Here is a 72,089-nt window from a genome sequence, read left to right as displayed (position 1 = left end):
GAGAGAGAGAGAGAGAGAGAGAGAGAGAGAGAGAGAGAGAGAGAGAGAGAGAGAGATTTTATAAGGTTACTTTGTATTAAAACCATTGCAGATGGACAGTAGAAAAATGAAAAATGTCAGCATTTTCTACCTTTTCAGAATTTAGCAAAACTTCTTTAGTATCACTAAATCTACTAACACTAAGAAGGTCTGGGTGATTAGTGACTATTAAAGTACAATTTGTTTACTTCTCTACTTTTGTCTTTATATTACATATATGCATCTAATATTACAGAACCCACTAACAATGCTTTGCTGATATTTATCTGTTGTATGTTTTCACTTTTATCCCAAACACAAGGTCTTTGTTTCCTATCACCTGCTAAAACTATTCATCTATAAGTACTATAAGAACAAATGAAAGTAAATGCTTATATATCTCATTGTACAAAATATTTGAGTCTTTGAATCTGTCTTTTCTCCTCCAGGCCCACAGATAATCTGTATGCACGCCTATGTTATTTTTACTCCAACTATTTTAATCACCTTTTAAACAGCCTCTTTCCCTTCATAAGCCTCTTCTATTCATTTTCCACATTACAAGGCAAAGTTACTTATCTCTCCTGAAGATAGGAACTTGTTTCTCTCCTACACAGAAGAGTCTTTTTACATATATTTTTATTATAATTAATAGAATGGTTACATTAGATTCACCAGATAGAAGTTGCATTACTTCACAAACATTGATACCCTTTCTCCTGTCTTGGTTCCCCTCCCCCCACAGAAAAGTCTGATCATTATTCCTAGAACAAAGTAAGGCACACCGAACAATTTCTCAAATGAACTTTGTTCTTTCAGATCCAACACACATCTTGCCAAATAAACCATGAGCCATTCCTTGCACTCAGTGTCTACTGTCAGAGCTACCTGCTTTCACTATTACTCCATTTTAGGAAAATCGGATCCTGAGGACTTGAGATTCAGTCATCTCTGCCTTCCTCAGTACTGGCAGCAAACGGGGGCCACAGTATTATTTATTCTAGTTCCATGATACCTTCACCAGAATTATATTTTGTCTTGTTCTGTAAAGGTCTTGAGAAAAGTTACAATGAAGAAGCTTTTTTGCTCTTTCTTTTCACTGGTACTCAAAGTCATAAACAATGAAAGAAAATTATTCTAGCACAAAACCAAATGGTGTAAAAGAGCATTGTATTTTTTACACATTTTCTCATCTTCTACTTTGACTTAGAATATATACTCTGTTCTTTTTACTTGTTAAGCTTCTGTACCATGGCAAGGAAAATGGACACAGGCTTTCACTAAATCAGACTGGCAGGTCATCAATGTACAGAAAGAGGGATCTCACTAGAAAACCACAGTTCAAGTCACACATGCGCAACACTTGCCCCACCTTTTGCTGGTAAATGTATACCTGGAGACCATTCAATCTTCTCTTGCTTCTGGTTGAGATGAAAGAAGTTATGATCATATGGAATGTGTTATTCTTTCCCAAAGATATTTGATAAGACTAAACAATGAGGAAAATGTCTTAATTGCTTAAAAAGGGAGGTGGGGAGTTTAGGAAAATTTGTAGAGTTCAGCTTCTAATATGTGACTACTCACACACCTAGTTTAGGTTGAGTATGAGTTCTTAAGAACCAATAGTCTGTCAATCCTGTGAATTTGTAGATATTGTCCTTTGGGATGGAAAGGAGTTCATCATATATTAAGGATGTTTCCATCTCTCAGGAAACCAGTGATTTAATGTCTTTTATTTCAGCTTCTACTGCTTAAGGGAAAAGAAATGTAAAAGTTGTGTGAGCTCAATTATGGGGAATAGGATTGTAATTTTTCTATTTGAAAGCAGTAGGCTATGTTACTGGATAGATTCAGGGAGACAATAATGACTTTGGGTTTAAGACTACTGTCCTCAGGCTAGGCATATCTGGTTTTAACTCTAACATAAAACTAGAGAGTCAAAGTCAAAGGATCTATTATCAGGTTGGCTGCCTTTAGCTATTGAATGATTTACTTGGCTTCCTCTGGTGAATTCTGACAAACCTCAACATTGTCTTGGCAGGTAGAATTTGTTTCCTCCATTATTGAAAGTCACTTTCTTCTTTTGTTCATTTTTTTTGCTCTTATTAAAATTAATTCACTAGTTTTTTGACTGACAAATGATAGTTACAATATTTATGCTTTAATTGTAGACTGATTATACAAATAAATGAATATAATACATCCATTACATAATCTCCTTATTATGCTTTTGTACTGTAAATATTGTTGCATCAGATAGTAAAACCTTCTAACTTGAGATTTCATGTGGTCTTTCTCTGATATTGTCTCTGTCTCTGTCTCTCTGTCTCTGTCTCTGTCTCAGCTATGTGAAAAACATAGTCTTCATCATGACACTGCCTGGTTTGCTATCTCCCAAAATATTTTGACATTACTTGAACGGGCTGCTTATGTGAAGAAATCTTAAATCTTGTTCTCGGGGAGGTACATAAATCTCACCACTAAGTATGCTAAATGTTGGCAATAATTTGACATGCTCATTAGCTAAACTCTTACATATTGTAAATAGTTAAGAAGTCAGACAATTTTAGTACAGCCCCCAAATTTCAAACAGAAAGGCATAGCTTGGGAATCAAGAAAATTTATCTTATCTACTCTTCAAATAATTGACACCAGTGAAGGCGTGGTCAGTAATGAAAGATATTAACCTGAACAACGCACAGGGACTATCTTCTCAGGTGGCTGACTTTTACAGTGTATTAGTGTATTAATATTAGTGTAATATTGTGTATTAGCTGAGCAGATGTGTAGGAATTAGACTGGAAAATGTGATTTCTATGGGATTTTTAATGTGGCAGAACCATGTAACTTTTGACAGTGTTGATCACAGATAAAAAGGTGTATCTGGTTAGGGCTGTATTAATCTGGGAAGCAGAGATCTTGATGGCCAATCCCTACTGTTTGACCTCAGCTTCTATAAGCACCAGTGCTGGAGGAAATGAGACTTCAAGAATTACTAGCAAAGGGAATTTTTCAGATGCAGGAAGAACTTGTTTTGGAACAAGTAGATAAATAATCTCAGTTACTGATTTTAATAGATTATGGACCAGATGTACAGTTCAAAAGACTCAAAGAGAAATGTTGCCCCAAATCCATAATTCTTCAGAAGCATTGGAGGTGGAGTTTCAAAATGTTATTATCACTGAGAGGAAAACAATGCTTTATTAGCTGCTCTAAATTCCTTATGTTGTTTATGTGGTTCCAAATTGTTTCCAGGAACAAGAGAGAATGGTTTCTCTACAGGTTCCTGAAAGCAATTGTCAAGCAGACAGTCTTAAAGGCTTTCACCATGCTCAGATCTTACCATCTGTTTAGACTTTAGGGACCAGAAACAAAAGCTTGCACCTGCAAAAGGGTCATAGTAGCTTTTAGTAATGAGAAGAATAAATGAGAATAAAACAATGCTTTTTATGATAACCAACATGTATCATCTACTTGGATGAAGCACAGAAATATCAATAGAATTGTTGTAAGGATAAAAGTTAAGCAGCAAAGGTCAAAGGTCTTTGTCTCTGGGAATTGGAGTTGCACAGAAGAAACTTAAAAAGGTATAGTATTAGGGGAAATGTTCCTTCATTATTAGGAGAACAGGATGGAGGAGATGATGGTAGTTAAACTGAAAGAAAAGGCTTCTTTAGAAAAATGTTGACATTATAAAGAAGAGATAAGGGGCCAGGAGTTTGGCCTAGTGGTAGTGCTTGCCTAGCATGCATGAAGACCGGGGTTCGATTCCTTGGTACCACATACTTAGAAAAAGCCGGAAGTGGTGCTGAGGCTCAAGTGGTAGAGGTCTAGCCCTGAGAAAATTCCAAGGACAATGCTGAGGCCCCGAGCTTAAGCCCAGGACTGGCAAAAAAAAAAAGAGATACAAGAGAGATGAATTTGTAAAATGCAAACTTGAATGTCTATACATACAGAATTTTGAAAAAAGAAAAGCTAAGTATGTGGCATAATGGTAGAGTGCTTGTCTAGCATTCACGAATCCCTGGATTCAATTCCTCAATGTCACATACACAGAAAAAGTCAGAAGTGGAGCTGTGGCTCAAATGGTAAAGCACTAATCTTGAAAAAGATTAAGAACAGTACCCAGGACTGGAAAAAAATAAAAAAGATAAATCCAGGGGCTGGTAATAGTGGCAGAGTGCTTGCCTAGCATGTATGAAGCCCTGGGTTCAATTCCAGAGTATTACATACACAGAAAAAGCCAGAAGTGGTGCTGTGGCTCAAGTGGGAGTACTAGAAAATGAGGGTAGGGAGGAAGGAAGGAAGGAAGGAAGGAAGGAAGGAAGGAAGGAAGGAAGGAAGGAAGGAAGGAAGGAAGGAAAAGGAAGGAAGGAAGAAGGAAACAAAGAAAGAAAAATTGTTTTAAGTTTCTAAGCTATCTCAAGTTAACTCACAACTCAGGTGTGGAGATAAAGAGAATGGTGATATGTAGCAATCACCCTGCCCCTTCATACCCAAATTTGATTTGGTCCCCAAGTTATTTGTACAAACTACATGATAGTAATTTCTCTACCCAAAGCCCCTAGCACCATTTTGGGCTCTCTGGGTCTAGCCATTCATCCTTATCTTTATGTCCTTATTTACTGATTCACTGAGCAGTGTTTGTCTGGAAATCAGTAGCTGTCAGGTGTGCTTACATGGAACTCAATAATTAACAAATTGCAGCTTTCCACAACATAGCTTCACTCACTTGAGCAAAAGACACATACAATTTCCAAAATTGTTTTTGCTTTTCACTTGAAATTTTTAGGACAGGGAAGAGGATGAACAATTCATCACCCAACAAAAGATCTTAACAAAGAAGACTTTAATGTCAATGATAATGAGATGAAGTTTTGCTCTCAAGATGAGTTGGTATTTGCTACAAAGATACAGCAATTGTAGAGATGGAGGCAATTAACTCATGTCAGGCAAAAGGGAAAAGTGGGTGAGAAAGTCTTAATGTGGTCAGCTGCAGGCAATGTCTGTCAGAAGATGTCCAGTTGGAACCAGGAGATTCCCAAAATATGGCCAAGTCAGGTCTCAGACAAGAGGAAATGCAGAAATCAGAGCTCTGGGGAGTTAAGTGAAAATACTGATGCTTGTTTTATGTCCAAACTAAAGAAAGTCACTATATGCAATGGTTCAAAGCATTGTGAGAAGTGAGACTGAAAATTTCAACAGAAACCAGAGCCTGGGGACAGGTCATGTTAAGGCAGGAATTCCTTTGAGACTGATGGGGAATCATAGCTGTCAAGATTACATTTGAATTTTTTCATAGATCCTTGTGGCCAGAAATTGAAGAACAAGTGCAGATGTGAGCAATGCCATCACTCATCGTTCCTGAGGGAGCCTCCTTCTTTTCCAATGCTACACTGCTGCTCTGTTTTTCCTGTAGAGTTACTTCTTCCTGCTATCGCCTTTGTCTATCTCACTTTATCAAAATCCCTAGTCTTTCCTTGCTCAGCTAAAAGGCCATTGCCTTTATCAATGTCACTATCAGTTAGGCTCCTTCAGTGTTCTGAGAACACTTTTTCTCCAGGAATTAGTCTTCAATTCCCCTAATTCTGTACATTTAGGAAATTATTGTACTCTTTTGTGATACTTTGACCAGTTTACCTGTATTCTATTTTAGTTTACATTTCCCCCTCAGTCTCAGTGTTGGTGAGGACATTTATTACATCTTATCCATCTTTTGTACCCATCTAAAATGCTGGGCTGTGACTCATGGGAGATGGCATTTTTCAAATTGTAGCTATACATCACACACAGAGATCCTTAAGGCTTGATTTGAAATGAGGTTGTGACATTTTGAGAACTCTAGGTGGGGAGTCCAGCAGAGAACCAGAATCAGTTTCTGTAAACTTGTCTCATTACTCCCTTACTGGGATGCCAAAATCACCTGATGCATACACTGAAGACTTAGTTTCTTGATATTTCTTCAACTAGTATTTGCCTCTGCATTTCATAACTAATGGCATTCTTTTAAATGTTTTTCTGCCTGAGTTAATAAATATTATTTGCGCAAATGATGGATATGATTAATATAAGCCATTAGGATAGAAGAATATAAATACTTGCTTGGTGAAATGGAGACTGCTAATTGCTAGAGACAATAAAGAAGTATCACTGTACTTGGATTGGCTGCACAAAACCATGTATATGCCTAGAGATTCCACTTTTCATTTTTACAAGAGTGTGAACCAATGTTCTCTTGCTATTTCATAGCTTTATTTGTATGATAATACACCTTCAACTTTAGAATACAATAATTATATTGTTCAATTTTTAGTCTACATGTTCTTTAAAACCTAACTCTGCTTAGTTAAAAAAAAAGGATAAAAGTGACAGGTTGGAAATTATATGTGTTACATTATACTACCTAGTAGTAGACTTGAAATGTTAATTACTGTATTAAAACCACCTCATCAATTTATACTACCTCTCAAAACCATCTTTTTAGATACCTATGTCTTTTCATCCATTTACTCTGAGCCTGAACATAGGTTTCAAATTGCAAATAAAATATACAATCTCTCTATATTTGCAGACATATTTCTAATCTGTGGGTGTTTCCCAGGCAACAGAATTTTAGGCAAACTAAACATAGTATACTAAAAAAATATGGTAATTGAGATGTTGATCAAGTGAGCAGTGAAAGTGGAAATGAGAAAAAAAAAGGTAGGCATTCCTAGATGCTTGTAACCTAAAGATATTGCAAGGACCAAGCAGCAAGAAAACAGAGAGCTGCAGGATATCTGTGAGATTGTGGATGGCATATGATAGGCTGAATAATATTCTCCAGCACCAAACGTCTCCATACCCTAATTCCTGGAAAATTCACACCTTAGGTTATAGCAAAAGGCAGAACTGAAGTTCTCAACTGATGTCAAAATAAGAAGACTAGACAACATTATCTAGGTGATTCCAAGTCACCAAAAAGATTCCTTCAATGAGGAAGAGAGGAGTGGAAGTTGATCAGAGAAAGCAGAACAGTCAGGGGAAATGCAATGTTGTTGGCTCTCAGAAGAAATGTAACATTGGTGGCTTTGAAGAGAGGAAAGAGACATCAGAGAAAAGCTAAAGAAGTCTGGTAGCATCTAGCAAGTAGAAGAAAATGGTTTATCCAGAAGGAACCATAGCTCTGCTTGCACCTTAATTTTTAGCCCAGTGAGACTCAACTTTGGCTTATTACATCCAGAATTGAAAGGTAACTAGTTTGTGTTGAGTTGTGACACTGCCTGTCATAATTTGTTATAGCAGCAATAACACACTAATACACCTGGAATAATTTATCTTTTCCTCATTGTAATGGAATTGAATCCAAAATTTTGAATAAGGGAATGTAGATAGCCAAGATGCCACTTATTAAAACGTATTAGTTACTCTTGCTTAAAATATTCATTTTTAGTTGATTTTAAGTGCTTAGTATAACTAAATGCCTAAGAGTAGAGTGGAATTCTTCACTGCTCTCAAATCATGAAGATACAGCTAAGATACAAAAATAATAAGAGACTAATCATCCTTCTCATTTGATGTGTTCCATGTAATAGTTCTCATGGCACAACTCTGGTAAAACTGTGTTTAAAATCCAAGCTTCGGGCTGGGAGTTTGGCCTAGTGGTTAATGTGTTTGTTTAGCATGCATGAAGACCTGGGTTCGATTCCTTGAGTACCACATACATAGAAAAAAGCCGAAGTGGTGCTGAGGCTCAAGTGGTAGAGCTCTAGCTTTGAGAAGTCCAAGGACAGTGCTCAGGCCCTGAGCTCAAGCCCAGGACTGGCAAAAAAAAAAAAATCCAAGCTTCAACTTTGAGGCCACATCAAAGGACTAAATCATAGAATCTTTTCATTGTCTGGCCAGCCACATGACATATCTTTACTTAAAACAAAATATAACCAAAAATAAAAGGATGTGATTTACTTTTATCACATAACAATTATGCTTCTATTTCCTTTTCTTCTGGAAATGCTCAAAAGACAATTGGTAGAAGAAAAGAAATTCAGAAAGGCACTCTTTCATTTCTTATGATAACATATTTGTAATAACTGAGTTTTAATCATCCTGGCAACCTCACAAAATTGAATTTTATTGGAAGACCTCTGTTCTTAATAAACTATGAATCTCCAATATTTTATTATGATTTCAACATTGTGGAAGGGTTGAGAATGGAACTCAAGTGATAAAATGCCTTACTAGCAAGCAAAGGATTCTGATGATAAATTCCAGAGCTACAAAAAAGCAAAACAAAACAAAAACATAAATTTGGATTTAGGATAAAAATAGAATGTGTGTGTGTGTGTGTGTGTGTGTGTGTGTGTGTGTGTATCTCCAATGCAGTTAGCTATTTGGCTTATAAGTGGTGTTCCTCATATTGTCACAATACATTCATTCAAGATAGTGGCCATGGAGCTTAGTTCAACGGGCTATTAAGTACTGGACATAATCTAAGCACTATTGCAATATTGGGAACTCCCATACATAAAAGTATTTTTAGGAGATCAGCGGAAGATGGTGGCGATTCAGGATAATTCAAGTGTAACCCTGATGTTCTTTGAGTTATGACTGATTGCTTCTCATAGACTGTATAGAAAATAACACCACTTTGGATTTTATGTATCAACTGTTTTTTCTATAAATTAGTTGTATGCTATCCATACTAGGAAAAAGTTAAATTGTTAAAGCGGAAAAAAGTATTTTTATTTGGTCTTCCACCAATGAAAGCACATTAGGGTAATGTACTAAGATGAAAACTGTTCATACCTAAGTAGCTATTTATGAGCCCATCCAGAACTATGAACTATGAAATGGATGAAAAAGAAATGGATGTCCCTATATATCCCTACCTTTACAAAAATTCGTTATACAGTGTTAGAAAGAAAATAAAATTTTATTTCACCTTCACATAAAACGCCTTGGAAAATCAGTGACCCACTTTCCTTCTACCTGGCTGATAATTCTCTTTTTTTTTTCCCTGTCGAAGTAAGAAAGAAAGGGGTCAGGTTAAAACTGATCAGCTATTTTCTGTTGGTCTTTCATTAACATAGTTTACAATCTCAATCTCGACCTGTGAAAGAAATCTCAGGCAAGCTCTTATTTGTGAGAGGGATTTTTGTCCATAGCATGGACAAAAGGTAGGATTCTCTGGTGCTCTGAATACTGTGAGGCCTTTTACAAATCTGAACTAAAACTAAAACTAATACTACCCTATGTCTAACAATATCACTCCTGGGCATTTATCTGAAAAAAAATGGCATGGTAGGATACAAGAAAAGCTCTTGTATGTGAAAATAGTCATTGCAGTACTTATAGTAATAGCTATTGGAAACAACCAAATATACAACAATGGATGAGTAGATCAAGAAAATGTAAACATAGCCAGGTGTGATGGCTCACACATGTAATCCTAGTTACTCAGGATAGAGGTTCAAAGCCAGCCTGAGCATTAAAGACCATGAGACTCTTATCTCCAGTTAACAATTAGAAAACTAGAAGTGGTGCTGTGGCTCAGGGGTAGGGGGACAGCCTTGTGCTGAAGAGCTCAGGGACAGTGATCAGGCCCAGAGTTCAAGCCCCAAGCCATCAAGAGAAACAAAATTATATCATTAACAGGAAAATAGATGGAGTTGGAAATAAGAATCAAACTGAGTAAAGTAAGTCAGGTGCAGAAAATAAGGGCATATGTTTTCTCTCACATATGAATCGTTAGCCTCTGATACCAACACTTACTGGGTCATATGCATATAGACATGACCAGTGAAACTCCCTTTGAACAATTACTAGACAGTTTAACAAAAAGAATTTTGAGAAGCTGCAATGTGTTAGATTGGTGCTGGTTAGGAGGGAAGGATGAAAGGGAAAGGGAAGACTGTCAGGATGAAGTGATAATACATACATATGTGAAAAGGGAAGTGAGAGATTGATCTGACAGGTGGTAGAAGGGAGTATTTATATAGGAGGGAGAGGGAGAATGAACGAAGAGGTAACTCTAAGATACCCTTCATGCATAAGTGGACCTGTTCAATTGTGATCCCTTTGTATAATCATTTGTAAATTGAACATAAATTAAAAGCTAGAGAAAAACATGCGTTCAATACATTGAATACTAGTAGAATTTAGTGGAAAAACATGACATTTATACTACATGTAATAATTTTCTCTTTTCCCTTCCGTGTCCCACCACTCCATTTTTTGTGTCTCAGAAACCTGCTTGGTGCCACATTCCAAATTAGCATTGTACTTAACTTTCCTATGTTTTTCTTTCCTCATCTATAAAACAGGACCAAAAATAATCTCAAAGTCACCATGAGAATCAAATAAGGTATTCTATATTAATGTATATAACAAAGCATTTTGTATGTAGCTAGTGATCTAAAAATTATACAGATGATGGTGATTATTGTTAAAAATATATCTCACTAGAGCTGGATGCTGGTGCTTCACGAAGCTACTTAGGAGGCTTAGAACTGAAGATTGAGGTTCAAAGACAGCCTGGGCAAGAAAAGTCACTACAAGATTTTTACCTCCAATTAACACCAAAAACAAACAAACAAACAACAACAACAACCAAAAATAGAAGTAGAGATGGAGCTAGAGTTGAAAGTGGTAGAGAGCTAGCTCCAGGCCCTGAATTTAAACCCCATTATCAAAAAACAAAACAAAACAAAACAAAACAAAACACAAAATAACTCACTGAACAGATTACAACAAGTTAGGAAGTGGTTATTAATGCCTCCTAATATGATGAGAAGTTGAATTTGAAATCACTAAAACAGAAGGCAGGATTATATTTTAGCACCATGGTTAACTAACAGAAAAGTACCAGAGGAGATTGATAAGTTGGGGTGATTTGCATAATTAGACCAGACATGTTGGCAAATTAGCCTGTGCTGAAGTTAAGCTACCACATTCCACAAAGATGGAATGATGCGGGTGTTATCTCTTTTGAGGATATCATTTCAAATGACAGCTCCCAGATTCTTAAGAAAGGCTTTATCCATTTGTAAGATTGGCAAAGACTGGAAGATTTCTGCTTTAAAGGGGAAAAGAAAGAATTCAGAACAGAAAATTATCTAAAGTAAATGTACTTCGAAAGGCTGGTTACCAGCTTGCCCAAAATTTAACCTAAATGAGACAAATACTAAAGTCATTTTGTTCATAAAGAAGGTAAAGTAACTTCAAATACACAGAGAACCACAGAGAAAAAACAGTTAATAGCAAAAAATTGTCTGTGTATTTCATATTTCTTTGAAGTGCATTTAAACCACAATGGAACATAATGACTAAAGTCCTGCTGTAAATATTGGTGGAGTATTAATTACATAGCTGGAAGTTTCTTCAATACATCAGGATTCTATTGTTTTAAATTTCCAAATCCAGACATTTAATGTCAGAGTCAGCTCAATAAAAATACATATTAAAAGAACCAGAAGATACTGTATGACTCATTAGTGCTAATATCGAGATGAAAATATTTCTAACTTTAAAGATAAATCTTCATTTCATCTTTAACTTCATATATAAATGCATTATTATGACATCTTCTGTCATAATCCTGCTTTATATAGCTATGAGCATATTGAAAGAGTATCCTATAGCTATTCATTGTTGAAAGGGTTGATAAGGGTTAAGTCTATAAATATTTTCCTCTGTAAGCTTTGTAAAATTCTTTTTCCTTGAAGTGTGTTGAAGCTTAAGTTCATTCTAATTATGGGTAGAAAAGGCCACCATTTTCATCAACTAGATTGCACAAAATATATAGATGAATTATATGTGCTGGCAAAATCAGATAGAAGAATGCAAATGACTTGCAATTATATGGATGTAAGTCAAAAGAATATGCAAATAACCTGGTTTTCATGCTAGAATTCTCTATTAAAATTCTACTTTTGCATTTAAGAATCTGCTAAGTAATTTTGTCATGTTTAAAAGGAAGATGAGTCTTTTCCTCACAGGTAGTTATATTCACGATAATTGTCTTTAAAATTTACTAAATAACATATTAATGGAAAGCATTTGATCCTGAAGTGAGATCATCTAGAACTGTAAACAATTGCATTCTCTAGTTATATGGGTTTTAAAAGATCCCTGAATCTTGAGGCTCTCCCTTCATTATGTGAACAACAAAAATAATGTTACCTGCTCTTAACGTAACTCAATTAACCTATTTCAGGAGAGCATATTTTAAAGCAGTTTCCAGTTCTCAAAGTAGTTATAACTCTGACGTGAAACCATTCACTGTTGGGTGTCATCTCAAACACCCTTGAACTATAAGCACCTCTTGTCTGATGTTGCTGTAAGCTATGCCTATGTGAAATCTTAGCTCCATGCATATACACAAGGACAACTTCAATCTTGATTTTGGAGAAACTGAAATTCTTCAACAGATGAGTGATAGACTTACAGACTCTTGACCAATTCTGCTTCTATCCTATCTCTGCTTTTGCCTTCTTTGTTCCTCACAGTGTTAGTGTGGAACCACTTTTGCAGATTACAGAGTTCCACAATTAAATCTTGGTTTTTTGTTTGTTTGGCAGTGCTGAAGATCAAGGACTCAAACCCATAGCATTATGTATGTTAGCTAAGCCCTCTACTACTTCTTCATTACCACATCAGCTATACTGGAGATTTTCTGCTGGATTTCACTGTGGCCCCAAATCTTCTACGCATCTTACTATTTCCTCCTTTCCTTCCTTTTCTTTCAAGAGTCAATAACAAAAACCAATTATTAAGAAACCTATCATTTTCTCTTAAAGTCTAAATATTATTTTGATTATATTTGACTATATTCTGATGTCTTGGTGTTCATAATAATAATGATTTTTTTCAAAAATGAACTCTGTCTCCAATTGATATAAGTAAAAGATTATTTAACCTAGCTTCCCAAAGAAGATCTTTAATTGTTAAAAAAATGTGTTACCAACTTAGTGCCTTTCTCTAATTTCTCTAATTAGAGTAATGAAACATAGTTTTATTTTATATAGTTGGCATTAATCAAAAATATAGACCTGGCTTTCTTGAAATCTATTTTGAGCATATTCAAAATGCTCCCTTTATCATATTGTCAAAGAGCTCTAGACTTTGTAGAAAACTTTGTCCTCCTGTAAATGAAAATATTATTCAAGACAATTATTTTTAGTAAGAAATGGTTCTGAAAAAATAAGTAATATTCAAAGATAGGAATTTTCTCTCCTATTTCCTCTTTTGTTCATTGCAGCACTGAATAAGAATTCAATTAAAAAACATATCAAATGATGTTCAAGGGAACAAACTAAGTAGAAGTGAAATGTTGCTATAATGGTAAGGCTTACTTTTGGGAATTTTTACCACTTCCCCTCCTCTAATTTTTCCTGACTATCATTTGTACACATTTGGATAACTATATACTTCTTATGGCTCCATCTGTGCAATCTCTTTCTATTGTGTCCCATTTTTCCCTGCTTCATTTTTGTCTTTTTTATTGTGAATCAAATAGAAGTGTTGATTGATTTGCCCCGAATAATTAAAGGACTTCCTTGAACCCAGTTAAGTCTGCTTCTATTAAACCCATGTTCTGATGTTTGGTTTTAACATCACAAACATTAATGGGGACATTTGCAGAGTTGAAAAGATGTGCAAGGTGCAGAAAGTATTGCCCTGTGGAAGTGTATGAGGTGGCCTGTGCAACACATGATTCTGGCTTTTCCCTGGAATAGCAGTTTGTTCTAGATGTAGCATGAAAAAATGTCAATATTATTATGCCTTCATTAAAAGTTTCAGTTAACATACACAAAATATTTATTTTTGACAGATTCATAATGAAAATACGCAGGGCAACTATAACTCAAATGTTTCAGATCAGTGGAAAGGCGGGGCAGGGGGAGGCTATATTTTTTTAAAGAAAGAAAATAGCCATTAGCTCATCAGTCTGATTTTATACAGAATAAAGAGATATACAGTGTAATTATCAAGAAACGATGATAGTTATGTGAAGATGTCATATATTTGGAGAAGAAATTATTCATTCTAGTTTTCATCAGCATGATCTTCAGAAATTATTTTTGATGGTAGTTTTCTCAATTCTGACAATCCTATTTTTAATTAGAGATCTTAATTCTCTTCAGAAATATCTTGTCCAGGGAACAAGTCTATGTCAAGATGTTTTCTCTATTGCCCTTGGATGAGAAATAAATGAAAGTTAGGAAAATTTCATGGATTTAAGGAGAGTGGAAGTGATTATTATGTTGGATAACAGAAAATACTCTAGCTATTTTTTAACCTCTGAGGAAACCTCTGGTTTTCTGGTTCCTCCCTCAATGGCATCCTGTTCCTTAGTGTCCACAGCTATGAACCAAAATTGTTCCAGAAGGAGAAGGTATATGAATATTTTTCAACACTAATATATTCTTATGGTACTGTAGTCACTTGCAGCAACATAAATTTGAACTCAAGCAAAAAGTGAAAATTGTGACCCAGGAAGTAAAAAAAAAATCTAAATACCTAAACTATTTGCAGCTTCTGCTTGATTTTGAAGCAAATAACATTGTCTGACATTTCTAATCCCTATCAGCTAAACTGTATCTGTATACAAGTTTTACTTTTCTACCACTGCTGTTTTATCTTTTGCCAAAGCCTTGTTAAGACTTATAGAAGTTTTGGTAGGAGTAATTCTCTGGACTTACATTTAAAAGAAATCCAAACATATCAAAATAAATTTTACAGAGCTAAACAATCAAAATCTGAGTAATAATGCTTTATAAAATATAATCAAATTATTGTATAAGAGAAATTATATTCTTGTTATAATAGAAAAATGTTTTATTTTTCTCAGTGGAATTCACTGAAGAATTTGCATCTACATTCTATGTTCATGACCTTGGATACAATTGTTTAGATTATTCTGTCTCAATGACCTCAACAATGTAATGGAAATCAATAATAATATTGAGTTTTAGTGTCTGTGTGAGAAAAGACTCATAAATTTTACTCTTTTCTAGTCTCTACCAATTTGAGAAGTAATGTAAGTATCAGCAGAGGACTCAGGTATCATAAAGTCTCTGGAGGAAGAGACAGTTTAGAGAAATGAGATACTGAATAGAACTTCTCTTGCCTGATCATCGATGGTAGATCTTAGATTAGTATAGGGGCAAGAGACACAGAGTTAGTCAAGAACAGTATCATATAAATTGCTTTGTTCTCCTTGTTTATAAGGGTATAAAACATCAAAATCTAAATTTTCTGTTTGGTAATTATGAAAGACTCACCTTTCTCACTATGTGCGCATGGGGTTGTGGTCACTTTTCTGGAGAGATTTTCTTTCTTTCCTTCCTTCTTTCTTTCTTTCTTTCTTTCTTTCTTTCTTTCTTTCTTTCTTTCTTTCTTTCTCTCTTTCTTTCTTTCTGTCCTTCCTTCCTTCCTTCCTTCCTTCCTTCCTTCCTTCCTTCCTTCCTTCCTTCTTTCTTTCTTTCTTTATTTTTTTCTTTCTTTCTTCCTTTACTTTTCTTAGGCGTGGGACTTAAACTCTGGGCCTGGGTGCTGTCACAGAGCAATTCAGCTCATGGCTACCTTCCTACTCTTTGAGCCACAGTGCCACTTCCCGTTTTCTAGAAGTTAATTGGAGATAAAAGTCTCAAGTCCTTTTGTGCCTGGGCTGGCTTTGAACCTTGATCCTCAGATCTCAGCCTCCTGAGGAGCTAGGATTAGAGGCATGAGCCACTGAGCCCTGCTGGGGAGATTTCTATCTTCATATAGTCACTTGCCCCATTTAAGCCATTTTTAAGGGCTATCCTCTTATGGCTTTCTGTTAGTTGGCAGTGGTGATTCTGTAGTTAGGCATTATGAAATAGATCAGAATCAAACACCAATCCAGTCTTCTCCAATCTCAAATCATCTCAAGACCCTTAGAGAATATTATCTTTATGCACACTCTCAACAAGCATTTATGGCTCCATGTCCCCAAAGATGTCATATTTTATGTGAACTCTCTGCAAATTATATCTGGCAGGGACTTTTGGGTTTTGAAGAGAAGAGTACAAGGTGTATCAAGGTTCAGGAAATAATGTACCCACTATCTGATGAATGTAACTCTGATACCTCTATACATTATCCTGCCAAAAAAAATACCATAAAAAAGAATGATTTGCTAATGAGCCCCTTGAGATTGTTAGGATTATTTGTGTCCTTCTTGAAGCTCTGGCTGTCACTTCACCACCCTATCTAGTCAGCTAATACTTGTAAGTGAAATACCATTTTCTGAAAAATTGTACATTGGCTAGAAATTAAAAGCTCAAAACTCAGTTTCAGGTTGTTTCTAACATGTCCAGACTGATACTTCCTTGGCAATTTAAAAACCATTAATGTTTCTTAAGTATATGTGCTTGATTATTTAAGAATTTGAGCTTGGGAGATTTCTGATTTAAACTTATAATTGGTTTTCAATTGATCCTGTGAATTATTCAAAAATCCTAAAACTTTATTTTTGCCAGTCCTGGGCTTGAATTCTGGGCCTGGGCACTGTTCTTTGGCTTTCCCAAGGCTAGTACTCTAGCACTTAAGCCACAACACCACTTACAGCTTTTTCTGTGTACCTATACTGAGAAATCAAACCCAGGGCTCCTTGTGTGCGAGGCAAGCACTTTACTAGTAGGTATGCTCCCAGCCCCCTTAAACTTTTAAATTAAAACATCATGATTACCTACATAAATGCTAACCCTCTTGTGTGATATTTTATGGCTACAAAAAATGTTGTAAACAAGAAATTCCGGTCAATATCTTGTAAGTATCTAAATGTTTAAAAATTCCATATTTCTGACTTACATGATGTTCACAATATATAGATAAGTACAAAATGACTAATACTTGTTTGATTTTATTAAAAATATCTTCTTAAAAATATTCCACATGTATGGGTATATATATATGGCTATATATGGCATATATATGTATATATATACATATGTGTGTGTGATGTTCCCAACTGAAAGCTGAAAAAAGACTTATAAATAAGCAGAAAAATATTTTGATCATATACCCCAAGTTACTACCAGTGATGAGTTGAATCAATGTAGACTATGGTATCATATACTTAAGTGGGAACAGAACTGATGGCCTATATTCCTGCAAATGAAATGACAAATATAAAGGCTAGTCACAATCTGTAGGATTATTCAATTGCAATAAATTTGGTATATTGTAGAATAAGACAACTGATATTCAACATTAATCTCTTTTTTAATCTTCCATATACCCAAGTGAAAAACTCTGGCATATGACTCATTTATTTGTGAAATCACTTCCTCCGACTACACAGATGGTGTTTGCAGAGCCTATAATACAGAGTGGCTTGTTAGATGAGCAGAGATCCTCAGATTCATATGTAGCTTCTCACCCATGGGGGAGAATGTAAAAAATGCTCTCCCAGGAAGTCAAAGCCAAATCACAAGCCCTTTACTGTCCTTTTCTCTGGTCTAACATTTAATGTATTTTGTTGCCTTTTTCTTTTCTTCCCTTACATAGCTTTGTGTAACTGTTGTCATAGAAACAAGACAGTCTTTGCTTAGCCAAAAGAGTTTGGACAAAACTGTATTATAAATCAACACCATCACAAGTATAGTTTGTTTTTAACATTTGTTTTTTTTGTGTGTGTGGAACCAAGTATGATTGGTGCTAGGTTTTTATGAGATAAGAGACGTGGAAGTCCAAATATTCCTTTTTGCCTAATGTATGGATCAGCTAACTTTTATAAATAATCAGAGAGATACTATCAATTCTGATAGTCATGTAGCCCATATAGCTTCTATCTCTGCTGCTGGACTGGTTTTGCCCTCGTAGCACAGTACAGCCACAAGCAACATGTGAACAAGTAGATATGGTGTAGTTTCAGTAAATCTTTATTTAAAAAAGCAAGCAAATTGGATGGCAAGAAATGGCAACTCCTGATCAAATAGGCTCTTTTTCCATTCCTAAAATACTCTTGGATGTACCTATACCATGGATGGCAGAATTTCTGCTTCCTACTCCAGACATGCTCAATTGAATCTTCATGATTATGAGTTTGTCACATTACGCCAGGCCCTCCTCATTCAAGTGTGAATCCAAATGCTGAATTGTACCAAACCTCTATTTAAAAAAGATTCCCCAAAATAGAATGGAGTAAAAATTAGCACAAAGCTTCTTACAATCCGAATAAAAATTCAGCCACTAGGTGACCTTAGGCAATAGATGAACTGACTGAATAATATTAAAATACAATAATAATAAAAGGAAAAAGAAATCTGCCAATTGTTTCCTTGAAACTATGGATTTCCTGCTTCTCTTACAGATCCCAAAATCTGGCAACACTAATACCAAATTCTAATGTAGCAAAAAACTGCCAAGTTGAGTGATGAGTACCCATTCAGAGAAATGTCATGTGCTCAGATATCCACCACCCCAGAGTGCCTCTTACATGTCTCACTCTCCCTTCCAGGCATAGTTGGACCATCTGTGGTCATTTCCATTTGCAACTAGTGATTCAATAAGCACACTCTCAGTATTTATTATTGTTGGCTCTGCTAGTTTCTTTTTTCTTTTTTTCATATATTTTTATTGTAATTAATGGAAGGGTTACACTGTATTCGCTAGACAGAAGGTGCATTACTTCTCATACATTGATACCCTTTCTCATGTCTTGGTCCCCATTTCCCTCCCCCCACTCCCATCGCTCATCTTGTTTTCCCCCCTTCCCTATCCAATTTCAAATAACCAAATATACATATATCCAATATATCAGATAACAAGGTAAAATACTGTAACAATATGGGATAACCAAGGGACAGCAAAAGAGATGAGAGATAACATAGTACATTAAGGATAACAATCACTCATTATATGGCTTTTGTTTCTATATTCTAGAGGTCCTTTCATTTATCGTCATACTATATGGCCTTATGTATCTAGGTTTTTCTCTATTGCAAATCTCTGCTAGGAGAGTTCAAGGTTTCTTCTGATTATGACAAATGAGGGAAACCATTGAGCCTAGCTTACTTTTCTAAGTCAACAAGATGTGGTATTTATACAGAATGGAATTCTATGCTGCTGTTAGTTTCTTTTTTAATACAAAACATAAGGCCTTAGTTCACAAATGACACCCATGTAAAGTTTTCATTTGAATGCCACTGGGATTAAAAAGAAGAGCCATTTCTTTATTTCCTGTTGCAGCACCCTGTACCTTTGTGCTTGACTCTAGAAGGAGTGGCTGAAAGGATAACCAATGACAGAACAACCAGTGACAAGTCAAATGAATGTCTGCTTTTTTTTTTTTAAATCAACAATCTTCCTGTATACCAACAATGAGAGGAGCAAAACAGCAATCAGGAAAGCAACTGCTTTTGCAATAGCCTCAAAGAAAATAAAGTACTTAGGAATTAACTTAACTAAGAATGTAAAGGACATTTATGATGAAAACTTTAAAACCCTGAAAAAGGAAATTAAAGCATTACTGAGGAAATGGAAAAACCTCCCATGCTCCTGGATTGAAAGAATTAACATTGTGAAAATGCCAAAGGCTATCTACAAATTCAATGCAATACCCATCAATATCCTAATGTCATTCTTTAAAGAAATAGAAGAATCAATAAGTGGATGAATCTAGATCGAATCATGTTGAGTGAGACAAGTCAAGACCAAAGGAACAAAAGGTGCATGGTATCCTTAATATGTGGCTATTAGATCCAAACAGTACAAGAGCGAGGACTCAATCTTTGAGTATCCAATGCTATGGACATTGTATTGGAAATATAAACACAACCATAAAAAACATACTATGACTCTATAAAAAAACAAAATTTCATACGGAATAATAAAAGACCCTATATAGCAAAAACAATTCTTAGCAGAAAGAACAGCACAGGAGGAATTTCAATATCAAACTTTAGATTCTATTACAGAGCTATACTAACCAAAACAGCTTGGTACTGGCACAAGAACAGGCCTGAGGACCAATGGAATAGAACTGAAGACCCAGAAATCAACCCACAGACCTATGGTCATCTAATCTTTGATAAGGGAGCCAAAAAATAGAATGGAATGAAGTCTATTTTTAAAGGTGCAGTGAGATGGGAACGAGGAGGCTACACTTCTGGTTTAATACATTAAACCAAGACTTTTTTTGACTTCATATTCAAAGTAACAATGTCTTCTTTGGCTAGCTGCCTCCTTGTATAGGTAGAGGGATCTTTCCATTGAAACCTGGAAGAAGGAATAAAGGGATGTGCCTAAAATTCAGCTTTTCTGCTTTGCCAAAGCAAACATTGCTGCTCTTTCTGTACTTTCTGGAAGAAAGTCAAGGCATAGCCTTTTATAGAGAACATTTTTATCACATTCAGTGTTCCTACATTTGTACAACCTTTGATTCTGAGCCCCTCGAGGACACAGTGGAAGATATGCATGAATCAGTTGGGCTTACTCAAAGATAGGGTAATGAATGTTTAAAAGAAAGAAAGAAGTCCCTTTGAAACTGTTGGTCATTGTATTATTAACTTTTTTGTCAGAAGAAAGGCATTTCATACTGACTCATGGTGGCCCTAATTTCCAAAATGCAACTGCAAATACTCATTGAGGATTTAATGAGATCATCCCCCTGGAACATTAATCAGATTGTTTTGTACATGTGAATCCTTGATACATACCAACTGTTGTTATGAAAATGTATTACTATAACAACTATTGTTCCTGACAGCAGTAATCACCATCATTTATTTGGGTAAAATGAAATGCATTTCTAGGCATTTCTAATGATGATATGTTTTCAAACTATACTCCGAATTGTCATGTTAGGTAGAGGATATACTTATTTTGATATCTATAATAAGTATGTTTATCTACTCATTCGTGATGTTCACTCCTAAAGGTATTTGAATTTATTTTTCAATCCTGGTCTGGATGCTAAAAGACAACTTGTTGAAGTGAATTCTATTTGCTAGAATCCACTAAACCATATACATAAGTGATCTAGAATGGGTGATACAGAGTTTAATGTGAGAATTCCCTAAAACCTTGCTCTAATCCAAGACTTCTTTATGATACACAAGTGACTGAAAAACATTGTAAAAACTATTATGTTTTAGCTTATTTTGCAAGTTTCATGCAATAACTAACTGCTAAAGCTCACATTGCCTCTCTAGATCCAAACTTCAATTTCTAAGAAGAGCTTATCTCTGCTGGCTCTGAAGCAATTTCTAATGGTTCAAAGATACATGAACAACAACAAAAATATTGTTTAGTTTAAAAAAGAAAAAGTAAAGATACCACTGAAAGGTTACAAATAGCTCAAGTGATAGAGTGTCGAATAAACATATAGCCTTGAGTTCATATCCAAGGTATGCAAAAGAAAAAATAGAACCAAAAAAAGGAAGGAAGGAAAGAAAGAAGCAAGGAAGGAGGGAAGGGAAGGGAAGAGCTACTGGTAAAAAAAAAGAAGTAAAATAAGGAGTAAATGAGGGAGACACAGACTATGAAAAACAAAACTGATTTTCTAAAGGGGGAAGTATTTATTTCTTACTTTTCCTCCTCCTCCTCCTCCTCCTCCTTCCTCTCCTCCTTCTCCTCCTCTTCCTCCTTCTTCATTTTCTTCATCTTCTTCTTTGTCTTCTTCTTTTGCCAGTCCTAGGGTTAGACTCAGGGCCTGGCCGCTATCCCTGAACCTCTCTGTGTTCAAGGTTATTTTTCTACCATTTGAGCCATAGTGCCACTTCTTGCTTTTTCTGAATAGTAAATTTAATATAAGAGTCTCATGAACTTTTCTGCCTTGGCTGGCCTCAAACTGTGTTCCTCACATCTCAGCCTCTTGAGTAGCTAAGATGACAAGTGTGAGCCACCAGAACACCCATACTTCTTTAATTCTATCTAGATCTGGTCATACTTCAGTGTTTGTGCAGTGAGTCTTGCCCACTAAGAAAGAGTAGAAACTCTTCTAACATGAAGCAAGGAAGGGTTTGGTTCCAGAAAAATTATTTTTAATGTTGCATCCACGTCTTCTCCTGCCCATCAGAAGCATTATTCATGCTTCTATGTGTCTGACTTTTTTTTTATCATTGTCATCTTACCTTTGAAATACACAAAACACAACTACAAGTTGTCCTTTTGGTGTTGTGACATCCTAGTATCTACGTCTTTTGTCTAGAATTACATTGCATATCACCCTGGATTCTCTGCATGTCTACTACTTTTTTGGATTATCCTTATTTCTTCTTTATCATATGAGTTTCATCAGATCTTTATAGACTACTCGTAGTTCTTTGAAATTCTCACACAAACTCTCAGATCCTGTTCTTACTGTAATGTCACAATCTGGACATTCAACTGAAACAGCTCTGCTTCTGTCTAGTGTGGTATATGAGCTTATCATAACCCATGCATGTTTGAAAGTGATGAATCATGTCTATTGTTATCAATAAACATACAAAAATATTCATTAAAACGTACACATGAACTCTTTGCTAATGTAGGTAACTTTGACTTCAAAGGTAAACATTTCTGATTCCTTCTCTGCCCATGAAAATAAATCCCATAATCTAAGGGAGAACAAACAAAGAAAATGTAAATAAAAATACACACTTTATTTTTATAATTCCTGATTATTCTGTGCTGTAAAGAAACATCTGTTCCTGCTAGATGAAACTATCAGGTTGAAACATTCTAACATAAATAACCTCAGAAGCATCAGAAATGTTGGCACCATGGTTATGGCCTTTGGGAAAAAAAAACCAAACAGACAAAAAAAATTCACTATGTGAATCTCAACAGATGTTTTCAGCAACAGTACAGCAGGTCAAGAGGTTGACAGGATTCAAACAGCTAGCTATGTGAATGTCTCTAATGGAAACAACTTAATTGCTTTGAGGAGCAGTGTGTTATAATCACATCTTTTGAGAACAACTAAATGACACCATTCTACCTGAAATTATAGGTTTCCCATAGACTAAAGAAGAACCTTTTACTTTCCTTTTATTTTTTAATGTCTTTTCAACACTATAATTATTAATATGTCTGGCAGGAAGTATGTACATAGACATTTTATCCACTTTTCATGACTACAACCAATTTGTAAAGTGCTCTGGATGAGGAAGCTCTATGGAATCCTCTTGAAAACACATTTACCGAGCAACTTTGTAATATAATTATGTAAAGTGTAATCTTTGTAAACAAAACAAAACAATCCTCAGTACTAGGTTTTACAAGAGTCCCCAAACAGATTTTTTTCTTTAATGAATGAGTTAGAGTTAAATTGAACAAATACAACCACAGCAATTTGTTTCCTCCCCTTTTGTGAAGAACTATAGGCAAATGCCTTTCAGAGACAACTATCACTGTGTCAATTACTCATACTTCACCTAGCAATAACTACTACTTTAACTTTGGGGACATTATTTTTTAAAATGTACATGGCCTATTGCCTGTGAATATCCTTTCCCTTTATCCCCTAACAAAAACACCTGTGTTTCATTTCCTCCTTCCTTATCTCATTCTGAGCTGCTTTAACAGGGGTTCCTGAGATGAACTGGGGTGTTTATGAGTTCATTTCTTTTGTATAAAGTCTACCCACAAATTTAGTAGCACCAAACTATCATTTACTAAATATGGTTCAAATTTCAGTGGGTTGGCAATGTATGCTGACCTCAGCTGTTAATGTTTTTGGTTTCAAAATATTTCAAATTATTTGTGTGGCTATCTGGTTAGCAGAGCATACTTTCTACCAAGGAGATTCCCAGCTTCCTGCATCTCTCATCATCTCACACAAGAGCTCATTTTACTAACATCACAGCTGGACAGAGTTCCAAAGAGAGGAGCCTTCAGGTTCTACCAATATTGTCAACTCTAACAAATCGTGTGAGCCAAAGCAAAGTATGTCAAAAGATGAACATGGGCTTAAAAAGTAAAGGAGTGAATGGAATCTATTTTTTCTTGTAGTTGAGAATAAATACAAAGTCACATTGCAAGGGACATGGCCATGAAAAATAATTATATCTATTTTGAGAAAATAATTATAAACATTTTGTGAAAACAACAACAGGAAATTTGCTAGTTATAGAGGAAATGTAATTCCCTCTTTTTGCATTTTTAGGAGGTTATAGCTTCTTTTCCTACAAATTTATTTTTGTGAAATTGTCTGGTCTATACCTGAAATGTTTAATTGTATACTTGCAACACAGAAAGTTAAGTACAGAAAAGAGCACAAGAAAATGATAAAGACCCAAGAGATAAAGTAAAACTTTACAAATCCTGGTTCTTCCATCTTCCCTGGCTTCTCATCATTCCAAAATAACCACTGATTTAATTTCTGCTGCTGTAGATTAGTTTCTATTTTCTAAAGATGGAATCACACACCATATAAACATTTTGTCTGGCTCATTTCACCTAGTAACCACTGAGATTCTTTGGTGCTTTTGCATGCCTCAATACTTTAATTTCCAAGTATTGTGCCATTGTGTATGATATTTTGTTGCTTGCTCACCTGTTATATTTGGTTGTTTTCTGTGGAAGTAATAGCAGTCAAACTGCAAATGATATTTGCATATATATCTTTGTGTGGGCCTATGCATTCATTTTTCTTGTGTGTTCCTAGAGATAGAATGGTTTGGCTATAGCACAGATAGATCTTTGGCTCTTAAGAAAGTGGCATAGGGGCCGGGAGTTTGGCCTAGTGGTTAAAGTGCTTGCCTAGCATGCATGAAGACCCGGGTTCGATTCCTCGGTACCACATACATAGAAAAAAGCCAGAAGTGGTGCTGAGGCTCAAGTGGTAGAGCTCTAGCCTTGAGAAAAATCCAAGGACAGTGCTCAGGCCCTGAGCTCAAGCCCAGGACTGGCAAAAAAAAAAAAAAAAGAAAGTGGCATAGTGTTTTGCAAAGTACCATTTGTCATATTTATTCCACTTTTTCAGCCTCACCTGATGTCAAATTTGGAGGGTTCAGCGGTTCTAATAGATAAACATTTTTTCTTTAATTTCTATTTCCCTGATACCTAATATCAATAACTATCTTTGTCTAGACGTGTACCCCTACCTTTACACACGCAAATAGTATAAATTTCTTAACTGTATTCTTTCTTTCCTTTCCTTTTTGCCAGTCCTGGGGCTTGAACTCAGGGTCTGAGCATTGTCCTTGGTCTTTCTCAAGGCTAGAGCTCTACCACTTGAGCCACAGGACCACTTCCAGCATTTTCTGTGTATGTGGTACTGAGGAACAGAACCTGGGTCTTCATGCATGGTAGGCAAGCACTCTACCACTAGGCTAAACTCTCCACCCTTTGGTGTATTCTTTCATTTCTTCCTTTCTAGTGTTGTTATTTCTAGTCAGCAATAGTGCCATGATGGCTCCATTTTTGTTTTAAACTCACAAACGAATAATTACAAATGAATAATCAGATAAGCCCATCAATCCTGAAAGAATGCATTTTTTAACTATACAGAGGGATTTTTCCATGTGTTAGTGATATTCAAGTGCCAGATAACTTGAAAATTCCCCAAAGTAGTTTCTACCTAATATAGTTTTGATTTACTAGAGAGATGAATGATTAGATGTTAGATAAAGATTATGTCAGCTTCCCTTTTCCATCTGTCCAGAATTAATTTATCTAATGAATCTTTGAGTTAAATCAACTGATAGAGACTGAAATTATTTCTGTGTAAGTCCTTCAAGGCTAGTTTCCTCTCTTTTTCAAATATTTTTCTCCAGAAAAATGTCACACTTTTCTCATACTTTGCTAAATGCTGAGTTTATTCTCTACATAGTCAAACATCTCCTGTAGTTGCATTTTCAGAAAGACACATTTTATTTTGGCTAACTTAACAAAGTCTTATGAAAAAGCTTAAAATGGCTATTTAAAGTACATCTTATCAGTTTTTACCATAGGTAAAACTTGAGCATTTACCTTGAGCATTTTGAAAATTGATTTAATTCCAGCAAAGTAGCAGAGAGACCAGGGATGAACTGGATTAGCCTAAGAATATTTTATTCCATTGTAGGTTTAATTTGTGTTCTGAGTACTACTGTTTGTATGATCTGTTGATATCTTGTCACATGGGTTTTCACTAGAGGGAGAAATTCCACTAATTATGTTTGTTGCAATATCGAATTTACCAGTTGGCACCTATACCACGGCTCTCTGGAGCTTTGTGATGCTCTTGTGTCCAACTTGATGAACTGGCAACTGCATTGCTTTCACCCATAGCAACACTCATTCTGAGAGAGAGAACTGGAACCTTTCAGCTTGATAGAGTCTTTCAGCTATTAGTTTCGATATCATGAAAGAATCAGGACACACTCATGAAATTGAGATAATTAGTGCATGGTGCAGAATAAAAATTGCTGGTTCAATTCAATTCTCTACCTGTCCTTTTCATGATAGATATCAGACCCAAGCGTGAACAATCATAACAGGACTTCCTGGAGATCATAAGCTGCAAAAGCATAGGACTTGAGAGAACAGTTAGGAGTTTTCAACTTCCTCTATTTTCTCCATAGTATTCCATGTGACTACACATGAGCTTTTGAACATAGATATCTGAAATAGTGACCCAGGGCCTGTTGTCAGAGGTGAGAACTTGATAAAGATGAGTGAAAGCATACAACAGAGTAAGGCTAAGCACATATTTCTCTTGTTTTCCTATCCAGACTCCCAAAAGACTTCTTAAAGATTTCACAGAGAACTGATAACTAGACATTTGCCTGATGAAATTCTTAAAGAACTCCACAGATGTTCTGAGGAGTTTTTGCTTTGGGATTTTCCTGTCCTCTCCCTTAAAAGAACAGAAGAGGGAGAGAATTTAAAACTGGACTTCAACCTTTGTGTAACTCATACTACCTTCAGAGAAGGTGAAACACACGAGAAAACAAGTTCATAATCCCAAATGTCCATAGATATGAGACATATACTTGGAATAAAAGACAATACCAGATGTGGATTATAGCTAAAATAAGAAGTAATAGGAGAAGAAAAAAGAAGAAGAAAGAGAAGAACCAATGATAATGTTTAATTTGAAATAAAACATTTAAAACAACAATTTAGTTCAAAAATGGAGAGATTATTTTTAAATGGATTTATATGAGATAAAATATAAAAGTTCTCAAGAGGCCAGGTTCTAGGGGTTTGTGCCTAATCCTGCTTACTTGGGATGCTGAGATTCGGAGAATTGAGGGTCAAAGCTTGGGCAGAAAAATCTGAAAGACTCACTCCATCTCCAAATATCAAGAAAAAAGCTGGTCTGGAGGTGTGCTTCATATGGTAGAACACTAGCCTACCAAGCTCGATGCTTTCAGTCCCAATTCCAGTAGTGGTAAAATACAGATCAGCGGGAGAGGAAGAAGAAAGGAGCTTCTCAAATAGTAGAAAAAGATAGTCAGAGAATACACTTTTGAAAATAATTAGAAATAAGGAGGACAATATGAAGATATCAATATTATGTGATTTGAATAAGATAAAGAAACAAAGAGAAATTTCTAACAGAAATACATAATATATTCTTACATTGAAAGAAAAATGACAAACTCAGATTGAAACAACTTTGAGAGCATTATTCTTATAGCCTTAACTAATTATATTTATGGCCCTAATTTTTCTTCTGCTTACTCTCCTGTCTAAATATATGGTTTGTTCATGCTTATTCACTTTTTATAGTCTGTTTTTTCTTTCATGTTTGTTCCTCTCCTGCTTCTATTCTTACCCTTTTCTTATTCTTGTAATGTGAAATTGCCATAAACATAATCACTACCTTTATGGAGAGAACATTGTGAACAGATGGTAGGTTTTCAAAATCTGAATCATTTTGAAATAGGAAGACACTGAAAAAGGTAATCAAAATTGGATCTGCTTAAGGCTGAAAAAGAAAAGGTCATCTTTACTCTTATAAACTCTTCTACAATAAACAGCTACTAACTGCCAGTGGCAGCAAATAAGCATGAAGACATGGGAATTCATTTGTCTATCTTAATTAGTTAATGGTTATGAACATTATTCATTAGGTTTCTGTATTTTAATTAATTTAAGTAATTCATATAATGAAATTTCTGGACACAAAATATTCCTAATAAGAATTTCATCATTTATCCCAGTAGAATTTTAAGTAAATTAGTTTAAGTAATTTATCTCTGCTCCAAGAAGGAGCCAGTTGGAGCTGGAGACCAAATGAGTAATAAAATGAAAGCACTAGGCAGAAAATGCTACAAGAAGAAATGAGACAAGCCAGTGGGTAAATGGCTCTGACCACAACTAGCTATCTGACAAAGAGCTGAAATAATATATCTAAAGATTACCAAATATTTTGTTTATGTTAAATCCATCTTTCTTTGTCTCAGTGAATTATTTGAGAATTTACCTCTTACTAATACTCTACAATGGTTTCTTACAAACATTTTAAAAGCTGATTGTTAGATGCTGGAAATCAAATAGCTGTCCTATTATTCTGCTAACTTATTATTATAAGAGTCATTTCAGTATCAATGATGTCTTTTAGCTGTGGTTACCTATAGTAGTAGTAGTAGAGCTAAGAATAAGGAGCATTATCCATTTTTTCTGTATTTCTTCACTGTTTCTACCTTTTCACTTTGAGATAATTTCAGACTAGCCGTTGAGTAGATAGATTACACAGTTCCTATATGGGACCTCAGATTTTTTTGACATTATCATTTTAAATAATGGCACTCCCTTATCAAAACCAAGAGAATATTTGTGCAATATGGTGCAAACTATAGATATCATTTACATGTTGCCAAATTTTAAGTCTAGACTCTCACCTTGTATTCAGTTGCCATACTTGTTCCCAATTGGTTAGGGTGCCCTGGATTTTGTTAATCTTCATTGGTTTTGAACTTGAAAATATAGGATACTTGTTTTGTAGAAGATTTTTCAATTTGGATTTGCCAATGTATTTTTCATGATAGGATTGAAGTTACATATTGGAAAGAATGCCACAGTGGAATGTTTCTTAACAATATGTTCTTTCTATACTTATTCAATAGAACTCAGAATTCCTCCATAAAGCAAACTTTTCCTTTTCCTTTGTGTATGGATAGATAGATGAACAATGTATGAGGACTTGACTTGGAAAAAAATCCTTCTTCCTAATCCTAAATCTGACTCATGCCAGCAGTGAGTGAGCTTAGAAATATTATTACAAAAACATGAGAAGGGGTATCAATGTATGAGAAGTAATGCACCTACTACCTGGCGAATGTAGGTATAACCTCTCTATGTATTACCCCGACAATTAAAATTAAAAATTAAAAAAGAAATGCTATTATCTTAGCCAACTCAATTTCTTTTTTTTTCTTTTTTTAATAAATTTTATTGTGATTAATAGAAGGATTACATTATATTCACCAGATAGAAGGTGCATAACTTCACAAACATTGATACCCTTCTTCATGACATGGTCCCCATTTCCCTCCCAGCCTCCCCCCTCAAACTTAATTTCCCCCTTCCCTATCCAATTTTAAATAACCAATTAAGGACATATAAAATATATCAGATAACAAGGTGAAATATTGTAACAATATGAGATAATCAAGGAACAGCAAAAGAGATGAGAGATAACATAGTACATTAAGGACAACATTCACTCATTATACTGCTTTTGTTTCCTTCTCCTGGAGGTCTTACATTTAGTGTCATACTATTTGGCCTAATGTCTCTAGATTTTGTTCTATTGTAAATCTCTGCTAAGAAAGCCCAAAGTTTCTACTGATTATGACAAATGAGGGAGACAATTGGGCCTATGTTCCTTTGAGTCTGGCTTTCTTCACTTACTATGATTTTTTCTAAGTCTTTCTATTTCCTTACAAATGGGGCGATCTCATTCTTTTTGACATCAGCATAGAATTCCATTGTGTATAAATAGCACATCTTGTTGATCCACTCATCAACTGAGGGACATCTTTGCTGTGGTAAATAGTGCTGCAATGAACATTGTTGTGCTGGTAGATTTAATATGTCCTTGTTTCTGGAAGATTGGGTAAATGCCAAGTAGTGGAATTGCTGGGTCACAGGGGAGCTTTATATTTAGTCTTTTGAGGAACTGCCATACTGTTTTCCATAGTGGTTGAACGAGTTTGCACTCCCACCATCAGTATAGTAGTGATCTCTCCTGGCCACATCTCCTCCAGCATCTGTTGTTATTAGTTTTCTTGATCCTGGCTATTATAACTGGAGTCAGGTGGAATCTTAGAGTTCCAATTAAATTTATTTAATCAAAGATAGTAATTCAATTTGTGTGTGTGTGTGTGTGTGTGTGTGTGTGTGTGTGTGTGTGTGTTGTGTGCACCAGTCCTGGGACTTAAAATCAGGTTTGTCTCTAAACTTTTTTGTCCCTGGCACTGTTAGGGTAGCACTCTACAACTTGAGTCAGAAACTCTTCCTTTTGGCTTTTCTTTTGGGGATGGTGGTGTTGATCAATTGTAGATAAGCATCTCTCAGACTTGGAGTTGATTCTGGTGCAGGGTAACAAATAAGAAAACAAATTCAGTTTTCTATAGATGTTTAGCCAGTTCTGCCAGCCCCCTTAGTTGAAGAGGCTGGCTTGCTTCCAGTCAGTATTCTTGGCTCCTTTATCAGAGATTAAGTAGCCATAGGTCTGTGGGTTCATTTCTGGGTCTTCAGTTCTATTCCATTGATCTTCTATTCTTGTGTCAGTAGCAAGCAGTTTTCATTATTATAGCTTTGCAGTAGAGTTTGTAGTAGAGTTTCAGGGTTGTTATTGTCATTCCTCCACCACTAATCTTTCTGCTAAGAATTGTTTTTATTATACGTGGTCTTTTATTATTCTATATGAATTTTTTGATTGCTTTCTCACTTTCATTAAAGAATGACATTGGGATATTGATGGGTATTGCATTGAATTTGTAGATAGCCTTTGGCAATATTGATATTTCCACGATGTTAATCCTTCCAGTCCAGAAGAATAGGAGGTTATTCCATTCCTTAGATTGGCATTAATTTCTTTCTTCAGGTTTTTAAAGATTTCATCATAGAGTTCCTTTACCTCCTTGGTAAAGTTAATTCCTAAGTATTTTATTTTCTTTGAGACTATTGCCAAAAGATTGCTTTCCTGATTTCAACATCTCACTCTTTTCATTGATTTTTTTCCTGCCAGTTCTGGACTTGAACTCAGGGCCTGAACACTGACCGTGGACTTTACTCAAGGCTAGTGCTCTACCATTTGAGCCAAAGCACCACTTCTGGCTTTTCTATATAAATGGTACCAAGGAACCAAGTCTTTCTGCTGCTAGGCAAGCATTCTACCACTAGGCCAAACTCCCAGCCTACAAGCCATTGATTTTTGAGTTAATTTTATACCCTGCTACTTTGCCAATGTTTCATATTAGCTCAAGTAGAATCCATAGGGTTCTTTACAGAATCATACCATCCATAGCTTTCCTCATTTGTAATAATTAGTATGTGTGTCTAGGATTTTCCTGAGAAGCACAGTAGCTCAAAAGATACGTGCATATGGCCATATAAAAAGAAACTAAGCAAAATGAACTTCAGGACAGAGAAACAAGTAATTTATCCTTGTTGTTGTTGTTTTTAATGTTCCATGTAAAGTTATTTTTTACTCTTTTTTATTTTCTCTTGTCTTCTCTTTTTCCTTTTACTTTCCCTTGTGGTTTATCCTCTGCGGTTACTGTATCTAGTGCATTTGAAGGGAAAGGAAAAAACAAAATGATGAAAAAAATGACAAAGGATGAACCCATATTACAGCAATATTGACAAGATAGTATGTTGGAGATGAACTCTACAACCTGGAAGGGAGGGGACAAGAAAGTGGGAGAAATAATGAGAATAGTAACAATGTTCATAAGTAATTTACCCACTATCATATGAATGTAACTCCAACCCCACTATACATCACTATGAAAATAAAAAAATTTAAAAACAATTCTCACAGACTTTTCTGTCTGTACTGGCAGAGAAATAACCCACAGCCTTCTGAGTTGCTACAGTTAAAGGTATGAGCCACCAGTAACTCAATATCTGAAGTTTTTTGATAGAGAATAATCATTTAAATTATAATATACTAACTTGGTGGAAAACTATTCCTATATCTTTTTATTATTATTAATATCACATTAGGTAGCTGAATGTTAAAGTTAAAGTAAACAGCCTTAACATAAAAAGAAAGATATCGAAAGTTCTTAAATAATGAGGGGGAAAAGAACTTAGATGCATGAAATACTTTCATGAAGAGTTCTTGGGAAATTTTGCTTTACCTGCAGCAATACAAGAAAGCAAAATAATTCATTAATAATCAGACTCAGCTGCCCTTTGTAACATTGAAGCATCTCAAGAAGCAACATGGCCCTTCAGTTCTAACCTAATTCACTTGAAACTTCCCAAGGACTCACAGTACCTGATTTTATCCAAACATGCATTTCATAGAAGGTAATATAATCTTTATTCCAATTGATCTGGTCCCCTAGCAGAAGTAAACAAGCTTCTGATGAGTACAATTTTGGAAAGGCTAAAGTTATTCCCTGCTGAGTTAGAAGACTACATAATTGGTGATGGTTTTGAACCTTGGCCTGTTTAATGTATTATACATTAAAGACTTTTGAAGTCAAAGGATGTCTTCTATAAGACTCAGCAAGTGTTCAAGATTGTTTGGTTATTTGTGCTGCCCTTTAGATATGCTGCTTAGTTATTTATAAAGCATTACATAGAAAATTGAGCATAAATGAAATGACTTGGTGACAATTAATGGCCAGTCAAACTAGTAGGCTCATTTGATGAGTGATATTTTAAGTCTGGAATCTATAGCCTTACATGGTACTAGACCATGAAATGCACTACAGAGGAAAGAAAATAGAAAAAAATACAATTGATGTAAAGAAGAATAGTAAAGAGGAATAAAATATTTTTTAACTTGAAACTTATTCTTGCTCATTGAACCTGAACTGGTTTTCTCAGTGAAAAAATTGGAGTAATTTTTAGTAAGGTCTTACCCTATTCTATTTGAGCACATTGCACCATCCCACTATTTAACAGTACAAGATGTGTTGTTAAACCTGACACCTGTGATCTATGAAGTAAGGCTTGCTGATGGCGATGTTAGCATGCTCGAGTCTTTAAATGACATTGCTTCAAAGATGGCAACCTGACTCCCTGGCATTATTCTTTCTACTGTGATTTGGTTCTCTTCCTCAACTGACATGTACATCACCAACATTACATTCAGTAATCAATTCTTTTTATTGATAGCTCTCCCTTAACATGGAAGTCAAGTAGGAGCACTTTTCAAATATCTTTTGAAAAATTAGAAGTAATATCGGTGTTCTTCATATTCACCTTGCTTACAAACTTTCTGCAATGCAGAGCCAATTTGTCATTTTATTTGTTGTAGTTCCAATGTGAAACTCTTGAAGAAGAAAGTAAGTAACTGATGAAAGCCACTGTGGCAACTGTGTTGCAGACAGAAATGCTCCCATCTCTATCCCAATAAGCATGTCAAATCCTTTCTAGGGATCTTTATCCCAACAAGAAGGATAATTGATCACATCTATTCTATTAAGAGATATCAACTTGCATTAATCTGAAGCTTCCTGGTATCATACTGAGTTGCCACCCAAAGAACTGGTATAAAAACTAAAAGATTGACTTGTGGTTCTAAAGCCTTTCGCAGGTTACTGAACTTTCTCCAAGTGAATTTTCTTCTTTCTGAAACTCTATTTCTTAACATATTTTCATCATCACTGCCTCCCATGTTAAAAAGGTGTTTTGTTTTAGACCTTTTTCTAGCCTCCGTCTCCGCCAGCATAGACTGACTCTCCAGAGCTGTAGATTGGGCAACAAATTTCCCTAAAATTTCAAGGAGTTTCTCATTTGTATCCCTGGTTCAGAAACACTGGTTCTATAATAGTAATGCTCAAACTTCACATGGTAGACAACTGCCAATGTTTCTGCCTGAAGAGTCTGCAGTAAGACTTTTAGAATTTGCTTTCTGAGGTCCTAGGTTGATGTTGACAAGAGTTGTCTGGAGGAAACACTTAGAACATTATTCAAGAATGTGTCAATCAGAGGGAAGTCATGTGAAAGTTTTCAGACACAATCCCAGACCTACTAAATCTGGATTCAATTTTAACAAGATCACCAAGTGATTCACATGTACAATAACATTAGAGAAAAACTAGAGCAAGATTACTTGAATTGTCTTATTTAAATTTTGACAATAAACCAGTTTGCTCAATAATGAATTTTATGGGACTGCAAAATACAATGAAAGCAATAATTCACAATAATTAGCTTTTATAAAGTACTTAAATAAAATTACTTTTTATTAAAACACTCAAAATGCTAGCAGTAATTTACTTTTCTTTAACATCACCCTTTCCTGACATGGACTTGAGTGTAATTTAATTTGATCTTAAAGTTCTCAAAACCCATTTCCTTCCTAACTTGCGGCTTTTGGTGCCCACAGAGTTCTACTTAAGTGACTCATTCATTCGTATTGCTCCTGCTGTGGCTCACAGTACATTTATGTTTTATGTTGTTTCTTTTATCCTTTCTTGTCTACCTCCTGCTGGGATGTTTAGGGAGTTTTGTTCACAAAATTAGTAGATATTAGACATTAGAGACCTCTCTATAGTGACTATTTCAAAACATTCATTAAGCAACAATGGATTCTTTTCTATTTCTTACCTGCTCCCCCAAGAATGTAATTTTCTTAGTGTCTTTTAAAATGGATGTCCATCATGTGAGGTAAAAACTGGTATTTCCTGACTAGTTATCACTTGTAAGCGAGTTCTCAAAATGCTGATTAGAGTTGTGGCATTGTATTTCACTGCAATTGAGCTATCACAAAAGAGATCAATCCATAATCTGAGTTCCTGTCTCTTCCTGTAAAACCTCATGGTGATGCTTCATTTTTGACTTTGTAACTCTTGCTGAGCCAGAGCAGGATGAAGTGAGTAAGAAAATCAAACCTAGGGACAGCTACCTCCTCTAAGCATTTCCCCTCCTCTGGATACCATACTCATCTTACCTTGACTCTAAACTTCCATATTAGCCATCTATCTCTATATCACATGCTGCTCCATTTTTTTCTTTAAAAAATGTTTTATTATTTTGGATGCAAATGCTCATCTGACAAATACAATGTAGTTCTTTTTTAAACACAGCTGACAGTAATGTACTTCTTAACAAAAGAGTACCAGAGAAGACATCCTGAATATTAACCTAAAGCAACACAGCTCATATTCCAAATGTCTTTGGGTCAGGAATGAGAATTAGCCAAATTCTATGGTTAACTCAAGTCTATACCAGGGAACAGTAGGTTTCCCAAATTGTGTTAGCTGGCAGAATCAGTTCCTCCTGGGCTAATGAACTGGGATCCGTTCTTTGCTGGCTATTTGCTGGTGGCTTTGTTGAGTTCACAGCTCTGGATATCCATGTTGCTTCATAGAGCAAGCAAACAGAACACAAAGAGAGTGGGAGCAAGCTCATAGCAAAGTCTATCGTTATGATTAACTCATTATGATTCAGCATCATGTTAGTATTTCCATTATAATCAAGCCCTGAAAGGCTCACAGTAATCATTTCAGAAACCTTTTTAGCTTGTCTGATTCTTCTTGTGCACACATACCTTGTTCTTCTATTTCTTCCCCTTGTTTCTCTTCTTCATCTTCTTTTAATCTAGTAAGTATGAAATGATTAGCAAAAGGGACCCTTATCTTTGCCCACAAATGAACTGATATGAGGTTTCATTTTATTTTTATTATCAAATATAGTACAATGGAAATATTGTTAAAGGTTGAAGAAATGGCCTACAATTCTGACATCTGGGAGCTGATCTGGCATTTTCAGAGTACTCACTGTTGCTAGGAGATGACTTCAGTTTTAGAGCTAGCCTGCACTGTCTTTCTAATGCACTCAAGATTTCACAAGGTATTCTGTGCCTCTAATGAACCAGGCCAAAGAGATCACCATCCAGCTACTTCTTTATTCTGATTCTGAGCATATTTTACTTCATTCCAATTAGAGATGCAGCTTCTATTCATCCCACATTCAAAATAAGAATTACTTTGTTATGGTACCTGGTCATGGAATTACCCTAATTACCTGCTTTCCTCACAGAGAAGCCCAGGGTAAAAGGTCTACTGCTTCAGCCTGCCTCTGAAGCATCTACCCCAAATCCAAGTACTACAAAATGTCTTTCTACTACATCTTACTGAGATAGTCATGGTTTTCCATGGTTGCCTCTGTGCCCTTATCGATATATGAGTACATTAACTTTCTAAAAGTGAAATAACTGTAAGCATCATGCGCTATCTGGAAAGGATCTGTTTGCTCTACTTGTACAATAACTTTTGTTTCTTTGTCTTTAAAAAATCCAAACAATTTATGCAATTATAAGTGAAGGCTTTAGTTGTGTTTCATCTGATTCTGAGTGGCCACAAAGGTCAATCTTACAACTAGAAATCAGGGACTAACCTTGCTCCTTTTAATATTTCTCCTTTGATTCTTATTATGCTTAACTCAATGTTAATGCCCATACTATTGAATAGTTAGATTTGATATATACTTTCTAGGAAGCCACGAAAATTTGTTCTTCCATTGACAGATAAGTATATTTTCTCCTAAAACCACATCCATGATGACTGTTTACTACTCTGAATTATAAAGTTAGAGGCTAATTTCTCTACATTTTGAGTTCATCCCAGATAAAAGTTTCTATGCATTTATAAAAATATGTTACCTCCTGCTGGGAACGGTGTCTCATGCCAGTAATCCTAGCTACTCAGGAGACTGAGATCTAAGGATTGTGGTTCAAAGCCAGCCTACTCACTAAAGTCTATGAGACTCTTATCTCCAATTGACCACCAGAAAACTGGAAGTGGCACTGTGGCTCCAGGGGTAGGAAAGTAGCCTTGAGTTGAAGAGCTCAGGATAACTCACAGGCCGAGTCCAAGTCCCAGAATTGACCAAAAAAAAAAAAGTTACCTCTTTTGTATTTCTGGCACATCATAAATGTAATACTTTCTTCATATTCCAAATACTATTACATGTCATAGGCCAGTTATAAATAAAGACATAAAGTAGGGCATAACACAGTACTTACATTGATGTATGACACCTATTTTTCATTCATATTTGACTGAATATAAATTGATCTCACTATTGTTAGGCATACAGATAATTGAAGCATAACAATGTCATTGTTAAATGATACTGTTCACTTAGTCATTTTCAGTTATATTCATTTGTATTAGGCCATTAATATGTATTTTCAAACATTCAACCAGAATGCACAGTGTTATTCCTGTTATTTGCCTTTGTACAGGAGACAACTGGATTCATGTTAAAACAAAACTTTGTAGCTAATAAATCTTTATAAATACATTTTATTAAATTCATTATTATAAATGCTAAATTTCCTAGGCTGTTGTGGGAATAAGCCTACATTTATTCAATACATCTTCATTGCACTTGTTTTACTTGGGGTATAAGTTGATATTTAACTAATAGAAATTCTGCAGAAAAGAACAAGAATGATTTATGCTATTGTCAATATATAATCAGAACTATTTATATATAGAAATTGTACCTAGATTTGATATAGAAACTTAATGAGGAACACAATTGCTTCTTAATTTGCTTTCCAGTTTTGCTTTTGAAAATACAAACATAACTTAAATCTATATATTATTAGAGTATCAAAACCCATAATAAAACATTATTCAAGGGCATTATTGCTATTGTTGTTGTTTTTGCCATTCCTGGGCTTGAGCTCTGTCCTTAGACTTTCTCAAGGCTAGAGCTCTACCACTTGAGCCTCAGCACAACTTCTGGCTTTTTTCTATGTATGTGGTATCAGGAATCGAACCTGGGTCTTAATGCATGCTAGGCAAGCACTCTACTACTAGGCCAAACTCCTGGCCCATTGTTGTTTTTTATTTAGCTATATCATTTCAAGGCCTATGGTCCCTTATGGAGGAAAAGGTAAATTAAAATTTCCCACTGAGCTTTTCTAAGAAGAATGCTTTCCAAAAATGTTTTCATCAAAATTAAACAAATGTTCATAGCCAAGAATATTTTAAAAAATCAATGAGAATTAAAAGATTTCAAACACATTTATTGCATTTGAAAATGGCCCACACATAGCACTAATGAAGAAAAAGAGATGGAAATAATATCTTAAAAATCATCGTGAAGAAAAGCTGCAGACATCCCACATTCAATGCGAGCAAGTAAAGAGAAATACAGAGAAAGTCAGATAAGTGACGATGAATAGAGGAGAGGCACAGATGTCTCCATCATTTCCAGAAATAGAAATCCCAGAATAACTCCAGATTTGTAAGAGAAAATAGTATTCTTTCCCTTTTGTTTGGAGAAATAAGGTAGGCTCAGAGAGCATTTACCATGGTAAGTAAAAACATGAGGAACTTCTTGAATATTGTTTTCATTGTCTTCTCTAAGTAATATGATCTTCAAACCATAAAGTTCAATGTGTGGAAATATGAGAAAAGTTACTGAAAATAAGCAGCTGGTATCAGGAGCTACTTATAATTGTAAAGCTAATGATAAATGCTTAAATCGTAGGAAATGTATTTTTATCACTTCATGTAGCAACTTTCATTTAAAATAGGTTTCCCTAATAATCTAATGCTAGATTGCTTTATTGCCCAATGCAAACATTTATTTTATGCTTACTTCTAAGAGTTTAGTCACACATATTTTCTTTTCTACCATCATTTTGTAATTTATCAGTTTAGAGACACTGTCTGGCTTATGATATTAATTTTATTTGTTTATCTGCAAAATGTTTTGCGACTCTATACTGGAAATGGTAATTACTTCATCAATGTATTTTAGCCTTTACCTAGATCAGTTTTATCCGTTACTATAAACCACAATGTATCCTCTCTTCAATAAAAACACTCTATTTGAATTTTAATATATAATGATCCTCTAGTAGGCTGAGTCAAATTTGTTTTTATTGCAGTTTGAGTTTTTGTATATAAACTGAAAATCTGGATCTGACACATCCAAATCTATTCCATCCATTCCGTGGCAGGCAGCTTAGGAAAACTGTAAAAAACAAGCTCCAAACAACATCTTCTTTGAAATATCAGGGGAGAGAACAAAGAACCAGAAACAAGCTGCATGAGATGAGACAAGCTGAGCCCCAGCTTTGACAGGATGGGTAGGAAAGATGGAATAATATGAAGCAAAAAAATGTTAATTAGCATGCTAAGATTTTTTTTGTGTGTCTTCTTTTGAGTAGGGGAATGGAAGAAATCTGGCACCAACAACATTTTCTCAGAAAGGAAAGAATAGTCACTGAAGAATGGCAGGGCAGAATGAGAGGAAGAGAACCTGAGGAAATCTTAGAGCTGTGACAAAACCACAATGGTGGCATTGTGGCCAGTCTATTATCTGAAAAAGGAGTGAATGCAGATCTATAACTTTATGGATCTAGATGTGGGGAAAGTTCAGGGGGGCATTAATACAAACCCCCTGTGTTAACTGTACTTTGTCCTCCCCATTCTTGAGGTCAGAGTCCTCTTCACTATGTGACAAAAAATATTCCTTCTCAAAGAAGGAATGCTATATGTGTACAGAGCAGTTATTTAGTTTTCTGTTCTCCTGGAAAGTCTCTGCTTATTACTTAAATTTACTTGGTAGCTTTCTGATTGTAGATACTAGTTTCTTTTCCTGACATAAGCATTTTATTTTTAAAATGGTCCAAGACAAACATTATGTGTGCATTCCAACAAAGGTCATTATTACTTTAAATTCTAAACTGGTTTTGTCTGCCGAGAAATTTGTCAGGTCTAGTCTCTATGTTAATTTGCCAGAACAATTGTAACTAGTACTGAGATAAGCAAGCTTCATTATTACAAATTTTCAGAAGGTTACTTAGCATTAATTTCTGTAAAACGAAAAACACAAAACAAATAACATAACATTGTGAATACTGAAAATCTTACTCATTATCAGTAAAATTATTGAAATTATAGTGGTATGTATATGTTTGTGTATATGTGTGTGTGTGTGTGAGAGAGAGAGAGAGACACAGAGAGACAAAGACAGAGACAGACAGACAGACAGACAGACAGACAGACAGACAGACAGACAGACAGAGAATGAGAGAAAGAGAGAGAAAGAAAGAATGTTTCGCCGGGCAGAGTAGCTCACACCTGTAACCCTAGCTACTCAGGAGGCTGAGATCTGAGGATCAAGGTTCAAAGCCACCAGGGAAACAAAAGGACCTGAGACTCTTATCTCCAATTAACCTCTAGAAAACAGGAAGTGGGGCTTGGCTCAAGGGTAGGGCAGTAGCCTTGAAGAGCTCAGGGACAGCGCCGAGGCCTAGTTCAAAGCCCACGCATGACCCACAAAAAAGAAAAGAAAAGATGTTTAGTTTAATGAAGGACTTAAAGACTTAAATAAGACCAAGACCAGTTTTGATGTTGGTTAGCTGTTATAATTTTTTGTATTCCGTCTTCATCTTTACAGTAACTTATTTTATTCATTTTTGAGAATGAAATTGCCTGAGAACTTTCTAATGTACTGTGTAGGAACAACAAACCCTAATGCCTCTTCCTCATCCCTCCCCTCATCCCTCCCCCCAAGTGCTGGCAACATATAGCACTGCCCACATTCTGGTCATCTACCCATTCGACCACATGCCTGACTGGCAGCCCAGCTCACTCTTGCTGACCAGCATCAAAAGAGGCTTCTAGGTCACATATTAGTAGCCTAGAAAAAGATTAAAATTCAATTTGCAAACAATATCTTGTGAAATATATTACTTTTATATCATCATATGGCCAAAAATGTTAAGTGGCACTATCATAAACTAGAGATGATTTGCAATCCAGCAATTTTTTAAAAGTAAAAAAGAGGTAAACATACACAATAAAGTATATATGTGGAATCAAATGCTATGAACCATACAGAAAATAACCAATTAGTGTATCTACCAGAGGACTAGCAACACTTTAAAGAGCCAGATCAAGTTTCATTAAAAATTGCCATTGAGGAAAGCCATAGAACAGATGAAAAGTTAGTCATGCCATCTCTGAAGAAAGAACATCCCAGAGCAATGATTGCAACAAATGAAGGAAGACTGACATGCTTAAAAAAGGCCCTGGAATCCAATCAGAAAGAGAACAAACACTCTTACACCAATGTATCCCAAAAGTCATCACACCAATGTAAGCCCTGGCATTATTTGTGAGGCAATAGAAGTAATATCACTTTAAGATACTCAACTTTGTCTTCTCCTGAGAATAGAGAGTTCCTAACGATGAACTAGAAACGTCATCCACAAGGCACTAATGTGGACTTTCTTATGTTATATAGTTTTGAGTAGAACTTCTGTGGAATTTATTAATAATGTCTGAAATCACTTGGCAGAGCAGAAAAAAGAAATGCTTACGATGACCACCAGATTCAGCTTTAAACCCAGAGCCTTCATTAGCTAAAATCAAATGTTCTGCAATATTAAGTGAACTAGGCTATTATCTTCATCAGCTGCAGATTTTGGTGTACTATTCTTATAATTAAAAAAAATCAAATGTACTTTCTCTGGGTTGTCTTGGCAATGTGCTGACATTTAATTCTTGCCCCAAATGGTCTGAAAACAAGCCAGTAAGATGCACTAAGGCTCACACAGATAAGATTTTTGGTATTATCTGACACTCAAAGTATACGATGGCATGAAATTAGTCTAAATGTTGAAAAATGTGTTGTTGCTGTAATGTTTATTTTCCCTATAGTTGTGAGCCAGAAAAGAAAATGCTAGGAATATACAAAATGCTCATCTTAAAATCATAAAAATTATTACTTTATTTTGTTCTTTATTGACATATTTTAAAGTTTTTTTTCAATTGAGGTTATTCAGTGAAGCACATTCATTAAGCCTAATTTTAATTTCAACAAAAAATTTTAACTGAAGTTGTCTTTCTCTAGTAATCAACTCTTAAGACTTCTTTTTGAAGTCAGAGATTGTTGAAATAACATTTAAGAACTGCAGTTGGGGATTTTCCCCCTCCTTCTTTTACTAAGTATATTTGAGAAGATATCTTAGGTGGAAATCTCTTTTCATGTAAAAGCATTTATTAAAATTGATAGCATCTGCTTAACATGTTTGTGATTACACCAAAATAAAAAGCAGATCATAAATTGAATTTATCTTTCTATATTAGTTCTCCTGTTTGGGAACCAACCAACAGCATCTGTAGGATTCTTTTTGAACAATATCCTCAAAGATAACAAGTGAGATTTAGAGGCAATGCTTCTAAGCTTATATCCTGCTTGTCTACATATGTGACCTGAACAAGTTGTGTTTATCTGAGTCGATTATCTTTTTCTATTAATAATAGCTACTGTACAGTGCTACTCAGAGGGTAAGAACTAAGCACATTTTTGACAAAATTAAGAAATCAACAAATGGTCACCACTGTATATTTAAAGGAGAAAATAAGAATATGGTAAAATAGAAAATTTGAAAATAATTTTGTGCTTTGGAGAATACCTCACTTGCAAATGGATGCTGGTCCAACTCTCTCATCTATAAGTATAACTATTCAGGAGACTGAAATCCAGAGGATTGTGTTTTGAAGTCAGCCTAGGCAGAAAAGTCCTCAAAACTCCATCTCCAATTAACCAGCAAAAAGCTGGGCTGAAGGCATGGCTCATATGTCTCAAATTTGCAGGCCAAATGAGCAAGCAAGGTGAGCAACCACAGAACTCTGAATCTCAAGTCCCCATATTACCCAAAAGAAATTTCAGTTTCATTTTTCAGCAGTAAAACTGGAATGACCATTCAACAATCTGAGAATTTTGTAAGACTTCAGTGAAATTGGACATACATAGGAAGGTCTAATAAAGCGTTACTATTATATGGATATTATCTCAAGAAACTGCTTTGTTAGATTTAATTAAAATTTAAGTATACATAATTAAATGAATGTTATAAGCATGGTATTTTTCATAGAGCTTAATGTTCAACCAGACAACATGATTTAAAGTGGATGAGACTGTGAGTAATTTGAATTAATTTTCCCTCAAATTTTCAAGATGAACAATTGATGGCAAAATACTTCTCAATGTTGAGTTCAAGGGTATGAAACCAGAGGTAAAAGTCAAAAGGATTTTTTGAATCATATTTAATGATAGTTTTCATTGGGGAACAAAAAAGACCAGCAAAGACTTAGAAAGATATTAAATCCAAAAAATAAGAATGCATTTGTTTAACATTGTTCTTGCTTGCTCCAATTTCTTAAGATCAGCCTTTTACAGACTTTGACATTTTAAGATGGAAGTATACATTTAAATCCCAAGTTCCAAGAAATTATTATGCTATCAAAAGAATTCTATTGAGACATGGGCAAAATCAGTGTTAGGAAGACTGAATGACAGGCTGGCTCCACAGTGGAAAGGACTCTGTTGTCAGAATTTGCCTGCTCCCAACAGCTGAGTAAATCTGCTCAGAGGCCAGGCCTTTGGGTAATCCTGGCCACATCATTTTGAATGCATCCATCATTAGGAAATGAGTGCACAGAGGTGATATCATAAGGGAAATCATCTCTCCCTACTCTTGTGTTCTGGATCTCTTCAAATATGAGAGGTCAGCTACAGGTTCCTTTGATGACAGTCTGCCTGCTTCACCAGATGTGAGTTGCATTCCCTGGCACTGAGAAAATAAAACATCATCTGCCAAGTGGGAACCTGCTGACCTTCCTCTCTGAGGAGGTTTATTTTAGATGCTCCCTGACTTAGCTGATTGCTTTGAACTCAGAATATGGTGTTGAATAGTCATCAAAGAAAATGCAGAAATGCATTCTAAAATATGTATATTTTATAGGTGTTCTGTTCTCAAAGGATTCCAGTCAGCTTCTTAATTGTGCTTTTGGTTTCCCTTCATAACACTAAATGAAATTCAGGTAATTATAGTAGATTATATCTGCTAATATAGACTTTGTGCAACAAAATAAAAGAGAATCTTGCATTTATTTTTCATTTTGGAGCTGAATTAGGTGGTTTAAAATAATTCATTTAAAGGTGACTCTGTGCCAGTTATCACTGGTTTCTCTTAGTTTTTTAGATTTGGAAACACATCTATCCATAACAAATTTCAACATTCTTAGGTTTACTAAGTCTTACTACCAACAGCGTTTGTCTTCCTTTGTAGACTTAGCAGGATTGATACTTCCCTTTCAGTGCAAGAGCAGACTTTGCAGATGAACATTGATTATGAAAAAATTAGTAAATAAAATTATTTTACTCAATGCACATATTCATCAGCACTCAGTTATACTCTTGACAAATTCATGATACATGTCTTAACTAGATAGGTCAATGATGAGTTGGTAGATAGCCATACATACATTTGAGGCTAATGGGTAGGTAGAAATAAGCTACTCTCTTCTGAACATTTCTTCACAAATTTGTTCTATGATGAAAGCTTTTCCACCAAGTATCAAATACATTTTCTGCTGAAGCTGTCTTGGATCCTCAGCAGGAAGCCTTTTTACAGAAACATCAGTACTTTATTTCAGAGAAGTCTTCTAGGAATTTTAACAAGTTAAGACACAGCATATCAACAAAGATAATCAACACCCCCAATCAACTGTGAAATTATTCTTTAGATGTTGAAAAATAATAATATTGTGTGAGGTGACAGAATTTAATTTCCAAATAGTTCTGAGTTTGGTCTGGAAGATGTGATTTTATTAAAAACATTTCTCTAAGAAAGTTGTTCCCATGTTCACATAGTCTTCTAAATTAGCTAAAATATTATTGACATATATAAAGACAGATTGTAGTCACCTTATGATTCTTATCTTTTTTTGAATGTGTAATATAATAGGTCATTCAAAAAATTTTATCTCTGGCAATATGATAATCTTTGCACATTTCTATAAGATTTTTGGTTTATTCCTTCTAACTAAATGATTCCTTACATAATATTCCTGTCAGTTGCTTTTCATTGGTAATAAGAATACTGGTGTCTTAAATATCCCCCACCAATTTTTCAATTTCATCATAATTTTGTAATAAATTGATGCAGATAAAGCATTCTCATTTCCTATATTTCTGCCTTATGATATACATTGATATACAAAGAAAACCTAAAAAGGATCAAGGCACTTAGAAGCACTGAGATCAGAATAGAGTCTCATTCAGACTTATACTTTTATTATTTCTGTACACATCAGCTGTATCATTAGAAAAATTTAAGAAGTAAAATGATACATCTTCATAGTGTGGTATTTAAAAAGGTAAGGATGAAGATGAAAGAATAAAAACAAAATAGGCCTTTACAATATAATTTTTTCATATATTTTTATTGTAATTAATAGAAGGGTTACATTATATTCACCAGATAGAAGGCACATTCAGATACATTGATATCATTTCTCATGTCATGATCCCCATTTCCCTCTCCCATCCCCACCACTCATGTTGTTTTCCCCACTTCCCTACCCAATTTCAAATAACCAATCAACCATGTATACAATATATTAGATAACAAGGTGAAATACCGTAACAATATGAGATAACCAAGGGACAGCAAAAGAGATGAGAGATAACATAGTACATTAAGGATAAAAATCACTCATTATATGGCTTATCCTGGAGGTCGTTTCATTTAGCGTCATCCAATATGGCCTTACGTATCTAGGTTTTGTTCTATTGTGAATCTCTGCTAGGAGAGCCCAAGGTTTCTACTGATTATGACAAATGAGGGAAACCATTGAGCCTGGCTTACTTCACTTAATATTTTTTCTAAGTCTTTCCATTTCCTTACAAATGTGGCGATGTTGTTCTTTCTGACAGCAGCATAGAATTCCATTGTGTATAAATAGCACATCTTGTTGATCCACTCATCAACTGAGGGGCATCTGGGTTGGTTCCATATCTTTGCTATGGTAAATAGTGCTGCAATGAACATTGTTGTGCTAGTGGCTTTACTTACAATACAATTTATATTAAAAAATTTATAAAGGAAACTAAGCACCCTGAATCAAAGTGAATTTAGTTCCTAAACTTGCAAGTTACTCAAGATTAATTTTCCTATCTGTGTCATGTTTTCCATTTGATAATCACTTATTCACTTGAACATAAGCTACTATTCACAAATCTTCATCTTAGAAAATGAGAAAAAAAGTATAAAAGACAAGGATATCTCTTTCCCTAATAACCTTTTAATTGCAAATTTTAAAACTAGTTTGATGTACTGATAAACAATATCCTACTACTTCTCTAAAAGTCTATGTATGAGGCCATAGAGAATAACAATCATGGCCTTCCTGATAGGGCATATAATTACTTATGTTCTCTGGTGAGATATATGATATTGAAAGACATCAAAAGAAAACTGGTGTTGATACGTAGTCTGTCAAATTGTATTAGCAAGTAATACTCTACCTTGTTTCTGAGGAGGCTACCTACTATTGTGTTTGACCAAAATTTTATGTTTGTAATTTATTTTTTAATCTACAAATGGTTGTAACAAGGAAGTAACATTTATGTGCGCACTGTGCCTTAATAAAATCATTACTTCCCTCATTCTTCCTCTGCTTTGCTTCTACCTCTTGTCCTACCAGTAGTTTCCCACTTCCTTTATCATGTATGTAGTACATTGACCACTATGATTATACTCATCCATTCTTCTCTTCCATTCATTGTTCCCTCCTCCTGCCCCCCATTCTAAATATGTTTCCACCTTCTGATATTCATTTTATTAAAATATTACTTGTTCAAGTGAGTTACACCAGAGATTTTCAGTCTTGCATGTACTTTACTTAAGTCACACATACATACATACATACATACATACATACATACATACATACATACATTGTATATATATATGTGTGTGTTTATATATACATGACATCATTAGTCACATGTATATATATGCATGTATATGTGTGTATGTTCAAAACTTTTATATCTTTCTTCTTTCCAAAACATGGATAAGTGACACTTTGGGAAAATCCTTTACTATTGTATGGAGGAAGAAGGTTGTTTATGAGATCTGAAGTCAATTTTGTGCAAGTTGGACTTTTGGAGGCTTAAATATCCTGAATAGCATCACAAGAGAATGGAGAGGCCTGTCCTTTCCTATCGATTTTGGAGAAATGGGATCCAGTTTTTTACTAGCATATCCTGGACACTATTCTCAGAGACAGAGGCCTGAACTCAAGGACGTCTAAAGGCCTTTCCTAATTGTGATCAGATACCATGGAGTGAAAGTCAGCATCGTATTGCATGCTCAGAAATTAAATATTTATACATAAGTTTTCTTCTAATGATTTTGCCCCTTTTTATATTTAATTCTAGCAGTATGCTTGAAAAAGCCTTGAGATTCTATTCAAAGTTTTTGAATCCCTAGGCGGAGCAGATTGTTAATCGGGTGGTATATTACTATAAAGGAAGTGAGAAGTGCCTGGCATAATTGTATAACGTTTGTTTTCTCTGCTCTGTGGGAATTCTCAGGGGTTTCGTTAGCAGATGGTTGCTGGAAGACAATATCCCGGAGTCTGGACTGGTGAATAACATTCGTCTCAATTATTTATCAACCAGCTTGCACGGGTCAGGTCTAAAGCATAGACATTAAAGTCAGATAGATCATCCTGGATAATAATTTTCCTTATCTAGGATTAGTTTTCATTCTTTTCAACTAGCAATGGGGTTAGATTTATAATATATATATGTAGATGTATATATATATATATATATTTTGTCAGTTGTGGGGCTGGACCTGGGTGCTGTCCCTGAGATCTTCAGCTCAAGGCTACTGCCCTACCCCTGGAGCCACAGCCCAACTTCCTGTTTTCTAGTGATTAATTAGACATAAGAGTCTCACGTTCTTTAATGTCCAGGCTGGCTTTAAACCACGATCCTCAGATCTCAGCCTCCTGAGTAGCTAGGATTACAGGCATGAGCCACAGTGCCTGGCTTAAACTAGATTTTTTGCCAGTCCTGGGCTTGAGCTCAGAGCCTGAGCACTGTCCTTGGGCTTTCTCAAGGCTAGAAGCTCTACCACTTGAGCCTCAGCACCACTTCCAGCTTTTTTCTATGTATGTGGTATCAAGGAATCAAACTCGTGTCTTCGTGCAGGCTAGGCAAGCGCTCTACAACTATGCCAAACTCCTGGCCCTAGATATTTTTTAAAATGCCATCTAGTTGCTCTTTACAGAGTTAACTTAGTTTTTGTTCATATTCTGAGTGCTCAGAAATAAGTGTAGGACATAAATAAGTATAGAAATAGAACACACTAATTAAATAAACAACATTGACTTATACATTAGACTTTTGTCACTGTGGTAAATATGTGACACAAAAAATGTTATATATTCGGTGGTTTCAGTGCATTGGGAAGGAAGGACAGGCAGCACATAGTATCATGGTGGCCAAGAAGTGAGATAGCTATGGTTAGGGCTCTTGCCTTTTTCATTTTTCTTCTGTCTGTCTTCCTTCAGCCTATGGGATCTTCATACTTGATACTGAGTATGTATTCATTACTCTGATAGATGTCCTGTCAGACGAACCCAGAAATGTGTCTAATCATCTTTTAAACACGTCTTGATCCACATAAGTGTATCCTCTGATGAGTTCAGAGCCTCATGCGTTACTGGAGCAAACCATTCACTAGAGGTGCTCATTTGCAGAATGTATCTATCTAGGGTCCCTTCCTGTTCCTTTTTTACCTCCGTCCTGGCCACCATGAGGTGAGAATCTTCTTTTCAACATGATTACCATCATCCTATTCTAACTCACCACCAGCCCATGGTGTCCTGGACAAGTAACCACAGGCTGAAACTTCTGAAACCATTAAAGTTGAAATAAAGCTTTCTTCATTTAAATTCGTTTGTCAGGTGTGTTAGTGCAATGACTGAAGAATTAACACATTCACTAAGTTTTCTTTAAAAAGAAATAAAAGAATTATTCAGAAGTTTTGATGCCATTTCCAAGATGTTGTCTGTCAATTGCAATGTGACACTATACTACTTGTCTAAGCTAATAACCAAATATTTTCTCGAGGATGGTTACAAGATATAAGCAAAAATATCTGAATAAGTTCATGAACTGATATTGCAGCATAGTTAGTGATCATTTCCAAAATTTCACCTGTGTTACTTAGGGAAAAGAATCTACACCTGTAGGAATGGATTTCATTCTCATATCTAAGTTAATATCTCAATTGGTTACCTCATGGGACAATATCTCATAAAGTCTTAACAATCCCTCAGCAATTAACTATACCTTAAAATTATTTTTGATTTTGGAGATTTCATATTTGTAAGACCTTGTTTTTCATTTAGCATGTTTTCATTATGTTTAAATGTGATATGCTATGTGGCTAACTAGTTGTAAAAAATTTAAGTAAAATGTTATTTTTTAAAATAAACTCACTTAAATTTGAGAAATAAACCATATTCATCAGATTAATTTGGAGTTGTAATTTTCTGAAATGTGTTGGAGACCATTGCTTTCAGCTTCCTGAGGAAGTAAGATTATAAGATGGCACCTGGCAGCTCGCTAATGAGTCAGTACTTGCTGACCAGGAAGTTTCTTTGCATTTGTTGATTTGTTTCTTCCATTCTTGTGGATAGAGTGGATCGCTAGATTTCTTCCAGGTTTGTTTGCTGCTTTGCAGATGACCTTTACTGTGATTGGCTGCTTAAAGATATAAATAGTGTGGAGTTTCCAGGGAATGGGGGAGAAAGGAGAAAAGATGGAGAAGGGAGAAGAGAGAAGGAGAAAGGAGAGAGGCAGAGAAGAGAGGAGAGAGAAATAAATGACCTCTGCTTGCAGCAATTTGAGTCTGTGATCATTCCCAGTCTGCCTCCAAAGTGACGTGTCCTTGTGGCGGGCAGTGACAATTGGTGGCCCGTACTGGGACGTTTTTTCAGCAAGGTGGGTAAGTACTGAGGAACCTCACGGAGGGCAAGGCAATAATCATTCCCAGTCCACCTCCAAAGCGCAGGTCACTTCGGCAAGGTGGAGAAACTGAGGAACCTTGCGGAAGTCTCTGGCCAGAGAGGAAAGGGCAATGCAATAAGGGGTTCGGTAAAGAACCGGGGTTAATGGGTTCAGAAAGAACCAGGAATAGTGGATTCAAAAAGAACCAGGAATAGTGGGTTCAGGAGATTCCAAGAACCGGATGTTGTAGTCAAAGAAAAGGTTTGTGCAGTTGTTAAATGTGAATAATGGGTTCAGAAGTTTCCAAGGACCAGATGGTAAGAGTCATAAGAGATTTACTTAAAGTTAATGGTACTGTAGTAAAGGAAGCCACAGTTAAGGCTTATGTGGATACCATAGCGAAAGTAAGTCCCTGGTTTTTAAATGAAGGACTTCTTAATGTACCACCGTGGGATTTACATAAGTTAGATTTGGAAAAAGCATTAAAACAGAGAGACCTCCCGGGAGGAACATTTCCTATGTGGCAACTTACTCAGGAGTGCTTGCTTTCGTCCAAACAAAGAGTTAAACAACAGGTGAAAAGAAGCGCAGAGACGCTTGGAGAGATATATGAGAGAGAATTGAGTAAACAGGAAGAGGAAGAATTAAGTGGTAGTGATTTAGAAAGCCTGTGCTTGGGTGTGGAATTGCAAGACAGGGGCCACCGTCAGTAGTTCAGCAGTCTGTGCCTCAATGGGAGGAGCCAACAGCTAGCCTCCCCCAATCTGTCCCCAAGTTAGCTAAAAGAATAGAAGTGTTAGAAATGGGTGATGGGTGGGGTTTTCTAGTGTTTGAGGCCTACCTCAGGGTATGGCTAACAGCCCCACAATCTGTCAGGTGTATGTTGATGCAGCCATTAAGCCCTTTAGAGAAAGCTATCCTGATATAATGGTAATACATTATATGGATGGTATTTTATTAGCACACCCCAATTTAAATTTACTTTTACAAATTTTTGGCTTGATGTCGGATATGTTAAAGATTCATGGACTTCGTATAGCTGAGGAAAAGGTACATCAGGTTCTTCCATTCTTTATTTGGGATATCAAATTATAGATACATATATTAACCCACAAGAAATTCAAATTGCTAAAGATAAATTGATTACTTTAAATGATTTTCAATATCTCTTAGGGGATGCCAAAAATTATAAAAACAGACAATGGTCCAGCATATACATCTGCTTCCTTTGTTCAATTTTGTGCAACTTTAAATATTGTTCATAAAACAGGTATTCCTTATAATCCTCAAGACAAGGGATAGTAGAGCATGCACATCAGACATTAAAATTATTGCATTTAAAACAAAAGGGGGGATTGGAAGACTCTCAAGGATAGACTTGCTATAGCTTTTTTACTTTACACTTTTTAACTCTTGATGCTGAAGGACGTTCTGCAGGAGAGAGACATTTTAATCCTTCTAGAAGTCATAAACCTTTAGTATTGTGGAAAGATACTTTTTCTGGAAACTTGATAGGACCAGACCCTATTCTCTTGTGGGGGCAAGGAAGTGTTTATGTTTTTCCACAGAATGCTGACAGTCCCATTTGGGTGCTGGAGAGACTGATACGTCAAACAGTGGAGGCTCCTCAGAAGCATGTCGGTAAGATGAAGGCTCTTCTACTTAGCACGAGTACGGTTCCCCTAATGAATCCATACAGCAATGATTCACGACCCTATCAATGTCACTGAGGACCACGCTGCTGGGAACCGGAACAATCTTGGCCACCCTCCTGGACTGGATGTCAAGGATCCTCAATAGCTAATTTTGTGGCTCAGTCATCTTTTATCAAAATCTAACTGAGGACTGGAATTGTTATGCTTAATCAATGAGTTGAGTTATTGCAAGAATAATTGAATATTGTGGAGTAGGTGATGAGTACCTCTTGTGTAGCTGCCTATTCCAGAGTTTGAACTTGGACATAACATGGAATGCTCAAGTTGATAACTTGACAGCCTCTCTACATACACAAATAATTGGACACATGTTGATATTCCAACCTTGGGTGATTGGTCATATTTATTTGAGACTGTTTTGGGATTTGGTCAAATGCGGGTAGGATTGATTGGCTTGGGTTTGTTTTTATGTGTTATAATTGTAATATTTCTATATTGCTTGTGTAAAAATAATGCAAGGTCAACGTAGACAGTGAATGCCGATACGACAGGTGTTTGCTGCCATGGAAACAGATGCCTTCCCTCAGGTCTGGCTTGCTTAAATGGATGGCTGGTAGTCAGAGACGGGTAAGTCCCAGGTGTTAGCCTATCAACCTAAGACAGGAGCCAAGTAAAAAGTACTTGGTGATCCCATGACGGGTAAGAAGACTAACGAGCTTGGAGATACCTAAGACAAGCATAGTCGATCTGATATGATGGTAGCCCCACATATCCTAGGTCTTCTCCTTTTTTTCCTTTCATTCTTTTCTAAAGTGAAAAAGGGGGAGATGTTGAAGACCATTTCTTTCAGCCTCCTGAGGAAGTAAGATTATAAGATGGCACCTGGCAGCTCGCTAATGAGTCAGTACTTGCTGACCAGAAAGTTTCTTTGCATTTGTTTATTTGTTTCTTCCGTTGTTGTGGATAGAATGGATCGCTAGATTTCTTCCAGGTTTGTTTGCTGCTTTGCAGATGACCTTTACTGTGATTGGCTGCTTAAGGATATAAATAGTGTGGGGTTTCCGGGGAATGGGGGAGAAGGGAGAAAAGACGGAGAAGGGAGAAGAGAGAAGGAGAAAGGAGAGAGGCAGAGAAGAGAGGAGAGAGAAATAAACGACCTCTGCTTGCAGCAATTTGATCATTCCCAGTCTGCCTCCAAAGTGAAATGTCGTTGCAGCAGGCAGCGACAGAAATGGTTATTCTCTCTCTCAAATTTCTTAGTATCTATAAATAACTACACACAAAATTCACTCTATTATGTAAAAAAGGATCCATTGTGAAATTTCATATATAACAGTAAGTTTGTACATCACACTTGGGAATAATTCTAGATTAACAAATTCTTACTGTGCCAAGACAAACAGTAAGATTACATTCCTCACCAATAAAAGAACACAGAGAGGTTAGGTCCAAAGAATATGACATTAAACCAAATTGTCTTTTGGGAGCTCTGGAACTCATCTCTTATGCCTGAGGCAATGTTCACATAAAAGAGTTATAGTCTCATGGTGAATATGTCATAAAGAAGGCTCAGGACACTTGTTCTAATATAAAATCAGCCATGGGAAGTATTCATTTGATAGCACAACCCTTGAGACTAATTCACAAAACACACAGTAAGTGTTACATGAAAACAAGAAGTGCTGTCTTCAGTAAGGCCTGGAAAAAGGATACAAAAGAAAAACAGTATGTGGGTATAATAATTTAGAGTAAGAACAAGGTTAAAGTTATACTGGAAAAGCTTGTGTGTTTATGCATGCATGTATTTATATATGTGCATAATTCACTTTAAAGTTTATATTCCTTTAGTTGTACATTATATACATAAGACATATTGTACACATAATACTTATTTTGTTAACTGCATGAAAATAATAAAGGTTCTGCTTTAGAATTACAACATTCAGGGTGTGGAAAAGAAGGAATCTACTTCACAATATAGTCTTCAGTTTTAGGTACCAAATTACCACACTGAAACTCAACAAGTAAGTTGACTTTCTAAATCACATTTCAGTATTATTATGTTTACTGTAACAGAAATGTAAGCATCACAACTCATGTTCAAAGTATGAGTACATTTCTGTCTTTTGAACAGTGGTTTCCCCTCCCTCATTTTCTCCCATTCCTCTCCCCCCTGCCCTTGCCCCACCAAGTCAGAAAGTTAATTACTAATAGAGTGTCTAGTGAGTGTCACTGTTGAATTGATTCATCCTTTACTTATGTAACTGTAACCCCTCTGTACATCTCCTTTGCAATGCAATTTAAATTAAAATGAAGAAATAAATAAAATCTTCTAAGCGTATAAAACTGTTTTATAGTTGTCTTCCTTATAAAGGAAATTGCTTCTAAGGACCTTCTTAGGAATCTGCTCTTGAAAGACTTTATAAAGATAGATTAGGTAATATTCTGAGAATAAATATATGATACCATAATAGGGAGATATTCCAGGAAAAGTACATTGAAATAGGAAATGCAAATCATAAACGGAGGAAAACTGTAACAGTTTCAGCCATGGAAATAAATTTTGGCAAGACTACTGAGTCTCCAGACTTTGTTTGCCTGGCATATAAAAACTAGAAAAATATTGCCCTCCACCTTAAAATGAGAGAATAAACAGTAATGTAAAATTTTATGTCATTTTTGTGTGTGTAAGAGAGGTGAGATTATAGAGTATCCAATTAACCTGAAATCCAAGCAAAGACAGGTGTTTCCTAGAAGACAGAGATGCAAATGGGGAAAAAACAAGTAAGAGGAAAAAGTATCTTTTAATTAACTGTATGAGGAAGGCCGTATCATTATGAGAACTTTGTGTTCAGTGCAGTTTGAAGGTCTCTCTCCCTTGCTAGTTTTTTGAATGAATTGTAGAGAGCCAAGCTTTATCTGGCATCAAAATACAGCATGACTAGGAATCACAGTCACAAGGGAGTTTGCTAATCACACACAGGCGCTTGTCAGAAGTGCTACCAGAAGCACTAAGTGCTTATAAAAGGCTATGACAGGGCGCGACACAGATAGAAACTTCCTCTTCTTTCATGACAGGGAAGGGAACCAGAAACTATGATGATAAAGATGTTAAATTCCCTCTTCCTATTTAAAAAAAAGACAAATTATAAAAAAAAATCATTCAGCCTTTGCGGGAAGTACACTAAACACTGTGGACTTCAGAGCACAGAAAGAGTTGCTACCACTGCGGTGCTTGAGAGGAAAAATAAATGAAGTAGGAAATAGGGATTATTCAATGACTTTTGGCATAAGGTCTAAATTTAAGATCCATAGTTAAGTGTTAACTTGAACTCCAGTAAATTAGAATTCAAAAGGCTTGAATGAAAAGTCTTCATTTGCCACACAGTCCCCTTATCCAGGGGACCTGGTACACTAACTGATTGTCTCTATAGGAGGGTGTTTAGATCCTGCCAGCCAGTGGAATTCTTTAAACAAGCTGGTCACATACTCCCGTGATAAGCAGACATCATCCTCCACCTTCTCATCATGATTCCAGCTCCCCATGAACACGTGTTACATTGTTTCTGAATTGAGCACCCATGGAGCCAAGGTTGATAACCAGTCTGTGGTGCTACGGGAAGGTGATGGAACACTTAAGACACTTAGGAAGCAAAGATCTATTGTAAGGAGGAAGCAGTATCCTTTTCCTCCCACCTTTGTTTCCTAGCTGACATATGGTTAGCATCTTTAGCAACCTGGCCCCTTACCTCAATTCTTAGCTTTACTAAAAATGCAAAACAAGAGAGCCAGGCAGCCAGACTCTTAGATTTCTAAATTGATAAACCCAGCTAAACCTCTCTTATAAATGAATCACAAGCAGTTTGCCATAGCAACAGATCACTGACAGGGTCGCTTGTTCCACAATGAGATGAAGAGCACAGTGTATACTGGACACTCTGTGACTTGGGGGCCACAACAACCATTGTAATTTGGTGAATGTATGGAATCTTTATTCCATTCCATGAATCAGGGACACTGCTTTGATTATATTTTAATACCTTCTCTTAGGCTCCTCTCCAACTATATCTGAGATTTATTTTCTAACTTTCTGATTGTATTTTCAATTGTCCTTTCAATTTCTGCTGCAGTATCTCTAAATAGGAAGTGACAGAATAATGGGCCCTTGGGAGAGTGAGATAATTTGAGTTCCGTGTACTGGAACAGTGTGTACAGTCAGCCAAGCATAATGTCAGTGTCTCAAATCGATACTGAAGGCCCACAACACTCCAATCCCAACACCCTTAATTGTAGAAACATATGCAATTGATTTTGCCCTTCTCCCTGTATTTCTTCTCCTCCTTCCTTCAAAAGAAATTCTTTGGTGATTCTCTTTGCATATGCCTGCTATCATGATTGAACAGCAATCTCCTTTTCACGCTTTTCTGTTTTTTATTATTTTTTTTTAGCTTTTTCAATGTTGATACTTGACACATAGGATTACATAGGATAAAAAGTTTCTTCACAACAAAATACATAGTTATCAAACTAGAAAGACAGCCAACAGGCTGGGAGAAGTTCATAACCAGCAATGCATTCAAATGCCTACTATGCAAAATACATCTGGACTCAAGAAATTAACCCCCCTAAAACTAATAAACAAATCAATAAATGGGCAAAAGAGCTAAAGATAGGCTTCTTAGAAGAAGTAACAATGAAAAATAAACACATAAGGAAATGTTCAACATCCCTGGCCTTAAAGCAAATGAAAATCAAAACTACTCTTAGGTTCCATCTCACCTGAGTTAGATTAACCAATATTGAGAATTTGAACAACAAATGCTGGAAGGGATGGTAAAAGGAATCTTATTTCATTGTTGGTGGGAATGTGAACTAGTCCTGCCACTGTGGACTACGGTTTGGAGATTCCTCAGTAAACTAAACATAAAACTTCCCTATGACCAACGAGCCACTCTTGGGAATGTACCTGTAGCATTGCAACTCATGATACTCTAAGATACTAGCACATCTGTGTTCACTGTTACACTACTCATGATAGCCAAGCAAGTGAAAACTGTCAAGATGCCCTTCAATAGATGAGTGGATCAAAAGAAAAAAAAAGGTAGTACATATGTACAATGGAATTTGATCCATCCATTAGAAAGAATAATATTATGTCAGTTGTAGGGATGGATCTAGAAAAATAATATTAAATGAGGTAAGACAAGCTCGAATAAGCAAATGGTGCATGTTTTCTCTCAAAGGTGGAAGCTAGATCTGAAATGCAACTGGGAGTGTAAACATACACAAGACTCTAGGCATTCACACGCAAGCCAACTAACACTAAGGGGAAGATTCCAAAGGTAAAACTCCTCTGAATATCTACAATACCATTTATCAAAAAAATTTTAAGCTGGGAATGGTGGCTCGTGCCTATAATCCTAGCTATTCAGGAGGCAGAGATCTGAGGATTATGGTTCAAAGCCATCCTGGGTACTAAAGTCCCAGGGACTCTTATCTCCAACTAACCACTAGAAAACCAGAAGTGGTATTGTGGCTCAAGGAGTTGGGCATTAGCCTTGAGCTGAAGAGGTCAGGGACAACACCCAGGCCCAGGGGTAAGGTGGTAGCTTTTACCTGAAGAGCTCAGAGTCAGTGCCCAGGCCCAGAGTTCAAGCCCCAAGACTGGCAGAAAAAAGTTTTTTTTTCAAAAATGCAAGCATGTATTGGGAATTTTTTTTGTTTTGTTTTAATTTTTGTTGGTGGTTGTGATTGTTTTGGCTTTTAGGTTTCTTGGATTTTTTGTCACTTTGGGGGAAGGGCAAAAAGGGGTGCAGAACTGGAGGAAGAAAGAATAAACAAATGCCAACACAGTGTTCATTATACATTATGTGAAAAATGAACTTTAAAATTTGTGGGGATGGATAACAGTTGGAAACTGGGAGAAAGGGAAGGAAGAACTGACATTGTTCAAAAAGAATTATATTCATTACCTGACATGTAGAATAGTAACTCGTCTATACCACATCTCAATAACAATAAAATTTATCTTGAAAAGTTTTCTTGATGTCACTGGGAGAAGCTACTGGAAGAAATTTTGGAAAGGGGAAATCTTTTCCTATTAATTGTGCTTTTATTAGGCATTTTATCTGTTCAATATAGTGTCAATGAAAAATAATTATATCAATATGCTTCCTAACTTCTTTGTGCAGGTACTTTGAATGAATGGCAGAAAGATGATACTGATGTTTCTATGGGGATTTTTTCTAGTTTTCAAAAATTTACTTCCATACTTCCATGACTGTGCTAATTCTCCCTCTGAAATTACCTCTTCATTCTTTTCATCTTTGAGTGTCAGTTATAATCCCTCTTGTTAAGGAAAGTCATCATTTCAGCAACCTTTACAAAGCACATCATCTATTTATTACTATGAAATACATGCCAAACATTTCTGTGAAGTATAGTCTCTTGGGATTACAGTCCAGGCGTCAAACACAAATGTCTCTCATTCTAACTTTTGATCGGAGAGCATTTTAAAATACTCTCTTTGAAGAAAATCTTTTTTAATAGAAAAGTTTCCTGCTAATACCAGCTAAGATTCATAGACTTATCTTTTACGTCTGAAATATAAGGTTTTCAAATGTACCTTCACCAACAGTTGATTCCTTTTTTCTTATTTTGACATCTGTGTTCATCTATATTATATCCTATTGTTCTGTGTATCTACAGCACATTTATAGCCCTGGAATTGTTCCATACGTGTTATGGCTATGTCTTGCTTATGTGAGATAGGCCATAGGTAAAATTCTACCACCTTTTCCCTGGCTAAGTTCTCATAAAATTTTAAAGAAAAATTTTCTGCCCTCAGTAGTTTCATTCATTTTGAGTCCCACTCTAATGCTAAAGTTGAATGGGTTATTTAGCTATTTCTTAGTTTTCACACTCACTCATGCGATCTCTGTAGGAATGGTATAGGAACGTCTGAATTGTTTCTGCTAGCTGACATGTTTGATGTCTAGTCTGTGATTTGTCAGATTTGGGAGGAGATAAATGGGTTGAAAGGGCAAATAAAAATGTTTGACAATCCTTAGTAGATGTCTGCAGCAGAGGTAGGTTAATTGAAGGATTCATTTACTAGATTGAAGTAATACTTTTTCAGCTATACTACTCCCCAGGAAAAGAAGCATTAAGAGGAAAGGAGAAACAAACAAGATGTGTGTCCAGAAGGACTTTATAGGTGTAGGCTACTGGACACCAGTCCACAGTAATTATTATGTTGAGTTTTTGATTACTGTGGTTTCACTTTCTTCTTCTGCAACCACATCCTTTTCTCAATGTTCAGTCTTTCAAGTATTGCTCATCTAATTCTTTAATTTTTTAATTCCCTATCTCTAAGCTGTCTATCAGCAGTATCTAGCTGATGGAGTGTTGTATTCATTTGCCACAAAGGAAAGTACTTTGTAACTATGCATTGAGGAGTTCTAACTATACTTACACAAATTTAAATCTAAAATAGAAAGGAAGTGTTGACTTACTTATTCCTTTTACTAGACTCTTGACCCATTCCTATTGATCCCATAGTCAAGTAGAATTAATTTGGCTACTCTTTAATATTCTGAACATATTCCTTTATATACTTGAAGGACAATGTGCTTTGTCTTGGATCTGAAAATGTATACATTTACTTTCATCTCTTTCTATTGCTTTTCCTTTACCCTTACCATCTGTAAAGCCTTTTCTTTTTAAAAAAATGTATTCCTGTGACTGTTTTCTTCAAATAACTGTGCAAAAACATTCCAGTTTAACTTATCACTTACTCTAGCAGTGCATCCTGATCGGTGCTACCTTCTTCATCATTCTCTTTCCATACCAATGCCCCATCCCCACCTTTCTCACATTTCCTAGTTCAGTTGGCAGTATTTGCCAACCAGTCCTCTTTTCATTTTTCTGGTCCCCTCTTGATATCCCCCATCCTCTTAATCAAGAGGATTGATTGACATACTTCTCCCACTTTTTGTTGCTGCCCTGAGTCATGAGCTTTACTAGGATGTGCCACTTTCCTGGCGCACTTAGTACTGTTTTTCAATACACTGCCTTCTCAAATAAGTTCCCCGATGACAAGGAAATGCCTCATGTAAGTATGGCAAGCATGATGGTTGAAATGGATGCAATCTTCCAAAGACACAAATCTACAGCATCTCCTATTTTCAGTCTCAAATTGTAACAACAGCTTGTTAGTTTAAGGCATGTGGAAAAGAATTAGCATAGACAGGAGAAAATGATCTTTCATGGATTCCAGACACTTCCATCAAGAATAATCCCTCTTGGCTTTTCCCTGTCACAGATGGAGACATGAAAGTAGATGTCACTTCAATGTAGAAAGACTCACCTTCATGTTTTTCTTTCTTGAAGTGCACAATGTTCTTAGATCTAGTTTGTACAAATATGTCAGAGGTATTTTGTCATTTTTGATATATGCATGACAATCTTCAAAGACATGAGCTCTGCTTTCCTCTGTAAAGGGACAAATTTCAGACCAAAGGGACTAATTTGTTCTCCATAAGTCCACACAATCTGTCCCAATTTCATTTTGATCTGGGAATGACCTATAAAAGCTTGGACTTAACAGAATCAAATTTCTTTCCAGAAATGTGTAACAAGGATTGGGAAGCTTTCAAATAAGAAAGTAAGAGTGCATACTGTCTTTTCTTTTTATAATTTTTATATCTAGTGACAAGAACATTTGCCAGAAACAGTTGTGAAAAGTCATTTCCCACTACATGTAGTAAAAGTGTAAATATAGACTGATCTTATTTGAAAATTGACTCATGCGTTTTGCATAATTACAGCTAGATGAAATCCAGGCTTTAGACATTTGAAATTCCAAACTATTTGATCTGAAATAAATGTAAATTCTGCAATAAGTTAATAAGTAACACATTTGCAAAATAATAAATGGCAGTTATTGAATTCAGCTAAACAATATCAACCAATAAAATGTGAACATTTGGGGAAGCAGGAATATTACAGTTGATTACCTATCAGCAAATCCTTGGGGAAAAAATTAGGGTTATGAAAACTACGTGGCATTTTGAGTTACTGTGGATGGCAATAAATTTATTTCTTGGGAATTTAGGTACTCTGTCTTCTTGTTCTTGTCAAACTATATTTTACCTCTCAGTTGTTATAACACATGTTATAGAATTATTTTTATAACATTCATCTTGTACAGAAATAAGGGCTTCTTTTATCCCTTTGAAATGTGATCTATAAAAATTCACACTACTTTTAGATAGTTGACTCTTGGAACTTTAAAAAAAGGAATAATTTTTTAATCATAGGATAGGTTTAGTGAAATTATATTCATTAATATAAGGAAAAATCAGCAGTGGAAAATTCTGCAAGTTAGATTATTATTCTTTGATGCAAATATTGCTGGATTGCAAATGCTACTCAAAATATAATTCATATAAGGCTAAAGATAGGACTCAAGTTGTAGAATGCCTTGTTTGCAAGCATGAAGTTTTGAGTTCGATCAATAGTGTCACAAAAATAACAGTAAAATTGGCAAATCATAATATATGCAGTTTGAGCTGTGTAGTTAAAGGATGTACTTCTAGACTGTATAGTTCCTAAGCAAAACCATTAGAAACTAAAATATTACCCATGTGTTCAATTCATTCAGTTCATTCAATGACTATCAAGCATTCATTGCACGCAACTTTATTTCAGATTTTGCTGAGACAGGAATGAACCAAATATAATACTTCTAGAACTTAATTTCTTGATAATGGACATTCTAACAAGAGTGCGGTGGAATCTCAATGTTGTTTTGATTTACATTTCATTATGGCCAGAGGTGCTGAGCATTTCTTCATGAGTACTCTTTCAGGTCCAATACAACTTCAAAAAATAAAAGGAAAATGATGGTATTATTGTGGGTATGGTGTTTACCCAATTTGACTGCCTTATATCTCTTGAGCAATTGTAGTAAGAATTAGTTTTCATGTTTTTCCTCTTAGTACCATATCCTAAGAGTATCAAACCAATCACTTGATACCCTGGAACCAGAATGCTTTGTACCTAAGACAGCTGTAACTATGATTGCCTTTTCTTGGTGACCACAATCCCTTTTGTAATTATATTGGGCCTCTTAGTGTGCTTCTGAATGTCTTGCTGTTTGGGGCTTCCAGCTGTGACAGTTGTGATTAACAACACATCAAGATATTATTTGATAACCTGCTGTGATCAGAATTAGTTTGGAAGTGCACAGAAGTTTAAGATGATAGAAAAAACTTATCAGCTAATTGTATGCCATCTTCATGAACAGATTTTTGCTCTTACAAATAAAATGATCAGACAGAGCTGGTGGTCTACACCTGTAATCTAAGCACTGAGAAGGCAGAGGCCAGAGGATCACAATTTTGAGGCCAATCTGGTGTACGTACTGAGATCCATCTCCAAAATTGAAATAATTCATCTGATTATTAGACAAATAAACATAAAATATGTATAGCTATTCAAAGCACTAGATAAAGGAGCTATTGCATTTAATTCTAACAGTCTAGGAGACATATCTAAAAGGTCACCGTGTAAGGCCAGCCCAGCAAAAAGTTTTCAAGACTCCCATCTCAACTGATAACTGAGCATGGTAGTGTAGCAGGATATCCTGACAATGGTGAGAACACCAGAAGCCGGGCACAGAGTTCAGGGGCCCTGCTCTCCCTGGAAAGGAATGAATCTTAACTGAAGAATGCTGTGGAGACTGCACTACCCTGAGGCTGGCAGCAGTATTCAGTCTCCAGTGCAGCTTCCTGGTTATGTGTGTTGGCTTCCAGATGAGACTGAGGATGCAAGTCTAGAACATCCAAGTCAGGTTTCCCATGCCTTCCTTTTCCTAGCCTGGAGATAAGTTAGTTCTTAGCTAGGTAACTTTTGGAACAACGTAGTCCTACCGGGCTGATTTCCAGCTTCTGTCTGCTTCCTGTTAGATCTGAGAGGTCTGAAATCAAGCTTTATGAATAATGTGATTTCTAGAACTACTGCCCCCTTAAGAAACTTGATTGCTAGTCAGTCTGAAACCCATCCCTAGGGAGTATAGTCTGGGGAATATTTTCTGTCATTGTCTCCATTTCTGACTTCTGCAACCTTTGTCTTGTATATAAGTTTACTCATTTGGGGAAGAGGAATCACAGAAACTTGTGACAACAGGTGAAACGATTCAACAGCAATACTCACTAGACACTACATTGGAAATTAATATTACAACTTGAGGAGGAAGGGGGTGAGAGAAGGTAAAGTGGAAGAAAATGAGGGAGGAGGTAACACTGCTAAAAAGAAATGTGCTCATTACTTATGTTATATAATCCCTCTGCACATTGCCTTCACAATAAAATTTAAATTAAAAATAAAAATTATTCAAAGGAAGACAATAAAACATATAATTAGTAGGTCTGATATATACCAACAATAAACAGGAAATTTGTTAAACTATCATTGCATGTAAAGGAGTGACTATTTTCTCATAGCTCCAACTCACTGATTTTTTTCATATATTTTTACTGTAATTAACAGAAGGGTTATTGTAATTAATAGAAGGGTTACATTATATTCACCACATAGAAGGTGCATTACCTCACATATATTGATACCCTTTCTCATGTCTTGGTCCCCATTTCCCTACCTCATCCCCACCCCTCATCTTGTTTTCCCCCTTCCCTATTCGACTTAAAATAACCAAATACGCATATATATAATATATCACATAACCAGGTGAAATACTATAACAATATGAGTTAACCAAGGGACAGCAAAAGAGATGAGAGATAACATAGTACATTAAGGACAACAATCACTCGTTATATGACTTTTGTTTCTCTGTCCTGGAGGTCCTTTCATTTATCGTCATACTATATGGCCTTATGTATCTGGGTATTGTTCTGTTGTAAATCTCTGCTAGGAGAGCTTAAGGTTTCTACTGATTATGACAAATGAGGGAAACCATTGAGTCTATATTCTTTTGTCCAACTCATTGATTTTGAAACAGTCTTTTTGGTTTAAATTATTTTTTATCAAGAACATCATTTTTACAATGCTTTTTCAGAGTATTTGTTCATTTTTCAATATTTATTATTTCAACTTTTTAAAAATGCTACAAGCTTTTCTTCTAGTATCTTTTTAAAATATTTTTCAAAAAGTTCTACATACAAAGGATTTTCATTCTATCTATCTATCTATCTATCTATCTATCTATCTATCATCTATTTGTCTATCTATTTGCCTTCATCCACCTCTGGATTTAGAATGAAAACTTGTGCATATATCTCCATTTTCAAATAGCATTTCCAGTTTATACTTTCACATTTACATTTTATGTTTTATACTCATATTTTTTCACATTTTGTCCTAACATTTGTGCTTTTTCATACATTTTTATTGTAATTAATAGAAGGGTTACATGATACTTGCCAGACAGATGGTGAATTAATTCCCATACATTGATACCCTTTCACATATCTTGGTCCCCATTTCCCTCCCCCCCACCTCCACCCTTCATCTCGTTTTCCCCTCTTCCCTATCCAATTTCAAATAACCAAATACAAATATATCCAATATATCAGATAACAAAGTGAGATACTGTAACGGTATGAGATAACCTAGGGACAGCAAAAGAGATAGGAGATAACATAGTACCTTAATAACAACACTCATTCATTATATGGCTTATGTTTCTATATCCTAGAAATCCTTTCATTCAGCATCCTACTATATGGCCTTTTGTATCAAGTTTTTGCTCTATTGCAAATCTCTGCTAGGAGAGCCCAAGGTTTCTACTGATTATGACAAATGAGGGAAACCATTGAGCCTAAGTTCCACCTCACTCCAGTTAGAATGGCTGGGATCAAGAAAACTAATAACAACAGATGCTGGAGGGGATGTGGCCAGGAGGGATCACTACTACACTGTTGGTGGGAGTGCAAACTCATTCAACCACTAAGGAAAGCAGTGTGGCAGTTCCTCAAAAGACTAAACATAGAACTCCCCTATGACCCAGCAATTCCACTACTTGGCATTTACCCAATATTCCAGAAACAAGGACATATTAAATCTACCAGCACAACAATGTTCATTGCAGCACTATTTACATAGCAAAGATATGGAACCAACCTAGATGTCCCTCAGTTGATGAGTGGATCAACAAGATGTGGTATTTGTACACAATGGAATTCTATGCTGCTGTCAGAAAGAATGACATTGCCCCATTTGTTAGGAAATGGAAAGACTTAGAAAAGATCATAGTAAGTGAAGTAAGACAGACTCAAAGGAACTTAGGCTCAATGGTTTCCCTCATTTGTCATAATCAGTAGAAACCTTGTGCTGTTTTTATAGCTAATAGATGATGTGGGATCTAATTTTATTTTTTAACAAATTTACAATTTTTAACATCATTTCTTACTTTATGAAAAAAGCCCACCTTTCTCCAGTGGTTTAGTATATACCCCTATATTTTAGTATTATATTCCGTTGGCCAGAATGCTTTTGCAATATAAGCAAATCAGAAGTACTCTTCCCTTTTAATTATAGGTACTGTGGATTGTTTACTCTCTGTAGAGTTTGTCTTTATCCATTGCCATGCTGTATGAGGTGATATGACAGATGTAGAAAGCTCAACTCTTGTGAAGAAAGGAAAGTATAATTTGTCACCTTAATCAATAAAGTATTCCTAGCACAAAATATTCATTAAGTTTACTACCTGATTCATATTAATATGAATTTTTTTCAATTGAATTTGATTGCTTCTTGATCTTTATGGTATTTCACAAAGATATCTTCAAAGAAGAAAGCTGATACACATGATGGAAAAGTCCTACATTATCAGATTGCGTTGTGGTATTTTACTATATAACTACCACCAATATAATGGAATTATCTCAGAAATTGAGATAGCATTATGGCTAGAAAGAAAGACCTGCTGCCTTTATGGCTCTGAAATCAATACAATTTATTTTATGATAACATTGACCAAATAATATACATTCTAAATAAAGTGGTTGAATTTAATAGAAATAGTCAGTTGAGTGAGCTTACTGTAGAAATTTTCCAAGTAGGGGGCCAGGAGTTTGGCCTAGTGGTAGAGTGCTTGCCTAGCATGCACAACGACCCAGGATCGATTCCTTGGTACCACATACATAGCAAAAAAAAAAAAAAAAAAAAAAAAGCTGGAAGTGGTGCTGAGGCTCAAGAGGTAGAGCTCTAGCCTTGAGAAAGTCCAAGGACAGTGCTCACACCCTGAGCTCAAGCCCAGGACTTGCAAAAGAAAAAAAAAAGGAAATTTTCCAAGTTCACTTCCCTGCACCTGTCTTAACAGTGCTGTTCAAACTGGTCTTTCTTTGAAACTTCAGAAGCCAAGAATCAAGGTGAAATAAAGGTTGGCAATATATCACTGCAATCTAATAGTTGCTTTAATTGTGAGTGGAAATATATTCAGTTCAATTTCATCACTTCAGGCCAATTGCCACTTCAGCTGCATCCTCTTATTAGGTTGTAAACTTTTAGAAGACTGTTCTTTAGGACACTTCAAATTGTCAGTGACAAAAAGTCAATTCAAACTAACTTAAGCTTAAAAGCAATTTATTGCCAAATGTTTCAGGGAGGTGAGAGAGGGGTGGACAATATAGTAATGAAATTTGCAACTTAATTTCATTTTGTATGAAATGCACTTGGCAGGGCAAGAAAGCTATTCAGATTTACATCGTTCTCCCATAATAAGCACAGTAAAAATGCTTCATAAGTTTTTTTCCATGAAATCACTGTAAAAAGATTTTGTCTGACCTTACTTGGCCTCCAACCACCCTTGGCTCCAGTCATTGTCCCAGATTCACTGTATATCATGAAAGGTCATTTCTTCTAGAAAAGACTGCCAAATACAACCAGGACTACTTCAAAGACAAGAGTCAAATCTGAGTCAACATTGTGTACTCCACAGACAGGCCATTGACAGAAAATGTTTTTAATTCAATGAATATTAGACAAAGCAAGTATAGAACCAATTCTTTTTATTTAATCTTGGAATGCAACCAAGGTAATTCATCAGAAAGAAAACAAAAATAAAGAAAAAAAAGAATATTGACAGGTAAGACAGTATATATGGTTAGAAGGAAAAAAGTACAAGAGTGGAAAATAAAATTATATCTACCTTTGTTTGGTTTTGTATAGTTCTGTACATAGTCAATAGAAACCCTAATGACATTTTTATGAGAGAAAGATTCTAAAAGTCTTGTGTAATTATTGCAATCACAGTTAGAGAGCCTTTACAAAATGCCAGGGAGTTGATCCAATTCCTCTCATGACTTGCTCACTGTTGGCAGTTTAAAAAAAAGACATATTTTAATGGGTAACTCCCAGTGGTTTTCATGAACATCTGCTAAATATAATTACTGGTGTTTTATATTTGAAGATCCTGAAGATAATTAAATTGGAATGTCAAGGTTATAGAACAATTGTGTGCTAAAATCAGTAACTAAGATTTTCATAACAAATCTCATTGCCCCAGTCTAGGAACTCCATCTCTGTTCATGAAAACAGGCCAACATGGAGTAGGTGATTTACAGATGCTAACTGCACCTTTGAAGACTCAGAGATAAACATCAGTCTGTATAATAAACAGTATTCAACTGCCTTGATGGCTACTTCTCTATCTTTATATCTTTGTTTCTTTCTTCTCTCTAACTGTAGAAACTGATGTATCCCTTTCTATTCTGCTAATGCCCTACCTAGCCAGTCTTATGTATCCACCACTCAGAACTGTTATCAAAAATATCTCACCAATGGGAATACTTATTATGTTTCTAGTCTTCAAACCAAGAAAGTGCAACATTTCTAAATTATAAAAATATTGAACATAATAATTGCACATATTGAGCCAAACTAATTTGTAAACAAGTACCATTCTAAACATTCTATTAGATATTTAAACTCATTCTGATAGCAATCATATGAAGTTGGTATCTTTATCATCTTTGGTAATCATTGGCATCTTCTGGTGCTTATAGTCACATTTTAAATAACAGAGATAATAGGTCTGTATACATCCAACATGATCACATTTGTTCAGAGCATAGTACTCCAGGTATACAGGACTCAGTACTTGGGTTCAAGTCCCAGGACTGGCAAAAAAAAGTAGAACCATTTAACTGCTTACAAATAGTATGCAAACTGCTTAGATATGTGCTCTCTTATTTGTCCTAGACTCAGTAAGAAAACAGCTCACTTTGACGTTTGTGGAATGCAGGTCATGTATAATGTGTAGTGAAGTGAATGTATAAGGGCTCTACATAAATTCCTATTTTTGAAGATAAAAATTTACATTCTAGATATATTTGAAATAATTTATGAATTAAACAACTAATAATAAATCTAATAAAAATATACCAGATTTACCTACTGGACATCCCTGAAGACATTAAAGAGATTGTCATTTCAAAATGATAAATAATATTGTATAAAGGACAAATACAAATTGTTAGCCATTAATTGCTGTTAGTTTTAAGTAATAACCCTCCAAAAATATGTTCCAGGGGCCAGGAGTTTGGCCTAGTGGTAGAGTGCTTGCCTGGCATACACTCAGGTTTGATTCCTTGGTACCACATACACAGGAAAGGCCAGAAGTGGTGCTGTGAATCAATGGCAGAGCACTGCCCTTGATGAAAGCTCAGGGACAGTGACCAATAAAATAAAATCTTTCAGAAAAAATGTGATCGACAAAGGAAACATCAAAGGCAAAAAGCACTGCCTCATTCCTGTAATCCAAACCAGACAGGAAAAAAGCGACTGAGAGGATTGTGACGGAAAAGGGTTACCAAGTCCCCCATCTCAACAAACTTGGAATAATGGCATATACCTGTGTTTCCAGACACAAGAGAGCCATAGAATGAAGGTTCATCCATGGAAAGAAGATGCAAGATCCTGTCTGAAAAAGAGAAAAAAGGGCTGAAATGAGTCTGAAAAGATAAAGCAGACAGCTAATAAGAGCACAAACTACATCATCACCTAGGACAGAAAGAAGAAAGAGATAAAGAAAGGAAGTTAAGGGATAGGGCAAAAGGGAAAGGAGGTAGGGCATGTGGGAGGGAAGGAGAGAGAGAAAGAAAGAGAGGAGGGAGGGAGAGAGGGAAGGAGAAAGGAAAGGGAAGGAAGAAAGGAAGGAACAAAGGAAGGAACGAAGGAAAGAAAGAAAGAAGGAAGATAGATTGGAAGGAAAGAAAGAAGGAGGGGAGGATGGGAGGAAGGGAGGGAAGGAGGGAAAAGAGGAGGGAGGAAAGAAGGAAGGAGAAAGGAAAGGAACTAAGGAACAGATGGAAATATACATACTAAGATACGTGAACAGTGAACACATAGTTTACATTATCCAGATAATAAAACTTCCTTTGCAAAAGAGTGAAAATATGAGGATTATTATCTATGTACTATAGATATTCAACATAATTTTGATTTAGTGAAATATTTCCCTTTTAAATCCAGGTCCCAGCTAATCTGCTTTGATTGATCATTATTAAATTCATATAATACAGTGTGTGACTTGAACACCAAAAAGTGATGGACGCTGTCCATGGTATTGAAAGCTTTCTCACCAGTCATAAATTTTATATAAGCAACAGCTGGAAGACAGATTAATGAACCATTATTTTGCTGTTTTAGAGTTCCCAGAAGCTGGTTTGAAATGATTTTGTATAAGAAGTCCCAATGAAATTAAACATTACCAAGACATTCTTCCTTATTCTAAATCAAAAGAAATCCAATGTACTTACTAAGAATCTCTTGAAGCTGGGTGCAGTGGCTCATGCCTGTCATCATAGTTACGCAGGAGCCTCAGATCTGATTATTGCGGTTCAAAGCCAGCATGAGCACTGAAGTCCGTGAGACTCTTTTCTCAGATTAGCCAGCAGAAAACCGGAAGTGCCACTGTGGCTCAAGGGGTAGGGCAGTAACCTTGAACTGAACTGCTCCAGACAACACCCAGGCCAAGAGTCCACATCCCACAATCTAAAAAAAACAAAGAATCTATTGACAAGAAACTTTTTGTGACAAATTCCAAAGGGAAAACCTTACTTCCCAGGGAAGATCTAGGGTTTGAAGAGAGTTTTCTCCTCCTGCTTACATTCCCTTTCCCATATAGTTAAGTTAATTTCTTCTAAACTTTTCTCTTTCCATCTACATTTCAAGTATATAAAACAAAAAGTATAGCAAAAACAATGTTTAATTAGATATGCTGAATTATGTAAAACACCATAAAATTCACGTAAAACACCATAAAAACCATAAAAGAAAATATAATTTTAAAGATAACTGAAGTTTAGATTTCAAACAAAGCATAATGATATAAGTAAAACTTACTCTCAGAAGAATAAAAAAAATGCCTTTTTTAGTGGAAGGACCCATGCTGGAGCTATGAGGATCTTAGTGAAATAAAACAGAACCAATTCAGATAAAAGCACTTGGATATATGACTCAGAAATTAGCCTTAAACTAATACACATCAATTCTTAACAAGATATGGGACATCAAAATATGTTTATAGAAACAAAATGTTAATATTATGAACACAGATGGGTGAGAATAAAGAAATTATGAGTCTTTTTTGGCTCAAGGTTGCAAGTTATTAAGCTGTGGGTACAGTGAAGAATTGAATTACAAGACAAGTATGGAGCATAATGTTACTGTATTTTACATACTAAGGAAGAGTCAAAGGAAATTGTTTTATGAAGAAAAAGAAGAACAGGTTTAAAGGACATATTTGCCATGTTCAGAAAAATCCCACCTGTGAGGTCTTGTAGGACAAATTGAATCAGAGGACATAAAGTTTAGGAGCATGACTTAGAATGCAGATATCAGCAAGTTCAAGCTTGAAGCTTGTGCTACTTTGACTGTACATCCTTGGGCATTTGTTTTCACTATGCCCATAACCCTAAAAACATTTGAGACATAAGGAAGTCATAGAGGAGACTACAGGTGAGCTGGTGGAAGATACTAATACAGAATAAGAAAACTACAGGTTCAAAGCCCATCTATTGAGACACTTCAGAAACTAAAACAGTACAAAGAGCCTGATATAAGCACATGGGAGTACCAAATGAACACAGCTTTGGGGATATTTAGATCAGAGAAAAGAAAGGAAATGAAGTAATCTAGAATGGAGAAATACTAGAGAACATGGTAAGACTCCTCATCATAACAATAGGCCATGGGAATTCCAATATCATTATGAAATTGTGTAGTTATGAAATTGTGTAATTCAAAATTAAAACATTGTAGGTGACAGAGAGGAGCTAAATTCTCTTTACTGGTTTAAGGTCATGCCAATAGTTTAATTTTAGTAGTTTTGAAGTCAGAAATGTTTGACAGGTATTTGGTATTCAACAATTGTATTATGTATTATTTTTAGTTCTATTATAGGCTGGAGAAAATTTCAAGTACTTCAAGGTTGCATACTTTATACATAGTTTATAAAAGATGTATGTGAATCTATAAAATGTCCTCAAGGTGACACAATAATATGGAAAATCCACAGTTTGGGAGTATTTATTATATACTCTGTTGCATCAATGTCATTTATGTGGAGAATTATCTGTGTTCCAAGGACTTTACATGTATAAGCATGGGCTCCTGAATGAAAGCACTAGAATTGGAATGTTGGGTCTTCATTCAGTCTTTGCAATTTGTCCTTTAATATTTCCACTTGAAAACTGGCCTGCAACTTTCCATGCCATTGCATTGGAAAACCTTCTCAGTGCCTGAGATTTTTTTCAGCTATTTGATGTGGGCAACCACACTGTTAACCTGACAGGAAGCTATAGATTGAAAAGGAGCTCACACAAGTGGAGGACACAGATGAACCTGTTGTCCACAATGAATTCTCACTACATGTAGCTTGTATTGCCTGACTGTTCATTTATTTCCGACAGTCCTCCTGAAGCTATAATGGTCTTTCAATTTTTTCAGTCTGATTGACTTAAAATTTCTATTCAGTGTAGCATAAAAAGAAAAAAATGATAGGGTTGCAAATAAATCTCTTCAACTTAAGTTATTGAGTTCAATCATCTGAGTAATGGCTAGTATATATATATATATATATCATGCTATTACATGCCTATACTGTAATTTTCATTTTGTCATACTCTTCTGATACCAATTATAATAATAGGAATAAATGCCGACTTAGGTTTGAATTAATCCAAATAGGCAAATGTGAGTAATTTATATGTAACAGTCTTCAATTACACATTCATTTCACATGTTGCACCTTAGATTTATATATTATGGTTATATCTCAGTTTCCTTAAGATACTACTTGAGCTGCAGCTCAAGACTTTTTGGTTTATAATCAGAGATAAGAGTCACAGTGGATGACTCTTGTATTTGGTTATTTGAAATGGCATAGGGAAGAGGGAAAACTAGATGAGGGGCGGGGTGGAGGGAGGGAAATGGGGACCAAGACCTGAGAAAGGGTATCAATGTACGTGAATTAAT

The sequence above is a fragment of the Megascapheus bottae genome, chromosome 13 (assembly GCF_031878675.1).
Source record: "Megascapheus bottae isolate mThoBot1 chromosome 13, mThoBot2.hap1, whole genome shotgun sequence".
In the NCBI taxonomy this organism is placed as follows: Eukaryota; Metazoa; Chordata; class Mammalia; order Rodentia; family Geomyidae; genus Megascapheus; species Megascapheus bottae.
This window is presented reverse-complemented; position numbering follows the sequence as displayed.